The sequence below is a fragment of the Eleginops maclovinus genome, chromosome 15, assembly GCF_036324505.1.
Source record: "Eleginops maclovinus isolate JMC-PN-2008 ecotype Puerto Natales chromosome 15, JC_Emac_rtc_rv5, whole genome shotgun sequence".
Classification (NCBI taxonomy): Eukaryota; Metazoa; Chordata; class Actinopteri; order Perciformes; family Eleginopidae; genus Eleginops; species Eleginops maclovinus.
This window is the reverse complement of record NC_086363.1, coordinates 15,706,013-15,778,101: the sequence shown is the minus strand read 5'-3', so window position 1 is coordinate 15,778,101 and position 72,089 is coordinate 15,706,013. Positions and strand designations below refer to the sequence as shown.

The 72,089-nt window shown below is 40.7% G+C and overlaps 3 protein-coding genes across 3 annotated transcripts; all 3 read right to left on the bottom strand.

Moving 5' to 3' along the window:
• Positions 1–14,808: 14,808 nt before the first annotated feature.
• Positions 14,809–25,878, bottom strand: calm1b (calmodulin 1b). Its single transcript, XM_063901717.1, has 6 exons — positions 25,724–25,878; positions 20,758–20,788; positions 19,820–19,963; positions 16,118–16,224; positions 15,712–15,847; positions 14,809–14,962 (listed from the first exon to the last, which is right to left on the bottom strand). The coding sequence occupies exons 1-6, from the start codon at positions 25,724–25,726 to the stop codon at positions 14,934–14,936; spliced, it is 450 nt and encodes a 149-aa protein (XP_063757787.1). The 5' UTR covers positions 25,727–25,878; the 3' UTR covers positions 14,809–14,933.
• A 5,132-nt stretch (positions 25,879–31,010) lies between these two features.
• On the bottom strand, positions 31,011–39,997 carry psmc1b (proteasome 26S subunit, ATPase 1b). The gene is made up of 11 exons (XM_063901970.1): positions 39,925–39,997; positions 39,331–39,384; positions 38,763–38,859; positions 37,429–37,553; positions 37,060–37,245; positions 36,799–36,927; positions 36,490–36,586; positions 35,418–35,607; positions 34,654–34,805; positions 32,512–32,666; positions 31,011–31,353 (listed from the first exon to the last, which is right to left on the bottom strand). The coding sequence occupies exons 1-11, from the start codon at positions 39,925–39,927 to the stop codon at positions 31,219–31,221; spliced, it is 1,323 nt and encodes a 440-aa protein (XP_063758040.1). The 5' UTR covers positions 39,928–39,997; the 3' UTR covers positions 31,011–31,218.
• Positions 39,998–43,092: 3,095 nt separating this feature from the next.
• kcnk13b (potassium channel, subfamily K, member 13b) lies at positions 43,093–52,189 on the bottom strand. Its single transcript, XM_063901971.1, has 3 exons — positions 51,649–52,189; positions 47,523–48,301; positions 43,093–44,880 (listed from the first exon to the last, which is right to left on the bottom strand). The coding sequence occupies exons 1-3, from the start codon at positions 51,971–51,973 to the stop codon at positions 44,725–44,727; spliced, it is 1,260 nt and encodes a 419-aa protein (XP_063758041.1). The 5' UTR covers positions 51,974–52,189; the 3' UTR covers positions 43,093–44,724.
• Between the last annotated feature and the right edge of the window lie 19,900 nt (positions 52,190–72,089).

The following is a 72,089-nucleotide window of genomic DNA, read 5'->3' as shown; positions in this document are numbered from 1 at the left end:
GGAACACAGTGTGAATTTGTCCAAGTGCCGCTACGCCTTCCCAAATCAACTCATTGGGTTGTGCAGAGGTCAGTCTCGTTGCAAATCTAGCATGTGAGCGCTTTATGGCAGATATAAATAAAGAGAAGAAGCAGCTTTTGAAATATGGGTTCATCACAAATAATTCACTTACACATTTCAACTTGCTTCTGAAATGTGACACAAATTATCCTGTGTTAGGAAGGAGGGGCTCATAAGGGAGAGGAGAAGACCACAGTATTCCAGACCGCGTTAAGGTTTCAAGGTTTCAAGGTTTCAAGGTTTTATTTGTCATATGCACAGCAGATACAGCGTATATGTTGGCAATGAAAATCTTATGTCGCGTGCACCTCCAACAACTCAACATACATGGTGCAAAAGATAAATAAATAGTGAAAAAGAGAGAAGAATATTTACAATATCAACAATACAGATTTGAGGATGTGAAATATATACATATGTGGAATACATTGAAAGTATTTAAATACTTTACTCTGTGGAATGAGGAGGTATGGACAGATGCATATATTATGTATAACAGATGTATATGGCAGATATGTATAATATATAGATATGTGTACTATAAACAGATATGTATGGCAGATGTGTATAATATATATATATATATATATATATATATATATATGTGTGTACTATAAACAGATGTGAGTAGACATTCACACAGCTCAGGAGTTCAGTAGTCTTATAGCCTGTGGTATAAAACTGTCTCTGAGTCTGGTGGTCTTGGTCCGGATGCTGCGGTACCGTCTGCCAGACGGCAGCAGACAGAACAGATTGTTGCTGGGGTGATGGGGGTCCTTTAATATCCTACCGGCCTTCTTCCTACACCGCTGGGTGTAGAGGTCCTCCATGGATGGCAACTCCGTCCTGGTGATGTGCTGAGCAGTTTTCACCACCCTCTGTAGAGTCTTACGGTTGAGGGCGGTGCAACTGCCATACCAGGCGGTGATGCAGCCAGTCAGGATACTCTCGATGGTGCACCTGTAGAAGTTGCAGAGTATCCTGGAGTCCATGTTGAACTTCCGCAGCCTGCGGAGGAAGAAGAGCCGCTGTCGAGCCATCTTGGATATGACCCTGGTAAGCATGTAGGTGGAAGTCCGTGCGTGTGCACGTGCGTACGTTTCGACATTTGGATGTGTGTGGGTGGGCAGTGTGTCAGAGAAAGACAGAGAAATAGAGAGATAGCAGCAGCACCACCATGCATGCGTACTGTACTGCACTGGTGTACTTGTGTGTTTTCGCACGATGGGGATTTCTCGCTGCTGATCTCAGCAAATTCTGTTGCGTCTCCAGCAGTGTTGGCGACGTGAATATTCATGAGGTCCTCTTGTCTTTGGTAAAAGCCTTGTGTCGTTGCACAGGGGCTTGCCGGAGGGCCGGTCAGTGGGGGTGCAGGCTTCGTGTGCACTGCTGAGGTGAATCAATGTTTCATAGCAGGCTCACCTCTTGGCGTCTGTGGGACCCGGGGGAGGTCGTGTCAATCAAGAGCGTGCAGGAAGCTTTTACATTTTGCACACAATCGTTGCCTCTTTCAAGCTTACTCTAAGAAGATATAGACAATGATGTGTTCTACATTTCACCTGCTACCTGATTTATTCCTCATGTACATGTGTGGGTATTTATTTCTGCTTTATATTTTAAAAAAGCCCTGAAGCACTCAGTTTATCAATAAGTAAATAGAATTTCCTGTCCAGCAGTGGCTCCATGTGCGTCAGCCTAGCCTATCGCTTCTAGCTGTTGTTTCTCTAACACATACACACAGATACGCAACCATCACCCCTTTGGCTTAACAGGCCTACTTTCACCTCTGGCTGCAACAGTACCGGTGTGCCTGCATCTTCCATTCTTATGTAACCCTCAGAAGGAGGGCGAGCAGAGGAGCAGGCTCGCTCTGTCTTTATGTGCTGGCTTCATTGAGCCTCAGTGATACCCAGGGGGGGCGTGTTAAGCCCCGCAGACTGCGCAATAGAACATACATAAAGACAGAGCGCCCTCCGAGCAAAGCTCTACCTGACCCATTCATACACATGCATGTTTTAAGCAGAACAGGCTGATGTGTCTGCGTTTTCTTTGGAAGGCAACACTCTGTTCCCTTTATCTGTCAGGGAGCTAATGCAGCCGGCTGGGGAAGGGGGAAATAAAGGGCTTTTATTGTGAAATGGGTGCAAACTTTAATGGGTTAGAGGGGGAGGGGGTCTACATAAGCAGGAAGAGGCAGTTAAAAGAGAGAAGGCACTAATGGAATTCACTATCATCCAACCATTTTCAAGTCAACACAGCTTTATATAGCCACACATTTGCTCTGCTTCCGAGGCAATTTTAACCGTAGACAGTCTAATGTAACTATGTTTTATTGTAGCAGTATAACATTGGAGAGCTGCACTTCCAAAAAGGTTGCGAGTCATATTTTTCAGTGGGGTTATTAAGAGTACACCTGCCCTCATTAATGTTACATGGGGTCGGTCACGGCTAACATGAATACCTGCTCAACAAACTGTAGTTGTGTTAAACCTCACTGGGACCTCTCTGTAAGGAGCTTGTGTTTTTTTTTTTTGTTGCTTCAGATGTCAGGTGTACGACAATATAGACATTGTGTGATTGGAAAACATTTCTCAATAAGGTGCGAGTATTTAGGTGTTGGTGCAGTGTTGAGAATCCTCAGTAATGATTTTGTAGATTATCTATACTTTAAAAAGCTAGTTTAGCTTACCTTATACCTTTTGCAATAACTTAGTCTAAAATAATTGAGTTTAGACTACAATTTAAAGACTTTGCTTTGGATACAGTGCAATAATAGTGATCTTTACAACAAAAATAATTCCAATTGACCTTTAAAGGAAATATAAACATTCTATTTTTATAAAACCGTTTTTCTTCTAGGAGAAGCACATACATGTCAAAGTGTGTCATAAGCAGCAATACTGCTTTAAATTTACTTAATACAATTCAAAGTTTGTTCTAAATTTTGATTTAAATCAGGAACAATCTAACTATACTCTGTATGAGAGCACATTTCCAGTACTACCACAAACTATAGACCTTCAATACCTATATCTTCTGCTGTCATCTGCTGTTGTTTGCGGCTCTTTATGCTGCTGGGTCTCATTATCACAGTTCTGTGTCAGTGACCCTGGTCATGCCGGGGGCCAGGTGCCCGTCCCGGGCTCTGTGCCTGTTGGCCTTTGTTTGCCCCTCTCACTCGATGCCCCTCTCCTGAGGCTGACGGAAGCTCTAAACGCTGGCCTGTAACTGCTCCGGCCCTGAGCTGAGCGCTAACCACAGCCCGGTGAGTTCACCTGCCCTCACCAGGCTCCAGCCCCTCTATTATTCATCAGCCATCTCCGGTGACCTCCCATAAACATTCTGTTATCATTTAGGATCCAATGTCTCATTAGTGGTCCATTCAGCTGCCTCAAATATTGCTTTTGTGACTTCAGTGGGACACCACCCACTGCCCTCTCTCGACCGATTGATCCTTGGCCGTCTGTCATTCGCCAGTCGGCGCCAGGCAGGCCGTTGTGATTGGTCGGCGTCAGAAAGGCTACCCACGGGTGCTCCGGCGGAACCTAAGACGCCTCGGCCGGTGGTGGCGAGTTTCAGCAGGCCACGCCGTCGTCTCAGATTCTAATCTTCACATTCCCCCGTGGGTCTCCTCGGTAACTGTTGATGAAGTACATTTCTTTCTTTCACCCCCTCCCCATATACCAGCAGCTCAATAGCATTTAGTAAACAGTGGTGGGGAGGGCCCAAAGTGGACGAGATGTGTACTTACAATGCAACTTCTTATTAACCCAGAGGTACGTAGAATAAAAGGATATTTTTAGCTCAACAAGCCTTTGTGTGTTTAGCCTTTGACCGTCCATTAGCAATGGGTTGGCTTCATTGGCACAAGCCTTTGTCCGCTTAGATTGGGCTTGACACCATGCAGCAGCTCCATTACTATCCACTTAGCCTCGAGCACTGTAATAAAGTATACTTTGATGCTTTCATATAGCCCTGTGTGAAGAACACAATTCCAGCATATCACACCCCATGCAAGCCATGGTTTTACTCGTTCAGCCAGTCGCCAACAGTCACCGTTATGCACCGCAACGGCAACCAGCGTCCTCCCGGTACGGGATGATTTGTGAAGACCCTTTCATTGCTGCTTTTAGCTTCTTTTTTTCTTAGCGTAATCCTTTGAATGTCCAGAAACAAGCATGATGAGTTCTCTGCGTAAACCCACGCAGCACAATCAATATAACTACTTTGTTAGCTTTAGGAATTGATGGGTCTTTGAGTTCAAATTTGAAGCCGATGTTTGTAACTTACATACTGGTTGTAGTAACAAAAGTCAAAATAAGTCCATGTGAGTTTTGTTTTCACCAGGGACAACAACAGCAGTCTCCTGGGTATAAGTCTTGAATTATTTTGTGTAAGTGCACATCTACCTAACCCTGCACATACTGGATTATGATTATTTGGTGTATACACACATTTGAGGGCACTTCATTTTGCAGGTTTAACTATGGACAAAGAATGATAACAGCTTAGATGAAAATATCCCTTGAAAAAAAGGGATGCAAAACGATTCTGACGTCTACCTTTTATGTTTCTTATTGTCGGCTTTTGCTGTACTGATTCAAGAATACTTTAATACATTTATTGCATCTTATTTTTGTCTTACTTTAGAGTTTAGACCATCATATCTTATATTTAAGGTATGAAGATTTACATTTGTGGATGTAAAGAACTAACTTATTCCACCAAACAATGATGCACTTCACTGCGTACTGAGTAACAACATGTCCCTTGCACAATACACAAACTTACAAATACAATGATTTTTCCCAATGTTGGGTAGCAAGGTCGTAATTTGTCTTGATATCAGCTAGGACTGAGTCTTTATTAGAGGCTCTATTCTCTTCCACTGTGTTTTCAAAACACAAGCCAGTGAGGCTGCTAATTAAAGGCCAGGCTGCTGTTTGTATTTAACCAAAGTATCCTCCTCATTAGTTTGCAAGGCAGTAATTAGAGAGAGGAAATGAAAGAGAGCAAGGAAAGGGATGAAGAAGTGACTGTCTCTGCTCAGCACAAGGCATAGTACTGTATATTATTGAGGGTTTAAGGAAGAATTTATGATGTTATGTGTTGTGTAAAATCAACCTGAACATCAATCCCATTACCTTTATGATGGGGTTTATGGAAGTGGATTGAGTATATTTTTTAGCTTGGACTAGTAATGCTAAAAAATACGAACCTAACTTTGAAATAAGACCAAAGACTTGAATTGACTATGGGGTTTCCTTGGTCTTATTTCGGAACCTTGCTATTTGTCTGCCTCTGCCAATATTTTGCCGGTTCTGATGTATCCAGCAGATATCCAGGCAAATACATCCTTTTCTGTGTGCTGGTTATTGTTTACATTTCGATAGTAACAATGGAAAAAAGCTTATTAAAGCTAGCATGAGACGATTGCAGCAAATGTGTTCCAACTCTTTTGCTCAAAATGTAATTTATACCTGCTGCAGCCAAAGACCGCTCAAACATAATTAGTCAACACTTGTTGAACTACAAATGGAATACAAGTGGAAACCAGAACTCTTCCCATACCAAAATCGTGTCCTGTTCCCTATAGGTTTTGCATTTATATGCAGGTATCAGTTAATGTAGCGGCACTTTGCCTAAAAAAGGATCTCAGCTGGCCACTCGTACAGCAGACATTGAGGTATTTTACAATAAATAACAATGCACTTCCCTTAGTCAAAGGATTATTTTAAAACCTTAACAAGATCTATTGCTATGTATGTGAGGATACATTTAAGGCATATGTAGAGCTGTAGAGTGTGTGGTTTTGTAACAATAAGGACAAGAACGCTTTTTAAGTTTTCAAAAGTGTCCAGGGCGGTCTGATTAATCACTCTGTGTCCCACCAAAGGCAATGTTTAATATAAAGCAAACCACTCAGGGAGTTGTTTTAATGCTACCTTGTGTTATTGTTTTTAACCCCATTGACCTCCATTTGCAATAATGCGTCTGTTTCCATTTGCTTAAACGATCTAAGAATGCGCCAAGGTTTGACAGGCCTCCCAGGCTCGGGATGACTCACATGCATTTCTCGATATTCTAAAACCATCACTTTAAATCCTTGGTGAAGGCTCATCAAAGGAGGATGATGGCATAACTATTTATATCAAGGTAATTCTCTGTTCTGAATCAGCTCCTGCTCATCACTGCGGCAGGGGTACATTTGTGTGGGGAGATGAAGAGATGGAAATCATCTCCTTTTGGCTGGGGAAACCATGCTCTCACTGTTTCCAGTGGACAGAAGGCCTCAGCTGGCCAATGAGAGTGGACTGCCAGCCGCCCACCTGGTGACTAGGCCTCTGTGTGGGTGGACACGGCGGAGAGGACACTGCTGCTTTCCAGCCTTGTCTCTGTGGTTGCATCTTCAGACACATTCACTTTAATAAGCATAAGGCCTCTAAACAAGTGTACGGTGTTCCAGATAAATAATTAATTTAGTTATAATTGTCCTTAGTAAATGTATCCCATTTGAATGTGATGGGTGGTTACTTTCTTTTGACAAAATAATCAAACATTAGATTTTCGGGATCAGATTCCACATAAGAATCAGTTTTTGATCTTTGTTGCTGCCTATGTGGTCACGTTTTCCTCCAGTTGTATTGTTAGGAATTTTTGAAAATGAGTTAAGCTTCTCTCTTGAATCCATTTTAATGTCTTAAAACATCATTAATATATATTTGTTTAAGAAAAGAGCACTGGTACTAGTACAAGACTTTCTTCTTTTGCCTCCGTGTTGGTCTCCACCAGCTTCTAATGCATGTTAGTATGCTTGCATTAGCATTTAGCTCAGTGCTGCTAACATAGTTGTTGACTATTAAGGTGTGTTCAAACCAAACTAAAGGTATGTTATTTGGATGGTTCAATTCCATACAAAGTTGATTGATAAACATGAAATGGAGGCGGATGACACAAATACGACATTTCCAGTGTATCTAGGAACAACACGTAGACAACAAGTACAAGGCCACTACAGTGTTTTTTTTCATTGTTGATAATGTAAATAAAGGTTTTTATGGTTAAGTATCCAGGAAGATTAGCCCTTTTTCTTTTTGGAAGGAGAACTACTTTTGGCGTTTAAGGGCAAGTGTTCTGAAATACCAAGAACACTCTTATTGAAATATATTTGCTTTGTCTTAAGCTTCTTTAGGTTCAAAGAAAGATTTACCTAGAGGAATATATTTTATTGCATGTCATTGTATTAGATCCTAGTATTGTATTAGATTGTGCTTACTTTAAGTGTTTAGTTACTGTACGTAGCTGACAAATGTTATGTTGATGCCTTTCAAGCCGTCTTTCTTCTAAATGATGGTGTTTTTAAAATATTTTTCTTATCAATGGACTACACAATAATTTGGTCCTACTTATGTCCTTATTTTTGGAACTTTATTTTTTGCTTGATACTTGAGTACTGAAACTGTATATGGTCATTTGAAGTCTTGGCCCTTTCCTAACCTGCAAATAGTCAACTCCCATTTCTGCTTCAGGCCTGATACAGGACAAGTGTTCCTCTACAGCAATGCTATTGTGCAGAAAAGCCTTAGTGTGGTGTTGAGTCCAAGGCTTTTTCACTTGCTGACAGTTGGCTCCCTGTCAATCAACATAGCTCTGGGTGAGCCTGCGATGACGGCTGGCTGACCGACCCATCCTGGGAACGAATGCTCTGCCCTTCCAACACTGTCGCCTGTCAGCACCTTTCACATACAATATTATACAAATGCAGAGTCTTTCCATTCCCATCGCATTTCTCCCCTCTGTCTCTTCCAGCTACCCCTTGACAGCAGGTTTTCTTTTTTTTACCCCCACAGCACAAAATGCGGCCCATGGCTCGTCACAGCGGGACAGAAAAAGTCTGAGTCGGCTTTCTCTGCACTCTGATATACTGTCAATGCAGGGCGAACTGACAGAAAGACAGAGGGAGGGAAAGAAGGAGAAGTAGTCGAGCTGAAGGGTTATACAAATACGACCAACAAATAAAGGATCCAAGCATAAACCAGGCTGTCACAACACGTTGTTTGGCTAATTGAATTGTCCCTGGCAGCCCTGAGAGTGTGCAGACCCTTTTAAGTTGAGCTTTATTGAATTATTAAATCAAAAAAGGAGGACGTTAACAGTTAAGAGAACATTCTCCAGACTGAGGGAAGAGGAAATCGTGTTGTGGCTCCGACTGTACGCTCTATAACAAGACTTGAAACAAGATTACTTCTGAAAATTGCATTACTCCAAACTGCGTCAGTGTAGATTGCCGTGTCTACATTACCTAAAACCTCAGCCTATTCCTGTAATGACTTCCTTTGTGTCAAGGTACATTTGAGCCGCTTGTGTTTTGTTCAGACGTTGCGTATATTGGTCATGAATAATGCAACAGTAAGTCATGTAGATTGTAATAAGAGTGTGTGCATGAGTTGATAAATGTTGATGGGGCGGGAGAGGGTAGAAGTTGGATTTGGATGCCAAGCCAAACAAATCTGTTGTCAGCTCTCACTTTCATTTGAGGCTTCTGTTGCACATTTTCCATTGCGTACTAATATGTAATTCATAGTATACGTCCATCAAGGTCGAGGGTGCGTTTCAAGCCTCATCCGGCGTGCCCATGCTTGGAGTAACAGCCTTTCCTCGCTTGTCCTTGCCCTGTCTCATCTGCAATGCCTCCCCCAGCACCACTGCATTATGTTGCATTTGCATCGAATTGCCTCTGCATTGCCTCCGCAGGAGTGGCCTTCTTTTCACTACCCCCCCTTCTTCCCCTTTCTTCTCTTGCCCTTTTATATCTCCTTCCCCCTTTCCCACTCCGTCATCCCTGTCTCCAACGTCAGGTTCCAATCTTCAGGAGCTTGGTAGTACCGGGGCGGGATCACTCGGGAGGTCTGCAGCAGTAGTAGTAGCAGTAGTAGTAGTGTTTGATGGGAAGGTAGCAGTACTTGGGTATTGACAGGGAATATGAAATGAACCCAGGAAAGATTACGTTGCGGTAAAAAAAAAGAGGGGGGGGGGGGAATACATCATAGGGAGGAAATCCCTTGCAGGAGGATCCCAGCTCAGCGCTTTCTCTCTCACAACCCCCAACCTCCTTACATCCCTCTACTTCATTTTCCTCTCCCTCCCCCCTTTTTCCATATTCCCCCCTCTGCATCTCTTTCCTGTCTCTTTGGATTGGTCCCCCCTGCATTGATCTTTCTTGCTATTTCTCACTCTTTTTTTTTTTCTTCCCTCCAGTATCTTTTTTTTCCAGCCCAGTAGAGCTGCTGATGCAATCCACTGCCACTAAGTCCCCCTCCCCTCAGGTCTGCTCATATGTATATGGAGTGTGTGCAAACATGCGAGTGGGTGTATTTGCTTTTTGCATGTGTGTGCATTTGTGCATCAGTAGGCAAGCACAGGACATTTCTAGCTTTACTGGCTCTTCGTCACTTTGACAATGTTTCCCAACCCTACCTGGGAAAAAATTAAGAGACCACTTCAGCATTATCATTCTCTCTTGTTTTATTGCATTCTATAAACTACTGACATTTTTTCTCTGTTTTGATATTCAACAGACACTGGAATGGCTGCTATACATGTAGAGATAAAGATTTAAGAAAAATGTGGAGTGGTCTTTTTTCCGGAGCTGTATTTCCAATGAATGGAAGTGAACTCCCATGCTGAAAATTGCCTCTACAATGCTGATAATGGCTGCAAGTGGGACCCCATGTAGCAAACAGGTCCATGGGGACCAGTGCCTTCACCCTGGGGGCCAGGCGTTGATTAACAAGGTCTCTCAGCCTCTGACCGCGACCAGCTGACTGTACTGCTGAAGCTCAATAGGGAGCAGGCTGTTCTGCCAGGCTGTTATTAAAGGCTGTTTGTATTGCCTGCTGTTTTTTTTCATTAGCAGGAATCTTATATCATCGCCTCTGAATATTGCATGAGGTTCAGGGAGGCTTGGTTGTCGTGACACCGACGTAATATTTCGCAACAATCAAAGATGGATGAGCCTATTCTTCTAGGTAAATAGAGGGAGGCCTGGCGCCGGTGAGGAAAGGCCCAAAGACGTTGATGGGGACAGTGATGCACCGTAAAGGAGGGTGAAGGAAGAAGAACAAGAAAAGGTACTAGAAGAGTGATTGGAGTCCATAAAAAATGAAAATGCAGTGTAAGATAAATGGAGCAGGCAGAGACGAGAGAGCCGGGCAAATGAGGGGGAAAGAGAGAGGGAGAGGACAAGGGAGGGAGACAGAGCGAGAAAGCAAGACGGAGGGAATGACAGAGTGAAGGGTATAAAAAAAAAAACACGAGAGATGGGCTATTAGAGGTTGAGAGAAAGAGTTAGTGAGAGACCCACGCTGCTCCGAGTAATTGAAAAGGCACTGGGACTGATTTAGAGAGGATCTAAGCTGGGTTTGTTGGGATGATGGTGGTGGTGGTGGTGTTGGTGGTGGGGAGGGGGTGACACGCTGCATTGCAGAGTATGAGGAGCAAGAAGAGCCAAACCCCCTGCAGTGCTTCGCTCCACTACCTCTACAGTCGTCATTAGCGCAACACGGTGAAAACGACCCTCCAAGGCCCATAATAAGCAGTGAGGCTGCACAAACATTATGGCTAAATCCATACAGGCTAATTACTGTAGGTGCTTCTGCTTTTTGGTATTAATAAAACAGTGAAATAAAGGACGGCTTTATAGGTACAAACAGGAGGAACGTTCCTGTGTCCGTGTCGCCCCCAGTGGTATCCAGACATTTTCAAATAGATTATTGTGTATTTGTGCTCGGTCAAAGCATGAGTGCCAAAGTGTGAAGATAAAGCCATTAAAACAAATATTCTCCACTGTTCTTTATTATGGCCCTTGTGACACTGGACCATTTACTTTAGCCAGATTTCTTCCGTTTCTTTAAATGTTGACACCTTTACAGCCACCAGAAAGCATCAAATGCTTGTTTGGCTCACTATAGCAACATCCAAAACACATGAAGCTGGTGCTAATGGACTTCTAGGGTGTATGTACGTGCCTGTGTGTTAGAAAGTGCCAGAAGCTTCCCCATATTGATGTTGCTTCTGGCTCAGCTCAACACGTCCACTTCCTTAACTTGCTAGATACTGCTAGACACTAACAAACAAACAAACAGGGCTCCATGTCCTGTCTGCACACACATATGTAGGATACACATCCACTCACACACGGACATACACACTCCTGCTGTATGTCACAGGCCTGTCTCATACGTGTGCCTGTTCTTTCCAGGGGCGCTGATATGCGATACCTCAGCCCAGTCAATCCTTCTCGCATTACTGCCTCCACAGTGTGTTGCTTCATTTACACATGAAATATTGATGTTCCTAATTTAACCCCCAGGGTACTCAAGTATCCCTTCGTTCTTACCAGAGAGGAGGGGAGGCCTTTTCTGGGAGTCTCATCCAAACCACAACCTTTCAGTGTCAGGATTGGTTGACAGGGTGCATTTGGGTTGTGGCTCACTGGTTGGTTGTTGCATTTAACAGCAGTCACAAACTTACCAGCAGAGTCATATAAAGAATGGGTTTGGCCTTGGATTGTGGGCCCACCTGTTCTCTCTGGTGCATGTGTGAGCTTGTGATTGTAGGGTTGGTATGTACTTCTACTGTTAGCCTACTGTATGCCTGTCAGAGCATGTATAATGTGAATGAGTAATGACTCTAGTTGTTGGGTGGTAAGTGAAAAAATTTCAACTGCAAAAACGTTCCAACTGCAAGATTGTCATTCAGAAGCTTAAATAGTACTCTGAAAAATAAATATTCAAATTAATATATGGTGAAACTTACATGTTAAACTAACATGTTAAACATGACAAAAACTCTTTTTCTAGATTTTTAATTTAGTTGTAGAAATTAATGTTCAGAAAGCTGCTATTCCTGACAGGTGTCACCTGTGCCCGTCCCATCATTTTAACATTAGCCATGCCCCCTGCCTCCCATGGCAGGGCTCATAGACAGAAACCAAACTGTGGTTAGCAAACAGCTAGCTAGCCCTTCTTAGCGATAGCAACAGTAGCCTACTATCTAATTCCAACTAAACCAACTAGCTGCTGCTCAAAATAACCCAGTTCAAAGTCAGCTAATTCTGCTTGTATTTAGTTTAACGGGCTCACAGCTTCCATCAAATGTATATCATCAATAAGTTGTTAGCTTCTTCTTGGCCTCAAACTGAAGAGGCTGTGTTTACAGTTGGAGCTAGCTAAACAATTCAGCTACTGTTGTGATTCTAAAAACCTCATTACATAAAAAGACACACCCCTTTGTGAAGAGAAAAAAGTGTTCATTGTTGTATGATAGTTAGCTTTTGATACATAAGCTAACGAGCTAGCTAGCTGGCTGCAAAGCTCTGACTCTCAGCTGATAGCTTGCCAAGATCAAAGATCAGCAAATCAAAACATTTCACATCTAAAATCAAAAAGGTTTATTAAGAATAAATGCATTGAGATACATGTTTTTCAAGTAAAATAGTTGAAATGTATTTTTTTTTTGTAGGTAAGTGGAGGTAGTATTCAGTGGCTTTTTATTTTATTTGCTCCACTGGCTGTTAAATTATGAAATAAAAAGCAACGTGAAGCAAAAAAGTATACAACAAAATCAATTTTGTTTGAATAAGTAACTGAATTCATTTGCAGCATTGGTTAATTTCTAGATATTACTGTGTTTATTCATATGACTGTTTATTTAATTATGTCTTAAATGTTAGGGATAAAAAAAGAGCTTCAGTGCCAGCTGTCAATCAACTTCACTGCTGCTCCTATTGGCTCTGCTTGTGCTGCAGGGAGGGCGATGAAAGCTGAGTGCATTAGTTTGCCTGGTTTTCTTCAGAAATCAAAGGGCTTTAATTATGGGATGAGAGACATACTTCCCAGTTACTGGCAGTCTTTGGGCAGGGCTTCCCCTCCCGCTTATCACATTTTCCTCCACTGAACCTCTGTTTATCTGATTAATGCCTGCAAGGCTCATTCCACAGTTGGCAAATGCCATCTAATTTAAAACAGATCGAAATAACGAGTGGATGAGGAATGCAATGCCTTTAGTGTTTTATCCCTGAAAGCAGAAATCTGCCCTATCTCTGTGTTAAAAGGATAAGGTGTGTACTGTATGCTTATGTTTAGAGCTCTGATTAGGGGAAGTGCTTCCTCCACGCTGTAGGTGGGTGGAGAGCTTTCTCAGGCTATCTTTGCTCATTTCCAAACATGGTCAAATGACAGTCCAAATATAGTAAACTGGACTTTTTAAGACATTAAGTTAGTGCGGTGTCATGGCAGAGACCTTGCTGTGCTGTACTCTGTGTGCTGTTTAAAAAGTGCACACGCCAGGAGCATTGTGGCCTGGTTTGCCTTACTAGGACAAGCCAACATGGAGTCATCAGCAGAAGCAGTAGGGTTTATTCAAACTCCCACTTAAAAAAAACCCAACATCCCAGTTACAGCATGCTCCTGTTGCCTAGCAACCAGCTGGGTCTTGAGAGAATAGAAGCGTCATAGATGTGTATGTATATTCACTGCTGAGTGCGAGAGCAAACACTCTGCTGCCTCTCCCTCCCCCTGTGTGAGCAGCTCACTCTCTCCACATCCGCACTGCCATGTAATGGAGCACAGAATTACACACCGCGCGTCCTCTTCTGCTAAACATCACCCGATGACACTGCACATGGAGAGGACTGCGCTAGTAATCGTTTATTATTGACACATTTTTCTAGGTAAAAAACAGACCGCTTTTTCTGCTTGAAGGCCAGCCAGCTGACAGCCAACTGACAGCCGAATAACGATCATTTTTTATAGATCATGCATAATAAAAATGACATAAGACGTGATAAAGTTCATGGTCTTTTATTTGAAAAAAAAAATAAAGACTAGCATGTACAACTTGGAATGAATGTAAACTGAACTCAGACGAACAGTTGCAAAGAGCGGAGCGCTGACACTCGGAACAGCATGCACTGCGAACACAGTACACCCATCACTATGCTCTTGTCTGAGTCGAGAAACAGAAGAAGAAAAAAGAAAAGTGAAGGCCAGTGATTCTCTTTTGCAAGAAACAGACGCTCCATCTCAGCGAAAGAAAAAAAAACAGAAAGCTCACCGTAAGACTCTTTAAGTCCCCCCTCGTTTAAGAAGGGCGGGACGCACAACTACTAAGATGGCCGTCCAAATAACATAACAAAAACAAAAGAACATGCCAAACATTTGAAAATGTATTTTTTGTACATTGTTTTTTTCTCTTTTTATCTAGCATACAATTAAGTCCCATTCCACTTTAACGCTTGAGTTAGAACCTGGTAAACTCTCATCTTAACAGTACAGGGTTCCTCTCCAAATACAAAAAAACTGTACCAAACCAACAAGAGGACAGCTTATAGTGGAATCAGCACGCTCTGGTAGCCCGGAGGAGGGATGGGGGGGCGGGGGTTAGTGCTCCGGTCTCAAGCTGCATGCATGAAGAACAGAAAACAGAGAGAGAAAGAAGAGATGGCCAGCCCAGACATTTACCACTAGCAAATGGAACTGGAAGAAGTTCGCCAAGTGCTTTTGCTTTAGTCTGAAGGTCGTAGTTACAGTGTTCCTTGATATTATTATTTTACTTGTTAAGTACTGATGCTAAACTGATCTCCGGGGGGAGGGGACAGGATCACTAACCATCATTTTCATGCAGATATTTTTTGTATATTTTTATATTTTCCTGTTTGGACAGAAGGATATTTTATTTCAACATTCAATTATTTTCTATACAGAAACAGTATGAATAAATGAACATTTTTTTCCAAGAGGTAAGTAAAACATTTTGATTTTTTTTTCCTTTTTTTTTTCTTCTAAGAGGGGACAGGACGGGGCAGGCAAGCTTCACTTTGCAGTCATCATCTGTACAAACTCTGCAGAGAGGGAGAAAGAGAGAAGAGAATGAGGACATTAGGCTTAAGGCTTTGGCACGGACCGTTGCCAGTAAGAGCACTCACCTGCTAAATTCTTAAATGCTTTATTAATTTTTTAATCAACTTAGGCAGGATCAGAACACACATCCTAATTAGTGTCCCCTTTCCAAATGGCTTCCATGTTCATCTCATTAAACCCGGTTGATTAAAAAGCTCTGGCATAGTGCTTACAGTTTGGCAGTGCGATATGCATGCCGCACGTATAAAATAAATGAATAAATAAATAAATAAGAGGAGGCTTTCATTGTCTGAGTACTTATTTTGTCTGCGGTACAATGGGAGTATAGAAGTGGGGCACTTTTCAGACTTATGGACTGTTCATAATATATCAACAGCCTTCTAGAAAATGAGCGCAGTCTCTCGTGTAATGTGCCATGGGAGCGAAAGTAGGGGGAAGGGAAAAAGGCAACAAGAAGAAAAAAGAGAGTGAAAAGGCTCTGAGCACACTGATGATAATTCAGAAGGATGGCTTTCTCCCCTCTCTGTTTAAGCAGGCTCCCTCTATAGCCCCCCATCTAATAACTGATATTATGCGTGGCTGCTTTGAGCCCTCAGAGAAATACACAGCTTGGAAAATGAAGTGCTCTGGTCCCCCTGTTTAATAAAAGCTAACACTGTGGCCTAGAAACTGAAGCTATTTGTGCACCGTGACACTTTACTTTCTTTTTTACGACTCTCTTTCAATTTACCTTCGTAGTTGACCTGTCCGTCTCCGTCGATGTCTGCTTCTCTGATCATCTCGTCCACCTCCTCGTCTGTTAGCTTCTCCCCCAGGTTCGTCATGACGTGACGGAGCTCTGCGGCGCTGATGTAGCCGTTTCCGTCCTGGAAACATGCGGCATGGGATTACATTTGTGAAACCAAAGCAAAAATCCTATAGGAATAATTCCCACCAGAGTGCTAAATGAGGAGACGTGCCCTTGGGTGTTAATTGGGCAGGATGTTGGAAACCGATTACTTGCGTAAAACTCTTTACCACTGTCACATGACTTGAATCCACATTAAAGCTAAAACTTTACTTTGCCAAGAATGGAAACTATTCGCATATAATACATAATAATGTCCCTTTAATATACTCCTATAAGCTTTATTTACCTTGTCGAATACCCGGAAAGCCTCGCGGATCTCCTCCTCGCTGTCTGTGTCCTTCATTTTTCTGGCCATCATGGTCAGGAACTCGGGGAAGTCGATGGTTCCATTACCTGCAGTGGGAGACCAGTGAGGCACATTTAATCAGCGGAAATTGCAATTACTTAAAAGCAAATTCTGGTAAGTAGAGATAATGCGTCCCGGCATTTAGCTGATGAAAAGCAATGGGGTGAAAATATTCAGAGAGGACTTAATGCTCATTAATTCATCGGCTTTTTGTTTTTGTGTGTGTATATATGACACTAGTGTTTATCCCATTATTGTTCTGGCCATAACTGAGAGGGGAGAGGCGGCAGAATTGCTTTAGTATACACCTTCTTTCCTGTGATAAACAGCTACCGCAGTCTGAGCGGAGGGGGGAGGGCGAGTGTTTCCCTTTCTTCCTCAGGGAAGCCCTGGGAATATGTTGCATATGTTATACACAGCTCAGCAGGATTGCAGGGGGGACCCATGGCCAGTCATCCATAATGTAGACGTATAGTATACAGTGCAGCTCGGCCCTAAGGAGCATGGATAAATCAAAGGATCTCTCCTGGTGTTCCTGGCTGGAAGGAAAGGGAGCAGGGGAGCTTCTATGCACCATCCCTTATCTCCAGCCTCCCTTTTTTGTCCTCTTTTCCTTCTACCATTTCGCACTGGTGGTGTAATGGCAGCTGCTGTGCTGGTGGCTGTGCATGTGCGTGCGATCGGATCAATATCCATGTTACTGTTGTCAAGACGGGATTACCAGGGGATCAGACCCTCCTGACAGAAGAAAGATCTATGAGAAACTCAGCAGCTCACTAACAGCAACCACAGGGAGGGAGGGTTGCTGGTGAATCTAAGGGTGGGGGTAAACCCTGCGTTTGTGTAGAACTGGAAATGTTGGGAGTGAGTATGGCGGTGTACAATAATTAAAATCCGAACCCAAAAAATGATCAGGGGATTGCAGAGGAGGTCAGGGACACCGAGGGCAAAGCACCCGGGAGGATTAGCCCCGGGGTGGGACTGATGGGGGCGGAGGGATTGTACGCAGATTAACCAATGGTGGCGCATGCCTTACAGAGCTACATAGAGACAGAACAAGAGAGCGAGGATGGATGGATGTGGATGTGTGTGTGTGTGTGTGTGTGTGTGTGTGTGTGTGTGTGTGTGTGTGTGTGTGTGTGTGTGTGTGTGTGTGTGTGTGTGTGTGTGTGTGTGTGTGTGTGTGTGTGTGTGTGTGTGTGTGGAACGAGAAAAAAGGGATGCAGTAATGTGATGGGGCAGATGGTGATCTCATAGCCGGGGGTAACAATCTAAGGACCTGTTATCTAACACACAGAGACAGCCAGCAGCACCGAGGGAACACATGCTGCCACTGGGGATTTGAGTGGGGTGGGGGGGTTGGGATTGTCCCAGTCTTGTAGAAAGGGCAGGACTGCAACCACCATCCGACGGGGGGGTGAGCCATGACTAGAGATGCAAGGCAGCCCTCGAGCGATATCTGCTCAACTGCACCTCCAGCCAGCTGCTGCCGCTATGGAGGGAGGGGTGGAAGCAAGGAGGGATGAAGATAGGGAGGAAAAGAGAGAAAATGGTGGGAGGGAATGAGAGAGAATAAAGCGAGGGAGGGAGGGAGTGGGTGGTAGAGAGGGAGATGGTGATGAGGGAGCTGTGAAGAGGAGAGAATATAAGGAGTGAACCGAGTGGGAGATGGTGCGATTACACATAAGAGGCGCTGACGCAAACTATGGCTGAGGCATCTCGGCGCACTTGTGTGTGTGTGTGTGTGTGGTCATCCCTTTCCCTGCATCATAAAGCCAACTTCCCTCCCTGAGATGAGAGTGAAGCGCAGGGTTGTGTAATGATGACTTGCTGTGACTAAAGCTAATACTTTTGTCATACATCCATATTTATCTAAAGCTCGGTGGGGTCCGTTGCATACCGAAATGTGGAAGGCAGTGTATTATTTCAAGCAGCTGTGCTTTTCTGTGTAAGATAAACAGCAGGAATGCCATCCGATACTGTAACCCAAACTGCTCATAAATTACACCTCGGCTTTTACAATCAAATCGCCCGCGAGACTGTTTCTTTCAGCGGCGGCCCATCTGTCTGCCTTCCATCCGCTCATTTTGATTCATTGTAACTCCTTGCCACAGCCTCCTTGTTTGGTAAATAAAGCTGATTTTCAACGGGCCAGCTGACATCCCATGGCTGCCGATTGTGGGTACTGGATGTGCAGAGCGCAGCGAGGCCTTATGTAACCACTTTTATTTTCCATTACTAGCTTCATTGCTGTCTGACCTAGATTGCATCAGCCAAGGGAGGCAGAGGCTGAACAAGGGGATGTTAGTGATGGTGTGTTTGCTCTTGGGTGAAACTTAGCGGAAGGGGGGAGGCTGTTGGGAGGGCGTTTCAATAAAAAAGAGGCAGTCCAAATTGATTCCTCATGATCAATACAGTCCCATTTACAAAATCCTGTGAGCTGACAGAGCACCGCTGAGGTGAAGGTCCACTGACAGCTTTACATCCTCGACTCCACAGCCCAAGGACGGTGAGCACAGGCCATCTTCTCTGACTCCTCTCTTTTTTCTGCCTTTTATTCTCTATATCACTCTCTTCTCACAGTGCCTTTTGAAGGCAGTGGCGGTTAAAGGCTCTGGTCACCTCTGGTGAAGAATCCGCCCATATCATGGCACCCAGCGTGGGGTGCTGACGCTGACAGCCTTTCTGACACTTCGCCTGCTCCACTCAACAGCAGCGAGAGCACCTCCTGCGCACCCATCTCCCTGACTTTGTCAACTCTGATGGAGCCCAACACACAGTGACTAAACTGCTGACACAGAGACACACGTCATCTGAGAGTAAAGCTGGCCAGACAGTTGGCGTGGACAGTTGGTTGACAGTTGGTAGGAAAGGGGGAGGGAGGTGTTTCTAGATGGGGCTGTAATGGATTCCCTTTCGTAATCCCTTATGCATTTGTAACAGAGGTTTTATCACAGAAGTCATGCAACGAAATGTAACACGGAATTATGGTTCTATTCCAACGAAAATGACTGGCATTAATGGATGAATCGCCCAAAGAACCATGGCACACGGTATTGAGCTAAAACTGTAATCATTTCACTGATTAAAATGGGTTTGTTTGCTGGAAAGGTTAGCTTCTGAGGGGAACTGCCTCACCTTATAAAGCTAAATGTCAAACCCTTCCTACAATAGATTTTGTAGAATGTGATCACAGTCATCCATCTTTTTAAGTTTTCCCTGAAAATAAAGCATTAAATATATATCCAGGGACAGATTTGACTGTCCCTGTGATTCATTAAATAGATGTAAATCCCTGCTGTCTTTAAAATGCAAGACATTTCTAGCAGCCCATGATGATTTAGTCCAATTGTCTTTTTATTATTTATGTATTTATTTATTTATTTGACGAGCACTGTATATCTCTAAATGTAAGTGTTAAATGAAGTCTATAGTGTGAAACCCACAAATATTAACTGCTGAAGGTAGGTAGTTCTGATTGTGAACCTCTTTTGGATCAATCAAGAGAAATCTACAAGCTATATTTCTAATTTGACCTCTGATATGACCTCTTTAACAAGGGCGTTTCTAGGAATTGCTCATATCAGTAATGAGTGACTCCCAACTGTTGGTAACGTGAGTAAACCAAGCATTTTTACTGACCGTCAGCGTCCACCTCGTTGATCATGTCCTGCAGTTCGGCCTCTGTCGGGTTCTGGCCCAGCGACCTCATGACTGTGCCCAGCTCTTTGGTGGTGATGGTGCCGTCGCCATCCTTGTCGAATAAGGAGAAAGCCTCCTTGAACTCTGCGGGGAACAGAGTTAGGAATGAGAGGTTAGATATCTGTTACACTGCGGTTCCAAAATAGGGTTATGTTAGGACGCTGAAGTCAGGTCGAAAAGGTTAATCAATCCCTGACTAAAAGCAGCCATGTTGAGTAAATCCATGCTTGTTTGTTAACTGACCCACAGACGTGAGGTAGTAAATAAGCTGAGCTCTAAAAACACACACTGTTCTCTCCTACTGTGAAAAAGAATGGTGCAGAAGGTTGAAAGCTGAGTGAGTTTACAGTAGTAACTGTCTGCAACAGCTGGTACAAGCGAGCTTCTAAATGACTGGCCATAAAGAGCCATCAAGGGAGACGCAGGCAATATTGAGCATCAGCCTTGGAGCCTTAGCAGAAGCTAATTAGCAACAGAGGGGGTTTGGCTGAGAGAAACTGTGCAGACTCCAATTTTAGAACAAGGGCCACATCATTTATTTATCAAGAATTTCAAGGTGCCTTAGTGATTGAAACTTCTCATACGCTGGCCTGAAAAACTGCCTGTTCAGTGTGTTTTACTCCTGACATACTGTAGATGCTTTTACCGTTTATTTCCAGTTCATTTTGAAAAAGCCAATGATCTACCAAATGAGGGCGGCGGCCAGATCATTCAATGTTCTGTTTCATTTCATGTTCTCTATTGGTGACGTGGAAGCTATCAGAACAGCTAATTAGACGTAATATCTAGGTTATGTGACTGAGATATGGAATGGATAGGTACAGGCAGGAATTGAGTGTCGGGGGGGGGTATAGGAGAACAAATATTTCTGTTCTTACCTGCGATCTGCTCCTCTGTTAGTTGGTCAGCCTGCGGTAGGAAAAAAAAGGGGGAGAGGGTTACGAACAATGAAGTTTCTGACCAAAGCAGCTATTGCAAATGCTGAACTGTTGCGTCATTACATTCCTCATCGCCCCCCACCCCACTCAGCAACAACCACACGGCTCAACACTGGTCACAGTGTTTAGGGGTCTGCTGACCTCGGTGTTGGAATCTGACACGGTTAACCGATGAAAATAACCTAAATGCACTACTAGCCCCTTTAGCTAGCAACACATGGTAGCATTGGAGCCTCAACAAGTTAAGAGGATTGCTTCAATGTCACTTTCTTACATTTATTTTCAACATCTTTGTATCTATTCAGAATCAAAACCTGTATTAGTTTAAAATCAATTGGATAACGCATTGACTTTGTTTTAAAACTAATTCTGATTCTAACTGAGTTATCAGACTCAGCTAATATAACAGAGGCCTTATCGGGATGTCTCGTAAAGCTACCACATTAAAGAGCTCCACAATGGAACTGCACAAAATTAAATTTCCGGCTGGTAAGTGGCTCTGTGGGATTGACTCACACGATGTCAGAAAAGTAGGCTACAGCATGGCGGTCTACCCAAGAGGAACTGCTCTGGCAGTGGGATGCCGTAATAAAACGGATGAAGTGCTGTCTCCAGACCAGAAGGGACTGTTTAGGCGGGGTTGTTTCGGGACATATCAGCATAGCAGCATTTTCCATGGTCATGCTGACCAACAGGAAAAAAATGGCCTGCTGGGTTGGCGCAGATTGGTTCCCCTCCCAGCCTGTTCCCCTTCACTAGCTGCGGCTGTGCGATGGCTGATAGTGACTCACACCAGTTTTAAATGGTTTGCAGGTGAAGCATCCACTGCCAGGCCTTTTGCATAGAAGTATCAAGTTTCTTTGTGAAGCAGTTTTCCGACCCTCAGCAGTAAAGTGTCAAGCTTGAGGAGCAAATAAATTCCACAGGTACCCTCCCATCCCTTATATTGTAAAAAGAGAGTTTCTTTAATTATTATTGTTAGCAGACCACACTTGGCAGCAAAGGAACACACACAGATAAACACTAGCAGTCGCAGATGTGCACATAAGGTCACACACAAACATGTGTGCAGTCCCGCTGAAGGTGCATTTTTCCTCAACACCAACACTTTCCATCCCCATGTTTCCTGTGAGTTAGTCATAGTTGCCAGTTCTGCCTCAACGAAAATTCCTCCATCACATTGGTGTGTTGATGTGTGTGAACAAGCAATGCAGCTGTGGATACTGCAAAGAAAACCTTCAATGCCCAGGGTTGTGGAAATCAGAGCCTTGTAAACTCTATGTTTTGAAGTGAGGGTATTTTGTTTTGTAAATCTAGGTAGTAAATTGAATGTGTTGCTCAATTAGTGGATTGGGTTGGACTGGATAAGATTTAGCAGAGCTGACCTTTAACTTGTCAAAAATAAAAGCCTCTGCTGATGGCTGAAGAAGTAGCAGCCACAGGATGGATTGATCCGGCCCAGCGAGGGGTTTCACGGATAACATCAGCGGCGCTCATACAATCAGCTGACATGATTCAATGCTTTTCTCCTCCCTCAATTCCCCCCTTTCCTGACTCCATTTCCACTGTGAGAATCGGGAAAATGTCAAGAGACAAAGCCGCTCTGGCTTTGTCTCTTGACATTTTCCTGATTCTAAAATGCCACCCAGCTCGACCAATATTCTCTCTCTGGTCTGTGTGTTTTGTGTTGCCTCTTTCTATTGTACATTTCTCAGTCTTGCTCTGTTGATATCTCCATTCCTATCTTCCCCTTAGTCATCTTCTTTGTCATGCTTTGTCGTTCCTGTTGCGTCTCTCTGTCCCCTGCTGTCTCTCTAAGTGGACTGGGTGTGGGGTTTGGTGACTCAGTGCTATGGATCCTCCCCTGGCTTAGGCCCAAGCTGTTGGGGCCTCAACTACTGGCCCATCCCTTCCTCCTTCTTCCTACTTCCCCTGGCACTTTGGACTTTGGCCTATACCAACTCCTCCTCTAGACCTTTCCCCTCTGCGTGTTTCTCTCACCCTATATGTGACATACTGTTCAGAGGAAACTCCCTGTGATTCACTGTCCACACTGTCCTCTGGACAGGGCTTTTCACTGCCAGGCTTATAACAGCTTGTAGAGGAACCCGAGTGTGAGTGTTTGGGGATTGCAGGGGGCGGGGGATACTGCTGGCAGCAGTTTGCTGGCACGAGTAGGTCAACCACTCCCACTGTTGCCCGGGAAGCCGGCCCCAGCAATTCGCTCCAAACAGAACTGTGGGAGGCAGTGAGAAATATCTGGTGCTCTCAGTTGATACCCTTGTATAAACATACTGCATCGTTCTCTGTTCACACTAGGTTTAATTTGATAGGTGATGAAAAAGGGTTTAAGAGAACGCTAATCTTCTTCCTAATAACCCTGTTGTCAGCGCTGTAGGCACTTTTCAAATTGCTGATATAGAGTTATTTTGTATATTAACATTATATCAATATTGTGATACGAGACTAGATGTGGCATTAGATTGTGGATATTGTAATATGGCATAAGTGTTTTTTTTCCTGGTTTCAAAGGCGGCATTACAGTAAGGGACTTATGGACCAGACTGTTGTAGATGTTCTACGATTTCCTTATATCCTCATTACTGATGATTTTTAAAAATCTCATTGGTTATCATTTTGTGAAAGTGCCAATGTTTAATCGATATTATCGCCAAATGGATAAAAAGGTTGTGATACAACATGTTCCCCATACTGCCAAGCCCTATAATAATATGTCACTGTTAGATGCCAGATAAATAAATCCTGATGTGGGTTCTTTATAGTCACCAAGTGAAAGATGCACAACCGGCTGTCACTCCGACAGATGGGTTTGACACACACAAACTCACAATAGCACACACACGCTTCCATTCATCCTAACACAAAGAGTTAGTGTGGGACGCACACTTCCTTTCTATAGCAGCACTGAGCTCCACATAGCCCTAAACGCCTCTTGTCTTTCAGGCTGGACAAAAGACAATGAGGCCTCGAGGCCCGGGCTGTGTCTGGAGGGGTGGAGTGGAGGAAAAAAAGATGGGTAAGGCTGGTGGGTGTAAACAACACCAGCCTCCCCACACCCTGCGGACAAGGCTGGTCCACCATATGGCCTGATGGTGGTGGGAGGCTGGGTACTCCTCCGCACCACACAGAGCACTTTATCGCTCAGAGACACTGGGCACATGGGACATGGCTAGGTGTTGCCGCCAAGCATATTAATTATTCATTGCAGCGGATCGGATGTCCTTCAAGTTACTAAACATGCATCAGCAAACAACAGCGTTACAGGAATGTGATAGGTCCCTAGCAAGGTCCGACTACTTATTCGATACTTCCACCTCAATGGGGGAGACTGTTTCCCCTTCAATGGCTATATTGTTGCAGACAGGGGGCTTATGCGTGTGGATTAAACTTTTCAGGGATGCTGATACACAGACTAACTCCATAACAATCACGCTTTACACTCCAATTACTGTGCTGTGTTGCAACGTGAAACTGTCTCGCAGTTCGATGCCATATATGGGATATTTGATCACAGTGGAGAGGGGAAAGGAGTTGTACAGTTTCTTGACTCCCTTGGGCCATTAATGATCTATCAGGCTTGATAATCAATGGGTTGAAGGCCTCTTTTACGCGTGCAGATTTTCATCTCGTGACGTGCAAGTGAATCTTTGCTTCATTAGCTGCTTACAGTTTGTGTGAAATCATCTTGTGAAATTTTTGAGAATTTTGTAGTGCACATTTTGCAAGTCACTGTGGCCTATTGAGACATTGCGGTTTCTCCGGACTTCCTGCAGAATAATACGTAGGCCTAACCTTTTTAAAAATGTATAGGCTGTGCTGGTCCTGGGATATATCTCTTTAGAATAGTCATTTCGTTGTTTTGGAAAAAGTGGACTGACTTCCCAGCTGTTGCTGTTTTGTGGTGGCAAGTGCCAGAAAGAGCTTCTCCGACAACTCGCAGATATTTGCATAACATCGAAATTTGCAAAGAGGCAACCAAATCAGGCGACATAACACCGATAGATAACCCAGCCTAAGAGCCTGCAGTGAAGGCGGAACTGCGTCCCATATCGTTTTTTTAGTACACTTTAATGGCCACGCGATACAATGTAGCTATAACATTGCAATTATGGTCAGTTTCCGTTGCGGAACAATGACAAGATACAACAGTGCCATTCCCATATCACGGCACGGATCTGTTCCGAGAGCCAAGATGGTGCAACATAGAAAAAGAGGAAGCCAAATGCAGCCTGCTCAGTTTTTTTCTTGAGTAGAGGAGACGTCATTTACGGGTTCACCGTGTTCAGGCGGCGGAAACAGAATAAAACATGGATATCTCTCGAACATACGACTTGAGACATGTTGGCTTTGATGTGAAAATGTCAGCGCGTGGCTCTAATAACCTTATGTAGGCTTCTCAACGCTCTCGTGCTACTAAGGCGGAGTGCTACATGCACCCTAATGCATTTATGACTGCAGAATTGCGCTGTAATGGCCCAGAATAGCTCACTACAAAATTCAGTCCAACATAATTCAAGCTGCACCATGCAGCCGTTAAGCAGCTTCTTGGCCCGACCAACCGAATACAATAATGCTGTATGAATTGCGCAGTTATGAGGAAATACTGTCCCATTATGAAGATGAACATAACTTCAGGCATATATCACTAAACACGAAGCAAGTAAGACCATAATATTGCGTCACATTATCCAATGCAATGGATAGAACACATAAAATGCCGTTTACGGGCGTTTTCCGTCTCCTCTACGCATACAAATAGCTCGTAAGCGGAATCAATGGGTGAATCGCAAATGAAAAGATAGATCGGGTTTACACTTGTAGTAAGCATGCTATCTCGCAATTAAAACACATTTTCTCCCTGCACACAATGAATGACGATACATACCATGTCGGATGGGTTGTGTGCTTGTTGGTCTGTGGAGGCAGAGTGTGGTCGTTCCTTAGATGGAGTTCCACTGGCGGGTTAGGAGTGTGTATATTGGCCGTGGCCAGAATGGGGATTGCCTGTGTATCCCTCCGCCACACTAGCACTGATCACTCACTTCCTTATTTCAACTCAGGGTTGCTGCAGCGGCGCAGGCCTCCAGCAGGAGACATGCCAATCACCGGGCTAAAAAACGCCTGCATTGCATGGAGTGCATACTTACAATCATGTTAAACTACTTCAACAAGGATGCAGTGGATATTTGGTTTATTATTGCTAAAGTCATCATTTTATAAGGTTTTTTGTCAATAGAGATTGATGCATAACATTACACATAACACATAGTAGCCTACACATTGAGATCAAACCTATTATTTTAGAATAATCTTTAGGTTGAGTTGTATTGCTTAGTTTACCACTGACCTCTATTTTAGCACAGTGCCCGAGTTGTTTGAGTATAAAGTCCTGTAAAGATAGCATGAATGTTTATTCAATTTCACTTTTAAACAAATGCATATTTGCTCTACATAATCACCAACTGGAGGCCATTTTCTGACTTTTTAAAATCCGTTTTTCTGTGTTTTTTTTGCACTTTCGAGAAGCATACCTTATTTTATGGAGTTTGTTTGTTAGGCCTTAAATAGTTTTTAAGGCTAAATTAGATTAAGTAGAATGAAGCGGCAAATTAAAGTTAAGTCTATAGCTATTGTGGTATTCCGGTTGTATATAAAGACCAGAATTACCTTTGAGAGGGCAATATATTAGTCAGTCACTATCTTTATCATCCTATATGTAAATGTCCAGAGCACACTAAACATTCTAAGTAATTGGCATTTATTGAGAAAGACTTTGCTATAGTATGAAATTCTTCCCATTTTTCATTGTCCTATTTCAGGGAAAATCTCTTTCATGGCAAAATAAATCAAAACCAAAAGTTTAGAATTGTGAAGATGGTTTGCTTTTGGCAAAGTGACTATGATAATACTGTATATTTCAGAAAATAAGCACATGGCACGAACTAAAGTATACATCTGGCAATATCCACTAAAGACTAATTTAATGGTTTATTTGTAATTGTAATGCCATTTGTAGCAAATAAGAACACCATAATCAAACTCATGGGCTTGAAAAGAAAATGCAGACTATGCCTTTAAATTGGAGCATATACATTTTAGAACTCTGAATTTCACTGAATTATTATTATTATTATTATTATTATTATTATTATTATTATTATTATTAACTTCACATAAATAAAATCTACAATAGTGCATTAGCTACCATGTATTCACCCTATCATTTCAGGAAGAGAGTTAGATTCTCCCAACAGAGAGTACTAGTTTCAGCCGCGGAAGGATATCTCCAGTTTAGGAAGCAGCCCGGCTGACACTGGAGAGTTTGCTGTGCCGGTGTGTGATGTCGTTTCTGATTGGCCACTGCAGACCTGCAATATTATACTCCATGTGTCGGCCGCATCGATTGGCTACACGGGACCTGCATTGCACCAGGCAGGGCACTTGATGAAAATGTAATAAATATAAATACAGGAAATTTAAAAACAGACGCACTATTCAACGCCGAGTTTACAACGCTTTATAGATGTCTGACATTATTTTAATTTATTTGATCGAGACGGGTGGAAAATGCGACAGCTTTTCATTGGTGCGGAGTGAATGTTTCATAGGCTCGATATGGGAAGTGCGCAGATTTACTATTGGCTACTACAAAGTACGAAGGCCTACGTGGAATTAACATGAAGCATGGTGCCTTCTTATCTGAGCGGTAGGTAGATACACAGCCGGTGGTTTGTTGCATTGTATGTCAAAAACGAGCAGTCGAGTCATTTACTAAGGACTCGACCTCTACAATGAAAGGTATTTCACTTCTGTTGGTAGAATGACGACGCAGAATTTGGAGAAGCAGATATCATCGCTGTGTTGTCGTAGTGTACACACATACAGAATAAATCGTCCAGCCTGTACAGTGTATCTAACACAAGCACCACCCAGTGGACACAGTGTTATAACACACATGGACCAACAACTACAAGTGGTTAGTTACTGTAATTTGATGGGTTGCTGAAATGATTCCCTACTTATAGCTGTGTTTTTATTTTCAAAGTACAGAAGGCCTTCAGACTTAACTAACATCTAAACAGATTTATATGACTTTCCCACCCCATGTCCTTCACCTAACGCAATGTCACGCAAAACGTCCACAAAAAATTACAAACCACCACAATGAGACACGACATGACCACTAAGAGAAGTAAAACTATCAAAAGCAGGCACAAAGGATCACAAATATACACAACAATTACACAAATTAAACACAAATAACTTAAAAACACTCACATTGTTTTCAAAGACACACAATAGTACAAACATGTGACAAACAACAAACACAAATGGCTAAAAAGAGAGAGAAAACTACCAAAAAGCCACAAAATGACTTCAACACGAAAAAAGAGAACAAAGTGACCAAAAGTGACACATTCAAACAAAAATAAGCAAACGTCTTCAAAGACACATGAAAACAAATTGACCCAAAGCATACACAAATGACCAGAAAGAAAACTAAACGATGAAATAAACACTTCAAACTGAGACGAATAACAACAAAACAAGACATAAAATCAACAACAAATACAGAAAGCACAAAAAGAAGCATCCCATGGACACCACTGTGTGTTTAAATACAAATTCAAGGCTGTAAAACGTTGGTTTGTGTCCCTCAAATTAGACTTTCCGAATGTGGAAATGAATAATAAGGTCACTTTTCCACAGTCCTAAACTAATGATTTTAAAGAAAACTGCTCTGTTCCATTCTGTGGAATAATTGACCATTATTTATCAGAAAAACAGATTTCTAACGAGCCATAAATATTTTGAAGGTCGTCTAAACTGAAAGAGAATTTATTTGATTTTTACATTTTCAGACAATTTAAGAGACACTGAGGAAATAAACTCCTTACCTTGACACTTAATTAATGAGCAATATAAAACAAAATGAATTGTGTTACAATTGTACATTGACAAACACTTCAATATACTCATAGGTAGTGGAGATCACCATTAGACGTATGTATTATAAACATTTTTATGCAAACAAACAATAGAATGTAATCTGCTTTACACATTAATTTTATCGTGGTGTTTTAAAGCATTACATAAAAAAACGTTCAAACCCATCATAAAGGGTCTGACACATTTGATTCATATATAAATAAATAAATATGTATATTTTATTATAGCAAGAGTATAATATAATAGTAAAGTGTATTGTTTTTATTGAATTTGTGGACAGTATACTTGATAGTGTGCATGCTGCAGTACTGCTGATTATATTACAGTGCTGTGGCTTGTTTTATTATATCGGCTTTTTTATGTGCATGTGTATATGTTTGTCATCAATCATATGAAGTAGGCTTTTCTGTTGTTGCTGTAGACCCAGAGAGGAGCAGCTGCTTATAGCGTGTGTGGAAATCTCCATGAGCATTTCAGCACAACGGAGCAAATTCTTTAAAAAGTAGCTCTAACTCAAGTTGGGCTTTTTTATTTGTTAATCTAGTGGAACTAATCGGGACTTCTAGCTGAATTCGTTCAATGTGTGGCCCTGTTTAACACGAGGAATTAGACGTTGCATAAGCAGATTTTTCTTGCTGCTTTGCGTCTCCCAGTCACTAACTCACAACTTTCTTTTTTTAATGGCTTTACTCTTGGCAGTCACAGAGGTGGGGGGGATGAGCATTGTATTTTATTTCCCTGCGTCAGGTCACCTATCCTCGCCAGAAACCCTTGACTGCCACTATAGAAGGTCAATTAAATTCAGCTTTCAAGAGGGGCTTGTCAGCACAGATGCCACACTTATATCAAATCAGTTTATTCAGAATCGGAATATATTTATCCTGGGTTTTGTGACTTTTTCTCCATTTTATAATAAAACACATTCATGTAAACATAAGAAGTAAAGGTAACAATGTCTACAAAATGCAATTTATAACTACCAAAATGCCTAATATTGTGTTAAATCTGTAAAAATATGCTGCTTTTAGCTCTGATGGTGGAATACGTCCCACTTTAAAAAAAAAAGAAAAGATTGTTGTAGGATTTGTTTGGCAAATAATTTATCTCCATCCCCTACAAATAAAAAGCTTGGCAATTGTTAGTACATTTTGCAGTTTGTTTGGTTTCTTTCACGTGTTTGGGAGTTAATGATCTCGAAATGAGGCTTTTACTTGCGTATAAGCTGAGCACAATCTGTACACATCGTGAATGATGACATTTCAGAGAATGCCAACACCATGTTCCGCCCTGCCGTATCTTCCCTTTATCAGTATCTGAGCACTCCCTTGAGGAGGGGTGCTTTAAAAAAAAACAAAAACACCCAGCCCCTCAGTTTGCCTTGAGCTGGCAGGGCAAACGATTAATTACAGCACACACACCCCTCTTCCTGTTACCCTCCGATACTAACTCACCACAGTTGATTGAAAACTATTTGTTTTTTTCCCCCTTCTTCCATTTGCTCAATGTATGAGCTGCAGTTGAAATGCGCGACTGATTTAATAAGGAGAGTGTTTTTTACGAGGAGGGAGGGGGGGCGGGGGGCTGCAGCAGTGGTTCGATGCTTGCTGCATGGGGGCCACTTTCTGCTGAGCACTGAGTTACACATGGCTCCACATCAAGAGGAATTAAATCACCGCCGCTGCTCTCCGCATGTCAGACTGCAGCAAGGGCAGCTTAGCTCCGAGTCACTTAACTGCGGTGTAATAATCTAAAGGCCCGTTGAATAAAAATGCACTCATCCCCCCTGCAAAACCTGTGATCATGTGTGGAAAACACACCCAAATTCACTTATTACCGATGGCCCCTTTAAGAGGGAAGCGTTAGTGCAATGATAGGAGGTAATGTCCGAATAAAATGCCGTGTGTTATGACATTTTGTAACCGTGAGATTGAATTATGTCAAAACTGTGTGGGAATATCTACTGTAGTAATGAGTAGAGGAAAAGGGAAACGGATGGGGCAATCGTTTCCGGCCCGTCTCCTAGCTCTGAAAATAACACGCATCATCATCAGGAAGTGTGCGATAAAAGCACGGCACAAAAACCTGGATGATTCCAGCCACACAGACTGAACTAATTGAATGATAGTTCATTATAAAGATATTAAAGCAGCGATTAGCTCAACATACATCTGATGAGAAGCAGACGTCAACAAACGAATGCTCCAGAAAACACAGTGCGACTATTTCTTTTGTTGTTTTATTCACATAACGGTAACAGGAGAGTGGAATAAAGCCATACAAGACATGCAGAAAATATATCAAAACTCTCTCTGGGGAGGCACACAACTCGGCTGCAGCCTCCTCTCTTTCACACAGCGATAGATAGAGAAAGGTTTAGGTTGGTTGGTGGGGGGGGGGGGGGGGCCCTAGAGATACATCAGAGTTTTTAGGTTAGAGGTAAAGCCCCTCCGGTGTGCCCTCCTGCTTCTTGTACAGCACGTTCTCCTTGGACTTCTTGAAGTCCTCGTTGGTGACTTTCATACGGCGCTCCCGCAGAGCCATAAGGCCGGCTTCTGTGCAGATGGCCTGGAGGACACAGGGAGAGGAAATAAGTTAATACATCAATTTTCACCTGGATAAATTAAGTTTTGATGATAAAATGTAAAAAATAATCTCTTTTAATCCTCAGCAGTCAGTGTGTATTGTCACCTTTTTAATGTTTCCTGATGTTCAAATGAACCTTGTGCCTATGATTATTTCAGGCTTTGCTAGCTCCATTCTGCTCTGTATCTTGTGCCACCAGAGGACCACAAACATGACTACAGTAAGTTTAATTTCAAATATTAAAGATCTGTTTTACATGCAAGATTGAAATCAGATGTTTAAAATGCAGCATTTGTCAAGGAGTATACTTAAAGTCAAGCAAATTCCTAACCTTTAAACATAACAGTTCAAATGTGGTTTGAACCCAGGCAGAAGGTGATTTGCATTAAATGATAACAACTTTTCACCTATTAAATCATTCTAACCGGCATACAGTTCAGATCACTTAAAAGCGTACTCTTTGCTTCATGTAGGAACTCATTTCTGCTCAATACCACTAATTGTAAATGAAAACATATTTACTTGATCATATTGATGATGGTAAAGAAATTAAATCTACAAAGTAACTTAGCATACAGGATGCCGTTAACGGACTCATGGTGTAGTTCTGCCAGGCGCCACATGAGGGCAGCAGAGCGGAGTCAGTGAGACAGTAAACTTTGGATTAGATCTTCTTGAATGGAGGACATAACACAATCAAATAAGTGTTGATGCTACTATCATTTAGCCCCTTAATTATGTGTTCCTGCTTTCTGCTGAGCCACTGTGTGAGATGCCTCGGTGCTAAGACCTTAAAAAAAAAAAAAAAATCACACAATAAATAAATGGTCACAGAAGCGGGTCGGAGGAGATTAAGAAACCAGACAGACTACAGGTCCAGTCCCAGCATGCACCCTGATTGGCCTATCCTCACTGCTTAATCCACTCTTAAATTACGACTCCCACAGACACTGTTACATATGTGGCTAAGAAACAACTCACAAGAAGAAATAATCAACTTGAACCATCAGGCCTATCCATCATGCAGTGCGTGTAATATCTGATTGGGAAACGTATATTTTTAATTGGCCTGTTTGTTTGATGTGAATAAGGAGGTGAAAAGCCAAGCTGGCACTAAGTTTTTGTTAATCTGCCTCTTACCTTAATGTCTGCTCCTGATAGGTCGTCCTTAGCCAGAATGAGGTCATCCAGGGTGACATCATCTGCTACTGTCATACGGCTGGTGTGAATATTGAAGATCCTCCTCTTGGTCTTCTCATCGGGGAGGGGGAACTCGATCTTACGGTCGATTCTCCCTAAGGAGGACAAAGGTACAGTTTGGTCAAGCATTTTAAAGCAGATTTGATAGGTAATTAACAGTTAAAACTAACTTATAAATAACTGTTAATAAGTACATACAGTGGTATGCAAAAGTTTGGGCACCCCTCTGAGATTTCATGACAATTTGCTTTTCCTTTATAATAGAAGATCACAGCAACAACATTTGTTTTCCTACAAAGATGTAGACGTTTTAGTGTTTTCCAGACCAAAATTCTTAGGGTAGCATTACATAGTTTTATTATAATAAAATAAAATGCAAAAAATGGGATGTGCAAAAGTTTGGGCACCCTTATAAATAGCATTCATTTCAACACCTGTACGGATTTATAGCTGACAGGTTGCTGCACAAAATTGCTTTGATTAGCTCATTAGACCTTCAATTACAAAGACAGGTGGAACCAATCATGAAAAAGGCTATTTAACATAGGTAATAGCTGGCTGTGCCTGGCCTAGGTTCTTTCTTAGGGAGTGGCAAGATGGGGACCTCAAAACAACTCTCCACTGACCTGAAAGCTAAGATAATCCAACATTATAAATTAGGAGAAGGGTACAAAAAATTATCTGACAGGTTTAAACTGTCTGTCTCCACAGTCAGAAACGTAGTTGTGAAATGGAAGGCCACAGGAACAGTCCGTGTGAAGGAAAGATGTGGTAGGCCGACAAAAATAGGGGAAAGGCACAGGCGAAGGATGGTGAAAATGGTCACAGAGAAGCCACAGACCACCTCCAGAGAACTACAACAACATCTGGCTGCTGATGGTGTAGTTGTTCACCGTTCCACAATCCAGCGTACTTTGCACCAGGAAGAGCTCATTGGAAGGGTGATGTGCAAAAAGCCTTTCCTGAGTGTTAATCACAAGAAGAGTCGCATGAGGTATGCAAAAGCACATCTGGACAAGCCAGAAGCATTTTGGAACAAAATACTGTGGTCAGATGAGACCAAGATTGAGTTATTTGGTCATAACATGAACAGGTATGCATGGCGAAAAAAACACACTGCATTCAATGAAAAGAACTTGTTGCCCACTGTAAAATTTGGTGGAGGATCTATCATGTTATGGGGCTGTGTGGCTAGCACAGGTACTGGAAAACTTGTTAAAGTTGAGGGCCACATGAATTCCTTACAGTACCAGGAGATTCTTGACAAGAATGTTCTAGAGTCAGTCACAAAGTTGAAGCTACGCCGGGGTTGGATTTTTCAGCAGGACAATGATCCTAAGCACCGATCAAAATCCACCAAGGAATTCATGCAGAAGCACAGGTACAATGTTCTGGAATGGCCATCCCAGTCCCCAGACCTTAACATCATTGAAAATGTATGGATTTATTTGAAGAAGGCTGTCCATGCACGGAGGCCAAGAAACCTGACTGAACTGGAGACGTTTTGTGTGGAAGAATGGGCCAAAATACCACCTGCCAGGCTTAAGGGACTTGTCTGTGGCTACAGGAGGCGTCTACAGGCCGTTATTGCAGCAAAAGGAGGCAATACTAAATATTAATGGAATTATTTCTTAGGGGTGCCCAAATTTATGCACATGCCTATTTTTGTTTGAATGCACATAAACATGTTTCTGTTTGACCAATAAAAGTTATTTCACTACTGAGATGTTTCTGTTACCATAAGGTATAACATATGTTAAAATGAAGTTGCTGCTTCAAAAGCTCAGCAAGTGACAAACTGATGCAGTGGTTTTCCTAAGGGGTGCCCAAACTTTTGCATACCACTGTATGTCATAACTAAAACCGGTTTCTGCTAAAGTAAATCAAAATCTGCCAGTGACCGCCTGTAGCGTGGCTCTAGGTTCCAAAGAACAGTTGCAAAAGAGGAAGAAGAGAATTAACATCTCAAAATTAGAATTTCCTGCCACGACTCAGCAGAGTGAAACCATTTTCTGTATTTCTACCAGACATACTGTAGATGTCAAAATCAAGGCGGAATCGGATCCAGTCACTGTCACTGACCGGGTCTGATGAGGGCCGGGTCCAAGGTTTCTATCCGATTGGTGGCCATGATCACTTTGACGTCTCCCCGCGAGTCGAAGCCGTCCAACTGATTGAGCAGCTCCAGCATGGTCCTCTGGATCTCCCTCTCTCCGCCAGAGTTAGAGTCATACCTGCACGACAGACAGGAAGTAGACATTTATGTTCAGAGTGATAAAGTATTTTTGTAGGCCGACGGTAGATAGCATAGCAAGGACCCCCTCGACTAAAAGCCAACAGGGTTTTTCTATTGGATTACGGAATATTGCAGGAAGTTAGATGTTTAATGTTAACACTGGATGATACGGAAAACGTTTGAAGAGTAAAGGGAATCAGCAAAAGTAAAACCTGTTTCAGGAATCTAACCAACAACACAATATGCTGTGGTTTAGAACTCCTTCCTCCACCACTGCACAAAGCTTTTGATTTTCTATATTCTCTGGCAACTGCTCTTCATACTGTCCTCTTTTTCAGCTTCACACCATAACCACCTGGGTAACAGCCTTACAAAGTACAGATTGAAAGGTAAAAACTTCAGTTCATCAGGGTGGCATCATTTTAAACTCATGAAATATGTTAATTAGGCTGAGCTGTTAAGTACTGATTCAAAATAAAACTGTTATATATCAACACCTTGTCACCCACTTCTGACTCCCCGACACCAAAGGGTGATGCATCATCCCGCTCTGATGCTCTTGTCTCTCACGCTGTCGCACTAAAATAGGTTTAAGAAGACGTCTGCGTACCTCTTGGTTCCGATGGCGTCAATCTCATCGATGAAGACGATGGAGGGCGCGTGCTCCTCTGCCACCCTGAACAGCTCCCGGACCAGCTTGGGCCCGTCTCCCAGGTACTTCTGGATCAGCTCAGAGCCCACGACGCGCAGGAAGGTGGCTGACGTCTGATTGGCTACGGCCTTGGCGAGCAGAGTCTTACCTGGTAATCGCACAAAACAACATACAGTCATCCTGTGCCACATTTTCAAGTGTATCTTAAAAACAGGTAGTAAATGAGAAATAAAATAACATAGAATAAAGATATGTAAATAACCATGAGAAATTAAACGATAATGTCCAATAAAAGACTAAATCAAAATCAATAAAATAGAGAAAAGGTATTTATTCAAAAGAAGTTGAATTCCAGGTGTTTTATCAATTATTGGGAGGGTAAAACCATGACATTGCATTTTTAAAGATATTTAAATGTATCTGCGATATACATTTTGAGACATTTCTGTAAAAAGGTTCACATCAAATGGAAGCAAAAGATTTTAAAAAACAAAGCAAGAAGTTAGATAATTAAAATCATCATACATGTCAATTATTCTAATTATTGCGTCTCTGTAGCTCACACAAAGAGCAGGGTGCAAAACCTTTAAACTGTGTAAAGAGTTAGACTCCCCTTTGGAATACTGTTTTATATGCAAGTGTTGTCTTGTAAAAAAAGTATTTAAAAAAAACCTCTTTCGGACATGGACAGACTGAAGAACACATTCTCTATTTCTTCCCATAGCTACATGAGACTGGTGACAGTCTCGTAGCTCCCCTGCTGTGGTGCCCTTTAAAATCACTCCCTGATGATCACACTGATGTAACTGAGGTAAATTGACCTTTATCTCTGGATTTCACTTGAAAAATACTAATGTGACTGAACCTGAAAATAAGGTCATACAGCATATATTTCATCTCTCTCCATCATTTTCCTACTATACGGTGGAAGTCCAAGTAGATGAGAAAAGGTTCACATATTTGTTATTTCTAGTTTTTTTTTTAGAGTTTGAGAGCCGCTGCTGTTACCACGTTTATTGAAAGCACTCACCTGTGCCCGGTGGTCCGTACAGGATGACACCTTTGGGCGGCTTGATGCCCATCTCCTCATAATACTCTGGATGTGTGAGAGGCAGCTCCACTGACTCCTATGAAAACCAACCCAAAAAATACATGGTCAACTTTGGTGTCAACATAAATAAAAGGTAAACAATTCAATTTTATGGGATGTCTAGTAAATATGATCAATTTGGCTGCTGCTAATAGTAGTGGCAAGTGATGTCACGGGGAAAGCTTCAATTATGTCATGGTTGCTAAACATTGGTCAACTGTATATCATCTCCAGTGGAAGTGTTTGTACCTTGATCTCCTGGATCTGATTGTCCAGTCCTCCGATGTCAGCGTAGGTTTCTTGTGGGGCCTTCTCCACCTTCATCACCGTCACCAGGGGATCAGTGTCGTCCATCAGCACACCAATCACAGCATGGACCTACGAGTGACATACAAACAAAGGCAACTTGTGAATTATGGTACGGTTAAGAGCTGGCAGAAACAACACAAACGTATCTTGAATAATTATGCATTTAAAAAACCTAAAATAAGAACTCGAGTTGAATTGTACCTTGTGATTGAGCAGTACAGAGCAGCCGGGCTCCAGCAGATCTTTGTCCACAAAGGAGAGGATGCTGACATAGTGCTCTGATCCCACCGAGGTGGAAACAATGGCGTGGTTGTCATCGATGATTTCCTCAAGAGTGCCTACAGACATAGGGGTCCCTCGCAGGTCGTCCACCTTTGACCTCTCCTCCTATAGAATAGATGCGACCAGGATTAACAAAAGTTGTATGGTAGGAGAAGTTAAGATCCATTCTCCCCAGTGACTTGACCCAAGATAAATCAGTATAAAGAGTCAAATAGGGTTATTGTTCCTATATTGTTTTCCTAAAATCATAGGTAAAAAGCAAATGAGATATGTATAACTAGAACTGACCTCCTGTTTCTCTTCCAGAGGCTTCATCTGCTCCTGGTTTCGGATGAACTCCTCCTCCATCAACAGGTAATCTTTGATCCGCTCCTGCTTCAGCAGCTTCAGGCGGCATTGAGTGTGAGGAGTGACTGAGAGACAAACACAGGTCAGCATATGGATTGTTAGATGAAAACAAACACAAAGAGCAAATTCATCCAACTAAAAGCACTTGTAACATTATGTTGTCTTTTATTTAGCCAAATAAGGAGTTCATATAGTAAACAATCTGAGTATCCATATATATATATATATATATATATATATATATATATATATATAACTCTTATGGGAATTGGAGGCTCATACTTCTTTTTCTTATCCTTCAGGTGGGACAAACAGGGATGAAGACCACTGTGCAAAGTCTTCTCCAGCACATCCCAAAGATTCTCAATCGGGTTCAGGTCTGGACTCTGTGGGCCAATCCATGTTTGAAAATGATGTTTCATGCTCCCTGAACCACTCTTTCACAATTTGAGCCCGATGGATCCTGGCATTGTCATCTTGGAACATGCCCGTGCCATCAGGGAAGAAAAAATCCATTGATGGAATAACCTGGTCATTCAGTATATTCAGGTAGTCAGCTGACCTCATTCTTTGGGCACGTTGCTGAACCTAGACCAGACCAACTGCAGCAACCCCAGATCATAGCACTGCCCCCCACAGGCTTGTACAGTAGGCACTAGGCATGATGGGTGCATCACTTCAGCCGCCTCTCTTCTTACCCTGATGCGCCCGTCACTCTGGAACAGGGTAAATCTGGACTCATCAGACCACATGACCTTCTTCCATTGCTCCAGAGTCCAATCTTTATGCTCCCTAGCATTGAAGCCGTTTTTTCCCCGATTAGCCTCACTGTGGTTTTCTTACGGCTACACAGCTGTTTAGTACAAATCCCTTGAGTTCCCTTCGCATTGTGCGCCTGGAAATGCTCTTACTTTCACTATTAAACATAGCCGTGAGTTCTACTGTTGTTTTTCTACGATTCGATTTCACCAAATGTCATCGCTGATCACGATCATTCAAGATTTTTTTCCGACCACATTCCTTCCTTGAAGAGGATGTTTCCCCACTGTCCTTCCATTTTTTAATAATGCGTTGGACAGTTCTTAACCCGATTTTAGTAGTTTCAGCATTAACATCTTTTCCACAAACACAGGATGCCTTTCGACATCCGGTGAGCTAAAATATTGCTAGGAAGGAGACCTTAGCATTGAATACTTCCCATGAAAACCAGCTCCAAAACAGACACCAGAGAGAAAAAACAGGCTTCAAATGTCTTTGCCTTTCCAGTTCCTTACCTAATGGTAGTTTGCTGGCAGCATCTGGTCCCTTGGTCTTCTTCTTTCTCTTGCCAACTCTTGTGGGAATTGGAGGCTCATACTTCTTTTTCTTATCCTTCAGGTGGGACAAACAGGGATGAAGACAAATGTCAGAAAAGGAAATAGCCAGAATCTCATCACGTACAGCAATAAATTCATTGTTTGACACAATGGGACAAACAGCCATTATTTGAACAGAAGTGTTTTGTTTGGAATAGAGCCTTTAGTAGACCAGGATGGCTTTTCAGACAATGAGAGGTTATGCAAAATAAAAATGTCTTATATATGTAATAAATAAATGAACATAAGGCAATTACTTTATTGATAATCATATACTGCAGCTCTAACTGTCAATTCAAACCATCAGATTCAATCATCAAAACTTTGCAACATGCAAAATGTGTTAAAACGTTAAAATACTATTTTTCATTTTGAATTCTTGTGCCATGAATAACTCGTTTAGTTCAGAAGCCATATGAATGTTAATATTTGGCTAGCAAAACAAAACGTTCAGACAGTAAGCTAGCAGAAGCTGTGTCATCCTCACCTTGTCATCCTTCTTGCCTCCCCCCGGTCCGTGGCCTCCACTCTGGCTTTGACCCTAAAATAATATCAAATATATGTTAAAACATCTGAAAAGAAAAATATCCAACAGTGCATTTTTGCGTTTCAAAAGTTGTTAGTTAGACGTTTCCCTTTGTAGCTCATTAGCCTAGCTGTTTACAGTGAAGTTAGCTTACGTCGCCGTTAACATTACCTATCAGGATAGCTCAATACAACACGTTAGCTTGTATTACTTTAGAAACCATCTTTAACACTGTCATCCACAAAAAAAACATCACACACTTGATAGAAGTCGGGAAAAGCAACCCTTCACAATATGAATGACTATGCTAATAGTAGCTAGGATAACGACTGCTTCACACCGAGAACCATAAGCTAATGTTGCTAGCTTTAGACTCTATCCTACTCTCAATTATATTCAAGTTGTTAGTTCACAAATAAGACATAACGCCGTATAAAACTGCGTGACGACACGAATGTTAACGTTTTAAGTGTCTTGAGTAATGTTGTATTGGCGATTATAACCTTTTAGTAAAATAAATATACGAGCCGAAGAGAAAATTGCTTGCTCACTTACCATTGTTACTTGTCGCTTTGAAGTGACGTCAGACGGTACGGCAACACTAAGGGACAAATATCTCCGGGAAAGAGACACCTGTGACTGAAATGAATGCTCCACTTACTAGGTAAGACCTATTTCAAAATACTTTAACGGGTTGATTACTTTAAATGTAAACAAAACGTATTCAGCTGGGACTTTTTAAAAACACAACCTTTGTATCGCACTAAATGTCAATCCTTTCTACTACATGTAAACAAGTTTAATTTAGTTAATTTATATACCATTTAGTCTACAACTCAAACTGTAGCTTCCATCGTCGTCTGTTGTTTGTACACTCTTCAAAGTTCAGCTCATTAAAAAAGCACAATGTGTCGGTTGTATCAGAGTTTGTCTTCACACTTTATTAAACTAGTTTTAATAAAACAGGTCATGGGTTGTAATGGTCACATCTGACATTACCGAACATTGTAGCTGATAACTGGTGAACCATAATCATTAGGCCAGTTGAAAATGCATTGTACCAGCTGATTTCCATAGTTTATTGTATGCCATGAAGATAAGCAAAAGTAAACTACATGGTTTATGCCACAAGCACATGTTGACACTTAGGTGGAAAAGACACAAACTACAAGGAAGACTTTCATGATTGACTTTAATTACATCCTCCGTACTGCACAAGGTCGTGAGATGGGTTTTGGACTGTGTAGAGCAGGGGTGTCCAAACTACGGCCCGGGGGCCAAATGCGACCCGCAGGCCATTTTGAATCGGCCCTCAGCAAATTCTGAAAGTATAATGTAATAGGCCTATGGCCCACAAATTAAACTTTTGCTTGTCTTATATTGTACTTCTCAAATATATATGTTAACATATATTAATGAGCCCAATTTCAAATAAATTCAGTCATTTAGAATTTAAAACATTTTCTAACAAATCTTAGTTGATAAAAAAAAAAGCCCAATAACTTATTTCCATAACTAGCTTGAAATTTAACCTTCATATTTACTCTTATTATAAACAGTCTGAGGCTTCTGTTTTAAGGAATGAGCTGCCAACAAAATAAATGAAACCCTTAAGTGAGACGGGATGTAGGCTGTTTTTTCCTTAAACCATTTGAAATTATCGCGCATTATTCGCCTACATTTGATTTGTTTTGCTAACTTGTAACTTAACTTATGAGGCAATATTCACCTCAATAAGTGGCCCAGCTCTCCGTGTATTTTTCTGTATGTGGCCCTCGGTGAAAAAAGTTTCGACACCCCTGGTGTAGAGGATGGGTAAGAGCTACAGAAATAATGTTGTCTTGACTTTGTTCTTGTACAAATGAGCTCTTCACTGTGCATAGGCTTGGTTTGATTGCCACCAGGTGCCACATGGATCTAACCGCCATGGATTTCAGGGACAATTTAATTGGCTTGCTTGCTGTTTGCCTTCCCCTGTCACACTCATGCAAATTATCAATCAATATTTATGCACACAACATGACAATGCATTCCAACATTTCCTTTTATTAGTTATGGTAATTAGCTAATTGTGCAAGGCTTTCACTTGTTGCGTAGCTATCCTACTGGTCAGCCATGTCTGTATTATCTGCAAAGCCATTGCCTGACCCAAATGGTTGCATATATTACCCATTATATTTGTGTAATATATAAACCCTTTTTTCCCCAATTTTTTTTTATCAGTCATAATAATGAAAATACTCTCACTTTCATTTATTCTCAAATGTCTTCACAGTATGGTCTTCACTAAGGTACACAGAGTTTTCACACCTATTGTGAACATCATAATAAAATACCAACTCTTTTTTGAAGTGAATTTCCGCTAAAACTTACATGCCTGAGACAATATCTGCAGCAGAGCATAATAAAACCATATGACTGTTCCATCAGACTGAGCATCAAATTGCGAGTAATTCTCTGGGAGTTGCCTTGACTCAGACTAGAGCTTTGACAAAGAGTCTTTGTATGTCTGCATCTGCCCGAGTCTTGCTTCTAACACACACACACACACACACACACACACACACACACACACACACACACACACACACACACACACACACACACACACACACACACACACACACACACACACACACACACACCACACACACTTGTCTACACACAGAATCACAGGAGCTGACAAGCATCTGATCAAAGCTATAATTATCTGTGCAGGCACCGATTCTCTGTGATTTTGTGTGTGTGTGCATCATGCATATGCGTTGACAATAGCTAAGCAGCATCATTGCAGTTTGCGTATCAGAATATTCTTTCCTGGGTGAGACTGCCTCCATAAGAAAAAGTGGAGGCTGCCAGATTCAGGTTATTCTTGTCAGTGTTCTTACTATAAGACATTAAATTAGTCATTAGGGATTTTAACCAAGCTAGTTTGCAAACTAAGCTAACATTTGCAAAATCAGTTGTTAAAATAGACTTTCCCTGGCTTACTTTCAAATGTTTCCAGCGTTAAACAACAATTGTTAAAGAAAATAATCTTGTATAAGACTTGGCTACAAACATGATATTGTGCTTAAAGACTGAGGCTAAAGCTGCAAGCATTGTACGATTGTACAGACAACCTCAAACTCAGTAAAAAGCAGGGCAGAGGCATTCTTAACCCTGATAGAGCTATACAGTGGCAAGTAACCACACAGTGGAAGTTAGTGCCATTAACTTATTTCAAGGGGCAACCTCCTTGTCAGAAATGTCAGGTAAACTTTTTCCTAATGGGTTTATGGTCTCGATTGGTAGTCTTGGTGGTACCATTTTAGAGTAAAAAGGATAAGAGCGTTGCTACCTTGCTTTTGAGAAGTTGCTACCATGGTGTCACTAACACTCTGCGTTGCTACTAGGCTGTTGTGTCAGTGTTCAGTTGTACACTACTTAAAAGTAATTGGCTGTTTTTAAAAAAAAAGGGTATTTTCCGGTTAACTTGTTTTTCGCAAGTCAAAATGAGTATACCAATTGATATTACAGTTAGTGTAAATTTCACATACACCTAGCCAATCAAACTAGTTTGCTAGTGCTAACTTTAGCTGGTAACTTAGCTTTTGCTACCTGGCCTCACCCCGTTAAAAAATGCTTGCAAAAAAAAAAAAGATGGCCACAGTTTAATTACCGAACTTGAGACAAACCAATGTTGACCACGTCCAATTATTTTATACAATATAAGGCGTTTTGGCATTCGAATTGCTCCTGTATTTCATAAGATAGTTTAGTTATGCTCATGACATTAGCTTACTTTAGAGCAGATGAAAACTTTGTTTAATAACACCTTCAAGCACCCTTCTTTTGTGTGTTTTCAGAATGCGAAAGGTTACAAAAAAGAAAAGAACACTGCTCTAGCATGTTGAGAAATCCAAAGCTTCAAAGGTTTGCTGTGCATATTACAATACTAATTCCTGATTGAAAAAACTGTATATGGGGAAATGGTTGCAACAAATATTCACTTACATTGTTTTTCTTTTTTATTACACAAATACATTCTTAGCACTGTATATTATTAGTGCTGTGTGCCATCTGAGTCCAACCTCATTATACTGTTATTATCATACTTTAAAAAACCATGCAGACCCCCGTACAAAAATATAGAACATGTTTTTTTTGCAGGTTTGCGAGATTATCATTGTATCACCAAAAAAACATTGTCTGTATGCTTTTGTTCTCTAAAATCCGACACTTCTTACACAATGCAGATTTCAATAGCTGTTGACGTCAGATGTGGAGCCAAAGTATTCTCAACCTGTAATTTCTTTTCAGATGTAGGAACTAAGATAATTAAGATACCTATTCAATCGTACTTAATGATTTACTGTCCACAAGTTGTCTGCGTCTGCAGTGAACCTAGACTACAGGAAAAATGGAAACCTTACACTGTTGTGCTAAAATGAAAATAATAACTGCTAGAGCTACCTTTTTCAACACAATATATCACTGCCAACCACCTGGGACTGCAAGACACCATCAGAGTGTGAAAATGTCCTTCTCTCTGCGTCTGTGCCTGTATAAAGGGCAGCAAACCCAAGGTAAACATCATTCTAACATAATGGGTTTCATCTCCGTCCCAGAACATCACCCATTCAGCTGAAGATAATAGGGCTGTTTATTTTAGAATAAGGTTCTCTGGGGATTTTTTTCCTCTTTCTGTCGTTATAATTAATTTCAAGCATTGCCAAGAAAGAGGCTACTGAATGGCATATAGAAAGGCTGTAAAACATTTGTTTGAGTTAATGAGAGTGGCATTGAGAGTCTAATTGTAAAATCACACATTCAGGATCAAAGGTAAACATCAAATTACCCATCATTTTGGCTTTTCTTTTCTACATTTCACCCAGCTTTATGTAATTACTAGTGTTAGACACAAAACCAAGTACCACCAATTTTATTAAAGCTATTTTTAGGTCATTATAGATGTAGGTAGAGCCATAGTGAGAACTGTTAAGTACGATATGCTAGTAGAAGAAGCGTGTAGTGCATTAGGATTTTAAGGCTTAGATAAGTGCTCCAGGCAGGCCTTTTTTTTATATCACCATGGTAACTGAATTCCTCATGTGGTAACATTCTGGTCCAGATGTCAGACTCCAGTCGATCTAATTCATCATTAATGTAGCCATGTTCTTGACAGGGAAGTGGGAGGAGATGTTTGCTGGTGGGAGTCAGCGTGCTATCAACAGATGAATTAGTCATGTATTCGGTCTTGAAACCACCCAAAGTGTCATTTTCTTTTTTCCAGGAAGGTTATCCCCAGTGGAAATGTGTCCTTATCGGCTTATCCTTGCTGCATTCTGTTACCCTTAGAAATAATTGTCTGCCCTATCTGTCCACGCTAGTCTCTGCCAAACGGTTGTTCATGATGCCAAGGGCTCCCACCCCTCCTGAGAATCCGTTGTGACGTGAACTGGAGCTGGACTGGCGCGGATGCCCAATGGCCATTTCGGAAAGCTGCTTCTGCATAATAGCCAGATTGACCTGCAGAAAGATAAAGGAATGAACAGATGAGGATATATTTGCTTTATGTGTTTGGAATTGTTAGCTGCAACCTGTGAAGCCTTGCACAATGAGGATAACACAATGTGTTGGCAGCACACACATCTGATTTCACAGGTGTGATATGAGGCTACCAGATGGTGCTTTTCCTCTCCTTTTGTGATGTCGATTTATGTGAACAACGACAACAAATACTGAGCAAGTGTGGCTGACAGAAAGCAGATATTTACTGTCCCACACGGCAACCTTTCTTTTTACTTTATCACTGTACAAAACAACCTGTGTGGAAAAACATCACTGATGTGTTATACTGTTAACATGTGTTAGATTAATCATTTAATATGTAATGGAACTGTTTTTTGGATTTACTCTATGGGTATTTTTAGCCATGGTAGCTGCATGACTGGAAGATCTGTTTGTCTTTCTTCAGACAGAAATATCTCAACAGCTTGAGATGGTTTTTTATTACATTTTGTACAGTAAACAAAGCCCCCAGTGGGAGAAGCCTTCTAACTTTGGTGATCCACTAAGTCTTGCACTACTCTGCGACATAATTAATATCTCAACAAATATCCAATGGATTGCCATGGAATTTTTTATTGACCTGTATGCTCCCCTCTGGAGGAATTTATTAACTTTAGTGATCCATATGGTGTTTCATCTGGCACCATCAACAATCCAATCACCAATTTCTCTTATTTAATAGGAAACTATAATGAAATTCCCATAAGCTTCATCTGTACCTTGTGTTCGGTGCTAATAAGCTAAAAAACAAACTAAGATGGCTTACTTGTAAACATTATAGCTGGTTAAGCATGTTGGCATTGTCATCGGTAGCATGTTTGCATGCTGAAGTTAGCCTAGCTTAAAGCAAAGCTTTGTCCAAGGAGCCTTAACCCTAAATGTTTGTAGTCCACAGATTTGAATCATCAATCATCCTCAATGTCTTGGGGTCCCGAGTGTTGTTGATCAAAGTGTTCTTTTCTGTTACTACAAGTTTAACATGAAAGAGGACTCATTTCTCTTTCTGGTTCACTTTAGCCCACCTTTCAAAGACGTGCGGGTATGATTAGTTTCAGATGCAGTGTTGCCTTTTTTATAATATCACCTTAACCTCTAAACTTATATTATACCTTAAATTATAGCATTTTAATTGGATAAGGATGTCACATAATGTACTGAGCATGACCTTGTCTTCAGTGTCTGTTCACTGACAGAAAAAGTAATATTTATAAAAATGACTCAGGACTCCTGTGGCACTCTGATGTTATCAGATAGTTCTGAGGCAGAATACAGCTTTGAATAAGTTGTGCTTCTTGTTCAAAATGTTGGCAATTACACTTACATAATCAAATATGTATTTTTTTGTATCATTCTTGCATCACGGTTGCCCCTGTCAGCCACAGTAATTGGACATGTATTAAGCCTGGTTAGATCCCTGTTACGGAAGTTTTGATGCCATTTGTCAGTTTTTACATGTTATAATGAACTATGGATGGGTAGTCGCGACACAGCATGCTTAAAAAAGCCCTGCTAGCATGTGTTTTCTAATATCACTAACCAGTCCCCTTGCCTACTAACATATGTCATCTTTCCTGTTTTTTCCTTAGCCTTTTTCTCTACTCCATCTTAGGTCACAGGACTAACTGAACATTGTGAATCCTGGTGTTAAATATACTCTATGAAGCAGCTAAATGGAAGTGGAAAACTTCAGGCTCAGTAATCAGTATAATCACCAGGTGTGAAAATGCAGATCTTTTTACATCCAGTTGAGAATAACCCTGGAGTGAATGGTCAACAATTTGATATTCCACAGCTCACACTGCTCATTCGTCTCGTCGGAAAAGTACGAGGGTCTCAAAGGCCACTTGAATGGGTGATGGCAATGGAGTAAGGCAATTGGTATTCAGATGAAATCCATATTAACTAGAAAACAGCAACATAAACATGCTATTACTTGCACTACTCTACCTTTAAGTGAACTTTCGTTGAGCTTTAATACTTGTAATCTAGTTATAGGAGATGATTTAATATTGGTTTATTTAAAGGCAAACAGCACTTTGAGGTTGCGTAATATATCTATAAAGACTAGATATCGTCCTACATTTTGGAAATAGCGAAAGCGTTTTCTTCTGTTTTCAAAATGCTGTCATTTTCTGAACATACGTTTGAACCCTTTTAGCAATTATATCCAAATAACACATGATTACTTTTTCAAAAACTGCACCGCATTGTGTTTATATCGTCCAATATCGGGGTAATTGATCAGAAATATCTGGATATTTGATTTTCTCCATATACTCCTACTGTTAAAGGATTTACTTGTATGTTGGAGTTTCTTCATTGAGAATTTGGAATTAAAGCTTCAGTAGAGCATTCAAAGTTCAATACAGCTTATGAGGAGCAAGATGACAGAGCAGGGTGAAAGAGGAGTTAATGACTACAGTAAGCATGACTACAGGGAACCAACATTTTTGACCGAATATCTGTTTTTCTAATCTTGTGAGCAGTTTAAATTAAATTACTCTCGGAGATAACTGAATATGTTGCGTGCAATAACACATCTAATGACATTAGATGGATGAAATGACTCATAAACTGTCAGCAACACCTGAAGCTCTCACCTTGTTGGCTGCAAGAAAGTCTCTCATGGAGATCATCTCCCCAGACATCCTGCGCCCATTGTCGGTCTCACTTTCGTTGAGGGCATCCGTCTCGATGGAGGGGTCTCTGCGGGCGCGCAGATGGCCCGGTGCCACCACGTTCCGTCGGGGGTGCCGGTGCGGGTGGTGACCCCTCTTTGGCAAACAACAGCGGCAGGGTGCATCCAACCTCCTCAGGAGCCAGTTGAGAACCTGCTTGATGACGATGGAGATGACGTTGAAGAGGGAGTAGATGCAGCAAACGCCGGTCAGGATGAAGAAGAAGTTGCCCAACCTATACGCGACTGTGGCGTGGCCCTCATATACCGCCCGCTGGCTGCTCACCATGTCTCCGAAACCAATTGTGCTGAAGGCCACAAAGCAAAAGTACAGCGAATCCAGGTAGTCCCAGCCCTCTGCTGCAGAGTACATGAGAGAGGCAGAGCAGGACACCACAATGGCCGCCATGCCTAGAATGAACATGACGCAGTAGACCGAAGGCTTCCAGCCAGCCAGATCTTCTCCTCTTTCTCCTCCATTTCCACCAGCTCTGTTTCCCTCAGACACTCGCTGACCATTTGATGCAAGCGCAGCTTTTTTATGCCGATGTTCGTGACAGGACTTGAGGACCACGGCGATGACTGTTATGACACGCTCCAGAAAAAGGTTGAAGAAGAGGATGGTGGCAGCGCAGCCGAGCAGGCCATAGAACATCAAGAAGACTTTTCCTCCAATGGTGGCAGGAGTGGTCATACCGAACCCTTGGAAACACACAAACACTATGCAATAAGGAAATATATATGTAATAAAATTGGTGGTATGGCAAGGTAAAGATCCTCCTTTGAAGTGAAGATGGTTGTGTCTACTGCCTCCAGCTAATTTTATTTACTGTATATCCTTTATGCCATTAACAAAGAAGGCTAATTACTGATCTTTTCTTCAAGAGGGAAATCATTCTTAAAAAACTGGCTGAACCCCTTAGTTGCCATTGGTGACGCGCTCTCCTTCTCGCTCTATCTCTTTGTCACTCACTTAATCAAAGCTCCAATGTGTTTTCAATCCAAGCCCATCTTGACAATCAGAGCCAAGGTGTCCGTTTATCTAACATTTCACCCTATTCCATACATATATTTAGCAAATGAAAGTCCTGCTGGGGCCACTTCACATCTCAATTGTATCATGTTCTCTCATATATAAAAGGTAAGAACCCATTAAACAGTTTCTATTTTGTAAGGGTAACAGACACACTGTTGGTGTGTGACCTCTCTTTGTCTCTTGTGAACTGACAGAAACAAAATAGGACTCAAGCCGAGAGGTGCATCCATTGATTGCACAGATCTCAGCAATGTCTCCTTTTTATCCCTAATTTAACACTTATAGCTCAATGGCTCTGTTCACCTGTTTGATTTGGATATATTCATAACTGGAGATTCAGTTACATGCACCCTGTTTTGTTGTGCAGTTTTGAATGAACGAGCCTTTTCACTAGAAAAGCAAAGATAAATGTTACTGAATCTCCTGTCATGAACAGGGCTTTTCCTAGGATTCTGGTGGGTCTAAAGTAATGTTTCAGATGGTGTCCATGCAGGCATAAAGCCAAAAATGTATGACAAGCAAATCATCACATTTTAAAGCATGACTTGTGTTGTAGGAAAGTGTTAATAGACTAAAAATGGAAATGTAAAAGGCTGAGGCAGTGTACATTTTCCTTATGTCATGACATTGTCCTGTTAGTTTGAAATGCACCGTCTTTAATGCTCACCACGATTCTGAATGAATTTTGGCATCAATTTTGGTGATATTTTTTTAATACTGAAGGCGACACTCTGCTATCTCGGCATGACACAGCCTCTCAGCTGGGAACCACATTCCACATTCACAACAAACACATTCAGAGCATGTGGGGGTGGAACTGACACCATTTTTTCCTATCATGCACCAATGTTTTGAAGTGAAGGTTTGTAAAAGTCAAATGTATGACTCGGCTGAAATGTAACTGCTGCCACATATAGAAAGCTAGACTCTGTCACACTAATGCAGCGGCCCCCTAAACAACCGCTTATTGTGGTTACGCCAGTGGCCGGTCCTGACTAAGGATTTAATTGCCTCTACATTCCTTTAACAATGATTTTCTTCCTCATTGTTTCATAAGCTCAGTTGAACGTAATGTGGATGAGTTATTTGACCTATTCAATGAAATATAAAGTGGCCTATATGAAAAAAAAAGAAGATGCTGTGCTACTGTGTCAGTGTGACACCAGCATCAGGAATAAAAGGTCTAATCCTGATACTGTATGTGTTAATGGGCCGACGGAGATGGGCTACAAAGTGCTGACTTACTATCCTCTCAAATGCAACATCAGTCACTAAAAAAATAAATAAAATGTATATATTTGATGGAAGTATGGCTGCTATTATTCTTGCTGAGAGTTAAATGACAAGCTTGATACCACATGCTGTTAAATATGAAGCTACATTCAAGAGCTTGTTAGCTTAGCTTAGTACTAGCTTTATTGGCTCTGTCCAAAAGTTGCTAGCCAAATTTCCAGCACAAAACCACCTGAAGAAAACCCAAATTGTTGTTATCCATTTGGATTTAACATACTATTAAGTTTGGGTTGAGTTGGCCTTTGGAAGAATATATTGTTAATTTTGAACCTGGTGCCATGCTAGCTGTTGAACCGTGTGTTAAGATAAGCTAAGCTAGGCTAACAGGTTGCTAGCTGTAGCCTTAAAAGGTTGTGAAGTGGGAGTGGGAAGAGCTGCTGGTTCCAGTTTTTCCCTGGTTTTGTAATTCCATTGAACTTTAAAAGATATCCTCAATTTTATAAATGTATGTAGTAAATTCAAAGGACATGATCCTGGTTGCAATATCAAACCACACTCCAAAAGTCAAACTATTGCTTTAAATTTGGCATATATAGCAAAACCATAAACAATATATAGTAAGCTATTAACTAAAGACTCCACATAAGCGAAAGTTTAAACACAAGAACGTATGTTATGCATAAACATGAAAGCGGCAATGCTCTTGTAGGCCACTTCATGTATCAATGCTCTGACGCACACCGTGCTCTCGATGAGAGGGTTTATCCAACCTCCAAAAACTGATGAGGGTAAAAAAATATATATGCCTGGTATTTTCGTAATCTAGGGTGATTTATGGATTATAATATCAATATTGAGATCACTTCACAATATGCTCAGTTAAGAACAGTCTGGACCAGCATAACTAATAATCAGAGGGCCTGTCAAACTGTCAATCCTTTTGAATCAACTCACTCCAATTACAGATGAAAATGACTATTGATTAGCTAATGAGAAGAAAACAAAATATGATAAGAGTCTAAAGGATCAAATCCATGATATCGACAACAGAAGATCAACAGGGTTATCGTTTAACAGTGCTTTTGGTTAGGGGAATATGGCTTTACTCTGTCTGAAATACTGACTTTCAGAAGCAGCTAGTCCTGAAATGGAAAAAATGGTTGTCAAGGATAAATCCTGCTATTGTGCTAACATTGTTTGGTTGAACCTATACTGGATCAAATCACAAGTCATGGCCATTAAATGTTACCCAGCGATGTAACTTCAAAAAATAAATTGAAGTATATCTATTAGGACTAAATAAACATACACAAACAGATGTGAGAGAAGTGAGGTCCTAATTGATTGCAAATCAGGATTTTGATGCAGGTGCAACTCGTTTTTCTAATTACACTTTAATTATAATCAGGTGTGCTTGATCCAGGGCTTTCTTATGCTGGCTCTTTGCATGGCTTACCACTAAAACGGCCATTATTTATGCTTCTATTACAAGTCAACACATCAGATAACCGGGCTTGAATATCCTGCTAACATAAAATACAGTAAGGGGGTAAGTTCTATTTTTATTTATTTGTATTTTGGCTCGTAAAGAGCGAGTATAGCCGTTATAGTATTAAGATAGTTTCAAACAAATAAGTTGTTATAACATGCAAACAAGGGCTTTCTGAAGATTATGGAAATATTAAATAGTGGATTTTAAAATTATTTCAATAAAAATATGCTAGAGCTGACAGAAAAATCGCAAATTCACTGTTTTAAAAAGCCACTTTCCTCATCTCACCAATGGTTGACACCACCGTCCCCACGAAGTAAAACGCGCCGGTGAAGTCCCATCGAGGTCGGATTGTGTCCACGCGGATCCCCGCCACGTTCGCCTCTTCGTAGTTCCTCAGGAAGTTGTTCAGGTCTTTCTTACTCAGGTTGTACTTCTGGCTGAAATGCTCAAATCTCTGCGCCCAGCGCTCCTTCGCCTCTCGCTCCATTGGCTGCTCCAGCGCGGAGAAGACTGCGGCTCCACACAGGAGATAGATAATGATGAACAATGCCAGCAGCAGGAACCTTGCGTTATCCTCATTTATTGGACCAGAGCCGCCCCTACATGCCATTATGTAGCAGTTGTCAGCGTGGTGCAGCTCATGTGAGGTGGCATGATGTTCTGGAATAAAAACGCACAGAATCGGAATAAACAGGTGTTTTTTTGTTTTTTTTTTTACGACAGAAAAGTCCAGTGAAATTTGATTAAATTCGTATAAATCGAGTTGTCTCGAGGCGGTTGAGTTGGCATTTTGCTCTGGAGATTCTGTGCAGCCCAAGTCCAAAACGGTTCTCCTCCAATGGCTGCACTCTAAAGATTCACTCAGAGGAAGAGAGAAGTGCGCGGCAACCTGTGGATGCAGACTCGTCGTGTTTTACTATCTGGTCCTGCCTCTCCTGGAGTCCCCACCCCTGAGTGCGCGTTTTACGCACCGCGGATTGAACACAAACATACAGACGAAACTACAGCCTCTGTACATTTATCACTAAATATATTGCTAGATCTAGTAAATGCCCGTGGTTATTTCCTAATTTCAGCCTGTAAAGGGCTTAATAAAAGTCGAATGAAGAGGAAGATGAGGCCTGGCCTGAGTCTAACTTTGCAGGTTTGATTCCGACAAAATAGAGGGCGTTTGCATAGGGAAATCAATAATACTTGACCTTTGTCTTTCATCTGATGAGGGATTCATGCTCCTGTCCACGCTTACCCGGGGACATGTGAGCAAATGTCAGGACGGAACGATGGTGCGAGATAAATTATTCAAGATCAGAGGGACAACAAACGAGCTATTTCTGTAAAATTGGGAACAAAATTCCAGAACATTTCAGAACCATGGACAGAGCTGCAAGCCTTTCCAGGTCACAAAGTTAGAGAAATTGACTGATTCGGAGAGCAATAACACCCAAACAATTTGTTGTTAACACACACACACAACGTCTATTAACAGTTGTAAGGTTGACAACGAGTTTAAAGCTATATTTTCATAAAAACAAGCCAACACGTGCAGTTTTCAGAGCTGGACATCTTCAAAGGGCAACACTGAAAAGACCTAACGTAAATATCCCCAAACTTCTAGTCATGCATTTAAATGCTACCAAAATCACTCTACACATTAAGGGTCCTATGGTTATAATAAAAACATTTTGAAGATGTATAGTTTTGCATAGCTTTGGTGATTTGTTTTGGTTGTTGTTGTTGATTTCCTTGTGTACAATATTTTATAACTTTACTATTATATACTGTAGTGCTACCAAATTCATTTTACACATCAATGGTCTCCTGTTTGTTATATTAGTGCGCTTATTGTGAAGAAATATGCTTTTGAATAATTTTGGTGACTTTTTCTTGTGTAAAATATTATTATACAGTGTAGTGCTACCAAACTCACTTTTTTTTGGTTTTACCACACCAACACGTAAGGGGATAATATCATTTTGTTGATTTTAGTTTTTTATTTTAGAAAATAATCCATAAATCCACTTATCAATATCTTTCTGACTTTACCCGGCTTAGATGTTGTCTCGCAACTCTACTCTTTAGTCTCAAGTTGCCAATGGGACTGTAAATAATGGGCAGAGGTAGTAAAGGAAGTCCTATACCGTATATCGGATTCATTTTCTTTTTTGAGTCAAAGCATTTGTTTTTTTTATTGCTGTCATGATATGAAGGAACAAATATAAAAAATCAAGAGTTATTTCTAATCTCTACAGTGTTAAGTGATAACACATGAATGTTATATGTTAGAGTTAACAATTAATGTCTGATTTAAACACTTTGATCAAAGATTTTTCAAACTACTGAAACTAGATGTCTATCAGGAATGACGTTGGAAGTGGAGATTCACTTCTTGAGTTGTGTCGTGCAGCACTGTGTAACCACCACCCCTGCAGAAAATCATACTTGGAAAAATATGGCAATTGATTTAAAAACAACCAAACCTGATGTAATAATAGGCTTCACTGGAGAAAGTCAACACGCTTGTTGAATGCCTACTGTTTGTACATGACTCGCCCCCTGATTACAGGACTTAATATACTAGGCCAAATCTATTCCACACTGCAGAGTATCGATATGTTCTGGCAATTAGTTTGAGATTAGTGTTGATTGTTGTTTCTCTTCTCCAAGCAACTGCTATTTATCTCAAGTGGTTGTTGAAAGCTATCAAAGACTCATTTTTTGCTAGTTTCTCTTGGTTAAACAGCACTGTCAATCCTGTTGTGGTTTTAGTCATTTAGGATTTCATGTTGTTGAGCTTGCTGTAGTGATAACATGCTATACTGTCTTTACTGTACCAAAGTGTTCTGTAACTACCTTACTCCCCTATACCTTACTAGAGTAGACTAGACCATACTAAACCATGCTGAACTATACCATATACTACAATATATTGTACTATACTATGCCTGTTTTACGATAATGTACTAAACTATACTTACTATCCTAAAATGTTCTATATGGCAGTACTTGGTTTGCTGTAATGCTATACCACATTACCATGCATTTTATTTTTCCCATACTATGCTATACTATTCAATACCATACTATATTATACTATACTATATAATACTAAATGATGCAACGCTATTCTATAATATATTACACCATATTATTATAATATACATATATTATTCTAAACTATAATATCAGCTCCAGCTTATATATCACTCAGTAATGACTAACGGTGATGTTTTTGTGTCTCGTAATTGAGCTAACACATTAGTGATTGCTCTTTTTCAAATCCATGGCAGGCTCCAAGTGAAGATGGGTAGCTTTTTTAATCGATCAGTAACATGATGCAGAACCTGTCTGTCTCAGATGTCTAATTGAGTTGGGTTTTACAATAAGTCAAAAAAAAAAACAAAACGTTTTTTTTGTCTTGTTGCTCACATCTAAAAATAGAAACACCCATCGGAAGATTTTCCCTACAGCATTTAAAACAAGCAGGGAGTTTATGGTTCCCATTGCTCACTGTTGAAGTTTACTGTACCTTATTAGGGGTCTTTCTTAAAATTAAAGCAGAATCAGATTTGGGGAAGTTTCTGCAACTCCCCTAGAAATGGACAGTCAAACTGACCTACAGTCTCTATTGCTGTCAGCCATACAAAACAGTTGCTTTATTAACTACCCAGATAGTGGTAACAAAAAAAAGAAAACACATGTTTACTAATAATTCAAAATGACATAGCTTAGATTAAAATTAGCCATATGCCTTTTTTAAAGTATTAGTAAGTTAACAGCATTATGTCCTGTTTTCATAAAGCACTGGAGATCATCAGGCTGTGGTGTCCTTATTAACAATATAATTCATAGCACAAAGATGGGTATTGAGTCAGGCTCCATTACATTTGAAAAGCTTCCCTTTAATTCTATATTCCCTTGAGAGAGGGGTCAGTTTGTTTCAATAGTAGTGCGCTACTTGTTTTTGTATTCACATTTGCAGAGTGGAAAGACTGAAAGCCCCTCTCACCTTCAGGCTGGTTGAAGTGAAAGTTGTTTGACAAACCAGCATAAACACATTTATGTACAAACACTGACATCATGAACAGGGTTCAGCATACATGCATTCATATTATTGTTAAGCATTCATGATTGTGCATATGGCCTTAATTGAGTCTTGGTATTCATAAGCATGCGTGTGGGTGCGAACACACATGCAATTTACTGATTTATGCATGCACACAGACACACTACACATACTGTAAATGATTTTGGATCTGGTTTACATACCGTCACTTCTTTCCATCAGCCAGTGGATTGTTTTTTTTACTGGCAACCTAATCTTTCTGTGGGCTTCTTTAAAGAAAAAGTCTTAACATGTTAAAGGGGCCAATGTGTTGGCACTCCAACACATTTTGACAAGATAGGCTTAGAGGCGGCACAACTGGTCAGTGAACCAATCAGAGAAAACTGGGCTGTGGTTTAAGACAGAGGGTGAAAAAAATGTGCAGCAGCACAGGCATGCAAAAGTTCCAAACCACACGCTACCCACTCCCACTCTGTGATGAAATGAACTCCTTCTGTACTAACACCCACAGCTGAACGAGGCTCCCTTCTTCCAGGCGGAGGGAGTTAATACTGTGGCAAGCTTTGGGACAAACCCCCCTCTCTCCGGCAGAGACAGGAAATCCCGTAACTTTTTTTGACAATGATCTCAAATCAGCATCTCTTGGACTCCAAACTCAATATGTTTTCCATGCAAGCAATGGATTTGTATCTTGGCCGAAAAAGCCACAGTATTACAGCTGGCCTTGGTGACCTTTTGTACAAAATACTTATGTGATGTCCTTGCAGCATTGGAAAGCACATCTTGCACCATTTGATTATCAAAGTTTATCAGAATGAAAACAGCATAAAGAGAACTACTTAAGTCATGTGTATAACCACCATAGACTATACAAGCTAACCACAGTCACAGCCATCCTCTTATACACATAAAAACAGAGGATGGAATTAACTTGTATTTACTATGGAATATTTCATGTATATTTTGATAAACGTTTTTGCTGAAGCATGTAATTACTTTTTGTAATTTAATGTGTTTTTTTCTGGTAGATATGAGATCTGTTTCCATGGAAATACGTTGGGAATATTCAAATAACGGTTATTCACGAGCTGAGTGTTAAGAAATCGTGTAACCACAGAAGCAGACCTGATAGCAATCTTCTTTTTATACAATCACGGGACTTTTCCTTTGTGATGTGATCACAAGGTTGCAGTTTTACAACTGACAACAACCCCCCCCCCCCACCAATACTCTGCATCCAAGGTCGCAGCCATTTGTCATCAGCCTCTACATCCAATAAGTGGCCACTTCACCTCATTTTGCCTTAGTTTATACGCAGCATCATTAGGCGAGGGCTCCAATGATTTGCACACCAACACATGTACACATGCATGTACAAAATGAGAAATGCTGGTTGGAATCATGGTTAAGGGTTCTTTTAAACACTTAGGAAGTTTATTTCAATTATTAAATTTGATCTTATTTACAGTATTGTTGAGAGAGGCACATGTAGTGATATTCAGTACAGGAATAGCAAGAAATAATGTACAATAAAGATTAAATGATAGAACACAACATAGAACAATATTGGTTTTATAATAAATGTGCAAACATGTTGTATTTACTCAGGCAGGTTATGTAAAGCCACATATTTCTGACTGATAAAGAGACGGATGAGAGTACACCAAGCAAAAAATGATTAAAAAATGCACTTTATATATATTTTATTTTCAGCTATTTTTACTGTAGTTTATTTATTCATTTAATATCAATTAATGTATGTATATTATTATTATTATTATTATTATTAGAAATGCATGTTGGCTGCTCTGATCACCCATAGAAACCATGACAGCAGCTGGACTTTCTTGATCAATCCACGTTAAAGGATAAATCCTCGGTTTATTATGCGAGCACATAAATGATTTTCTTTCTCCTTTCTCTTTTCTGCTGGCCGATCTCTGCATAAAGTGGATGTGAATACCAAATTGTTTTTGTTGGTTACAGAGATTGTCTGAGATGGAGTCTGAAGGTAAAAAAGGTGTGGAGGAGGATGTTCCAGATGCTGGTCTGATCATTCGATTATCACTTTTGATTGAGTGTTTTTTTTTTGTAATCGTCGTTTAAAGGGTTTGCTGCTCAGGTCGAGTTCAAACTGTGGAGGATTTACAAATGGATTGCATGATGAAACAATAAGAAACAAGTCCCAGCTAAGTGAGAATGCTCCTCTCACCACACTGCTAAGCAATTGACATCTGTGTTATACTGTATGTTATATGCATTATAAAAGGCCCCTTTCTATGCAAATTAGCCTCATGTAACACAGTCAACTTTACAAAGTGTCACACCGAGACTTGGTTGTAAAATCCGAAATGTACGTTTTTCTCTGTCACTTGTGAATTCCATGCCTAAAGCTTTAAGGAATCACTTGTGCACTTGTTGAGTCTCGGCCGCAGAACTTTGCGGCGGACCTTTGCTGTAATACTGTTTACTATATTATTGCAAAATTCGTGTTTAGGAACCTGAGAGGGGGCAGGTGGCGGTCGCAATTGATGTGAAATTCATGGAACAATCAGCCGGTTGCATTTCATTTTGGTGTATTTGTCCGAATGTTTTGTATATCTTTCTTCTTTGATCATGCCTTCTTTATAGTCTCTTCTTAGATATTACAAAAGATCCAAACATAATTCCATCCTAACTACTGGATATAAATCACAATGCAAAAAAAGGTGACGCTTAGTTTTGCATGGAACCTGCTCTTTGTTTGCCGCATGGCTCTAGGTATTTGTAATGTTTGTGTATTGGATGGATTGCCAAGACATTTGGTAAGGACATTTAATCACCCCAAAAACCAAAGCTACTTTCATTGGGGATCTCTTGAACATGTGATGCCTCTATGAGGTCAACCATCATTGGGTCAACAACCTATCCAACTCAACTTCAATCCCATTCATGCAGCGGTCGAAAGAAAAGCAATCTTCTTCTTGAATGACCTAACTCAAAACAGTGTTTACAATAGTTTCAGCTGTAAACACTTGAACAATACCACTATCCCATTTAAGCTAGACTTTATTGTGTTAATGTTCAGCACCACCGCTATGTGGAACTGCAAACCAATCGAAAATGTAAATCCAATTCAACTAAATCACAGGATTTTAATTGAGCACATTCACAGCGATTATCTCTCTCTCTTTCTTTTAGGGAGGCATCTCTCCACCGAGCATGGGGTTACCATAGTAACTGGAAAGTAGGTTATAAAGTACTGTATATAAACAACAGTAAAGTGCACAGAAGCTTACAGTGCGCATTCTCGGACTGTGAATAAGAACAAGATGTTCCAGGGAATGTTACTGAATATCATAAATAATGTTTATCAGGAGGCAAAGCTCTGTCTTCTCTTTCTCAATGTCATTCAATGGGATTCTCCCACAATGCATCACTATAAATGTGCTGCACAATATTTTACAGGTTATGATTCACCACTTGACCTGATACTGCCCTGGCACTAGTGAATTCTTAGAAAGCCCTGTATGAACATTTTCAATGTCATACATTAAAGACTATTGGTCACTAGCATATTGGATGGTTTCTTTTTTCCTACTAAAACAAGGCCACATCAAACATATTTAGATAAACCTAACACCAAAGTCCTCTTTTCTAGACTTTAAGGCCTTTTAAACCCATATAAGCAGACATGTTGATGTCCAAACGGTTCTAGAAGCAGCTGAAGACATTCTTTACCCTTTGTGATGCCCCTTTTCTCATCAACAGAGTACAGCTTGGGAAGGTGAACATGACCGTTTCATCTGCCATGGCGATCATCGTTTGGGCCCCCCGGGGTTATGTGAGTTCAGCCATGCTTTCCACTTTCTTTTCTGTTGAGTGTAGTACAAGTATTCTGAAAACACAGCGTTATAATCTCTTAAATAAGTGGGAAAACCTGGGCTCCATAAACATGGCATAAACAAAGTGGTTGAGTGGAGTGATAATTTTGGGATTACCTAAAAATAAAAAAGCAAATGTACTCTCATTAAATCACCATTCTTATTCATAGGGATTAATGATAGATCATCTGCATATTAAAAATGGTTGCCAAAAACTACAGTGCCCAGCAGCCTTATGAAACCACATAGTCTGTTTTTCTTGATACTTTTTATGATTGATTTAAAGGTTTGCCAATTTTGTAGGATATAACTGGCTTGACTGAAAGGGTATGAAGTAAGAAAGTATTGTCAGATATTGTTTTGGTGTCGTCATGTTTTCTTTTCCTACATGGGTTTTTTAACCCTAACCCTAACACAAAGATTGAATGAAGACTTAATTAAGGCCTCAATTAGTTTTAATGGAAATGAATGCTTCTCTCTTTTTAATACCACATTTATCAGTAGTTTATTCAAGTTTTCAATACAGACAAATATAATATTAAAAATCCCTGAAACATATTTATTTAGGAGGAAAATGTTGCTGACCACATCAATTAAATGGCCGAAGCTGGATTTCCCCCTTTGCTAATTGCCTTTGCTTCATGTGAGCATGTCCATGTGCATACGTGGTTCAGTTCATGTTGTTACATGTGTGTATTTTGATTACATGAGGTTTCCTTGGAGGGAGGTTAGAGTGAGTGTAAGAAAGGCCTTCATCTTGTGTGCCTTTGATGCCCACAGCCTTTTATTTGTAAACACAGTGGGTTAGCAGCAGGACATTTTGACTGTCCAAAGCCAAGACACATACTGCAACCTCTTAAGTCCATTGTAATTGGCCGGGAAGGGATAATGAGCTTACGCCATTTGAGGTAGAGTGAACAGCTGCAGAAACAGAAGAGCTGTAATGACAAAACTAAATTGGAAAGACCTGTCCTTCATTCTGGCTCCATACTATCAGCGCTGTCAAAGAAAGCATTCGTACTCCCCGTGAAGTCGATTGACAGCTGATTTGTGGTCGTGCTTCCTGACTGATTGGACGTCTCCCACCTCTGATGGAGGGTTCACATTTCTTATTGGAAAATCTGAGGCCAAGAAACTGATCTGATCCTTATCTTGAGCTTTACCCAAAGTAGGACGTGTGTTCTTGGCTGTGAGCACAGGAAAATGTCACTTGGTCCGCCACTCTAGTTTCAGACAGAAATAGATCAACAACTATTGGATGGATTGCGGTTAAATCCTCCACAGAATCAATCCTTCAGGCTTTAGATCTCTTGACTTGTTTTCTAATGCCATCATCATGTCAGTGTAAATATTTTACGGCAATGTGGTTTACAAAACATCTTCAAAACTCGAGGCTGACTGTATTTTGTGTTGAGTCAATGTAAGCATGCTAACATGCTTAACTCTCATGGTGAGGAAAGGAATCAAATAAACCCGTCCAGTATGTTACCCTGCTAATGTTAGCATTTAATAACACAGTAGAGTAAACTAGACTTTGCTGAGGCCTTATCCCGCAATGTAATTGAACATGAAATATGATTTGTGTTAAATGTCATCCTATTTGGGTTGATTGTATGTGTATGGGTGCTACTCCCTTTCAACATTTTCATGATGGATCAGTCGTTCCATAGTAATGCTGCTGATAAACAAACCAACTACTAAATCACCAAAAAAACCACAACATCCTTAGTGGAGGTAATGAAAGATTTGCTGAATGGAATATAATTAAAGCGTAATTAACAAGTTAACAATGGGGGAAATTTGACACTCAAGTTTAAATCAATACCTACCGTTCAGTGTAGGTTTCAGTGGGACTTTCATTAAACCCTTGCATCAATTATACATCTAGCGTCAGTGTTATTCTCATGTGTTTGATCCAGAATTTGGTTTCACCGCTAGTTCCATAGCACTTTATCACATGGAAGTCTGTTGACCAATATTGCCATTAAAGAAAACTCCTTGGGTCCTTAATTTCTGAATTTCAGGAACAGATAAAACTCTTCTTCTGTCAAACACTTCACAGATTTCTCACACTTCAGATCTGAAGAACCCTGCTCTTTTTATATCTTTCAATATCTTCCCCAGATTGAGTTCTAAAATTAGTCCTGCAGCCAGGATTAATCATGTATGCCCGAGGGATTTTACAGCGATATGCTCCTGAATTAACGCATCTGAAATCAACATGTGACAATTTTAATGAAAATGTTGCCCTTTAACATTTACAGAATTGCACGACTCATGCTGATCAGTGGGAATATAATGATGCAAATCATTCAGTCAGTGGATGCTGCAGTGCGGGGAAGCCTGGACATACTGTGCAAGATGTCCAACGTTCCTATTTACATCAAATTCTAGTATTTGTTTTGTATTATGCAGTATTTATGCTTCAGGTACTTTGTTGTTGGTTTAGTATGTTAACACAAACAATTTAAACCCTGCCATAGTCTTTAAAATCAGTTTCCCTCATGCCTTTTTTGATTTATTAAAATTGATTTTTTAATTGATTATGTGGCCATGCAGTGACACAAATTCTAGATTAGTTTCTTGGCAACAGCAACCTCTTTTCTTTGTTTTACTGCAAACTGAAACCAAAGAGTTTCTTTAGGTTGTTGATGTTGCACAATAGATGCATACAAAATGTATGGCTTTAACACAGATTACTATCTAACGTTCACCTGTGCCAAAGCTCTACCTTCTGAAACACATAATCGTCTTCTCACAGATCTTTCTTATGTATCTTACACAGGAGAACAACTATTTCCACTTGAGAGACTGCTCTTTCTTTCAGTATGACGTCTCTCTATTATACAACTTTGTACATTCAGATGTTAGTTGAAAGAAATAGATGAATTCTGAGTGTTGTCAAATGTACAAGCCAGGTTTTAACACTAATAACCGATGTGAAGACTGCTTTAATCACAAGTGTGACCTAGAAAGGAGTACACTTACAGATGGCCATTTATCTAGCCTTGGCGCGACTATCAAACATATAATTCATTCTAAAAGACCCCACACCGTGTCTTTGCCCTCAGTGTCGATGTCATGTTGAGCCAGACTGGTTGCTATGGCTTTTTCCGCTGGCTGGCCCTTTGATGTGTCATATCAGCGCTTCCCGCCCATGAAGTCTCACACTATCATCTTTGTTCATTCAAACAAATGACACTAATCCTTGAATCTTTCATTCAGTCATCGCACCCTACTGGAGACCAATTCATTAATATGGTACGGATGCAAGCATTTCAATCAATTGTATAGTTATTATTTTGGTCTGAGCAAGATGCAGACTGGAAAAACATTATCATGGTAATTATCTCTCAAAGGATAAATCACTTGGAGCTTTGTGAGTAATGAAGCTGCTGATGACAAGTCTTATCATATCTTACCTAAATGACAAGATCTTGTTCTAGTTTTTGTTGGAGAAAGATCATAAAGAGAGTTTGCTGATGACATGGACAGCAAGGTAAACCTTGTTAGCAATTGGGGACTCCTCTGGGATGGTGAAATCAAAATATTTGAGTGATTGGTTTGTTTTCACCTCTTGGTGTCTGTCTCCAGTGGCCCATGTGGTGTGAGTGAAGTTATATAGTGTTGTCAAACTCATTTAATTGTTACCGGTTCCTCAGTTTGGACAGGAATGTGTTCAGCTGTGTTTTATCCGTCCTTCCTGTTGGCTTTAATTGTTTTGCTTATCTTTGTTTTTGTAGCACCACTGGGCGGGGATTAAGTGCCCCGGAGGGAGGCGTTTCAGGGTATGGCCTCTGATGTGTTCTTATCAAGCCACCTCTAACCAGTCACACTCCAGAAGTAGGTAGGTAACATTTTGGTAAAGTTTTTTTTGTAAGACCTGATTTAGCTTAAATCTTCTGTGAGGCATTTAGCCTCAACATTTTTGAGCTCGTAGGTTGTCGTAGATGGTGAGTAATTGTGTGATTAGAGGTTTAGCTCATAGTCTAGGATGGTTGGCTGAAGCAGTGTTGCTTTGTCAGTTGAATGTGTTGAGTATGGTCTCCTTCATTTTAAGAGAGTCCTCTTTTACAGGCTCTAAATTTGATACCTGGCTTAGAGTTCGGTTAGCTCATCTCCAGTGGGTGAAGGAGAAGCATGAGCGAAAATTCCAGCTCAGGAGGGATCTTAAATTAAAAAGTTGGAGGCAGTTTTCTGGTTGTGTCAGCTAGAACTGCAGACAAGTTTAGTTGGTTAATTTTACACAATTATAGTCTGGTTCTCCTGCCACATTTGAAGTTATTAAAAGCAGTTCAAGTCCTACTTTGGTGCGTATGAGTGTTTTGCTGCCGCTTTGCACTGGCCGCAAGATGTGTGGACATCTTACACTGGAGGATAGTTGGTAGTTGGTAAGGCTTGGGAGGTTTTCTCTTCCTCTGAAGGATACTTAATTATGACAAGGTTAAACACACTACACTAAGACCGCATGAGTGCCAGAAACCTATAGACAGTGTTTTCAATGTCTTGAGAAAACATCAGGCAAGGTTCATGTGGATGTTGGCTGAGAGAAAAGAATACTTCTAGATAGATAATGTACGGCACGTCAGGCAGACAACATAGCTCCAGTGTGTGACCTGCTTATTCTCAGAACTTAAAAACAGTATGCCCGAGGGTACTGTGGTTTATTTAAACAACTAAAAAGAAACCACCCTGCAGCAGGCAGACTTTGAGTTTCACTAACACATAAAGAGGTTTTTGCTCAGCTCTATTCCCTTTGCCGTTGTGTTCCTCTGTCGCGTTGTACAACTTAGAGGTTGTGTTTCTTTTGTCTGGATCCTGGTTGTCGAGTAGAAGCAGGTGGCAACTTTAAAAGCAGTCAAAAGGAAAGGCTACCACCCAGTTACAGTGCCGCGAGATTGTGGTGGCTAGAAGTCTGCCATCTCCAGTGCCTTGCCTCTGGGAACTGAGTGTGCCTGTGATAGCAAAGTGGCTGGTGATATTTCTCTCTATGAAGCTGTGATTTGATGACCTGGTTCAAAGCCATTCCAATGTGTGTTTAAAGCTCAGATTAGTAGTGAGTTATAAATGTGCCATCCGACCCATTTCTTTACTTCTGCCTTAAACTGTAGAGTTGCACCTTTGAAACTTCTCAACGTGTTTTTTCTCCAGTGTCTAGACCTTGTGTGCAGGTTACAATGTGTGTTGTGTTGACTGCCCCATGTGGTTTGGTCTTCAGATGCGCCCCAATATTATAGTGTGTTCAGGTGATGTATTGCGGTCAAAGCGTGGTTCGATATAATGGGAGGGTGTGTGATGTGCAGTGTTGTTTGTGTATCTCTCCCCTCTCTCAGTTGATTGTCTCCCCCCATCGCCCTCCCATGAAACCCTGATCAGGGCCTTCATTAAGGGCTGATGAAAGCGGCAGCAGCTGTCTCATCTGTCCGTTGAGACCTCAGCCTCGGGTCCGCATCTCTGTGTTAGACTCTCAATAGTGTTACAATACCCCATTAACACGTATTTGACTTGTTCTTCTTTGTTGTTATATTGCTTTTTGTTTTCATAAACGTTGTCCACTCTTACTTTTTTCCCCCAGTTATTTAATCTATTCAGCAAATAGTTCTTTAGCCCGTTTCCTCTGGTGATTATATACTTGTGTATTGCATGCACTGACACATTTTGAACCACTTACTTGCGACTTGCAAAAATATGAAATGTTCCCAACTTGGCTTTTAATAAACAAATAGTGCAAGAAAAGGTACGGAATTTGATAAATGGTATATATTTTGTCAGACCTTTAATACATACTGTATATATGGCATTTAGACATATTACAGTGTGCTAATGCAAGCTGTATCACTAAAATAGAAAACCTCTGTCTGTCACATCTTCGCATTTTAAAGAGTAACTTCTATTACTTTGCCTGGCCGCATTGTAGTGCAAATGATGTATTAATAAAACAGCAGCTTGAAATTGCCTGAAACTATCCTGAGTGATAAACAGCTAATCAAACGCTAACAAATCAACAACAGCACTAAGGTGTATCATAAACTTAGACACACTAGCTTACCACCCAAACATCTTCCTCATTATCTCCACCGCATCCAGCTGGAGTGGAAGCAATCCATGTCCCCTCCGTGATTGTACTGTCACTGCAACAGCTGTAAATTAGCACCTCTCCCTTCCTCATCTACTCTCACAGCAGTTAGCTGCCAGCGTGGCGCTGCAATAAACCTTCTCAGGGACCTGGGGATCTATTGAATAGATATTGCAAAAAGGAAGAGCGCTCACAAGCTGTGAACTCGCAACAGTGTCCGATCTTTCCTTCTTTCCTAACGTCTCCTCTGTTTAATAGCTGTATGTTTGTATTTGGGCAATGAATTTGAACCAACCTTAGTATTTTTGGACATTTGTCTCCCATCTTAATGTACAAACAGTAACTCCTTGACATTATGACATCATAGTTTACTGTATTGTCTTTCTTGCAGAGAGTTAAATCTCAAAAGTGCAAGCAGTAAGAAAGCTTTGCCCCGCATAAACTGTGGCAGCAGAGGGAACCGTTAACTTGGCTGTGTCCAAAGTTTGACTAATTAGGCGTTATATCTGTTTTTTTCATCTTGTACACAAACAGTGATGTAATGTCTGGCAGCCTAGCAACCAGAAGAGACAAGGCAGAAGGTGTTTGCTGATATAAAAAGAAAGATATGAAATGTTAATTACTAAGCTTTAGAGACACTGATATGCAGATTACTATTATTATTAGTTTTTACTTTGGACTGAGCCAGGCTAAATATTTCAAATTGTTTCCAGTCTTTATGTGAAAATAAGCAATTTGCATCCTGACTGTAGCTTCATATTAAGTGATCCCATTTGAGAGTAGTATTGATCTTTACAGCACTAAAGCAGATAAGCATAATCCCCAATGCAAAATAAATATGTTTAACTATCATTTATCCGTCTATGAAAGTCTTTTAAAGCTTTAAATACAGCGGCTTTATTTCTTTTCAGGATAACAAAGATTTAATTCATTTTTATATTAGTTTAAAGTGCACCTATACAAATCTTATTCCAAAGTACACCTACAATTCTGAAGTGGTCATTGGCCAGCACATTACACAGAACATCTATTAAATAATAAATGCAACTGATCTAAACAGCCATAGGGGAGAGATTACAACTTTGCAGTTCCATTTTGCGTTTACTGCGCTATTGGTTGTTTGATTGATAGCTAGGTACACTAAATAACTAATGGGTAAGCTGTAATCAATAGTAACATGGCATTCTAGTGTAACAAAAGGGTTAATGTGAGAAAATGTTGGATGTAGAACTAGTTTAAAACTCTTTTAGCTCTTTTTTGGTCTCCACCAACTCTACAACAAGTTTCTCTTTGGCTGCTAAGTTATCCATTACGGTCTGCGACAAGTTAACTCAATGTGTAGTGCTTGCATGTTGCTTGCTGTGGTCTTTTCAAAAAATGTTCACAGAAAAACAGCTCTCTACCACACTGATTGCTAGATAGTGTTGACAAAAAGTAAGGTTTTATACATGAAATACAAAGAAAGACTTCCATCAATGAGCCTAAAGATGCCGAAAAGCTTTGAGGAGCAGGGGAGTTATGCAGGCTCAGTCAAACAATGTGCCAGCCCTTATTCACAAGGGATGTCATTTCATCCCTTGTGAATAAAAAACGAAGATTTTAAATATAAAATTATCCGAAATGGAAATGTTCCACCAAGTGGGAGCTGGTTAAACTCACACTGGGGGACTTTTGAGCCTGCCCTTGTTCTCTGGAATGAGTGCATATATTGCTAGCAAATAAGCAAGGGTGCAACTACTGTAAATTGGGCTGTGGCACAATGGTAATCTAGTGTCTATCCAATGCTGTATAAAGTATTATTAGTGCTTCTGATTTTATCCCAAGTGGTACCAATGGGGAACCTTAAACCCTGTCACTTGTTCATTCCTCTTCTCCTTTGTGAACTACTTTGTGAAGCCATAAGCCTAATTTGTCCAGCCATAATGGGCGGCTAGTACATTTGTACCAAGGGACTCATTAGCAGATACAAAAAAAGCATAAGAACGTCGAGCACTTGAGGCTCATTTTTCACCCCCTACCTCGCTCTCCTGCCTCCATCCACACATCCACTTGTCCAGCCGTCCGCCCACACAACTTCAAGGAGTCACCGTTCCCTGGCAACCCATTGAGCGGGAGGTTTGTCGCCAATAGAAGGGCCAAAGGTCGGGAGGGGAAAAGGTGGAGACGCATCTGTTTTAAGAAGAAGGGAGGAGCTTTTTTGAAGGGCTCTAAGGATGAATTCAAGCAGTGATTGGGTTATGGTATCCAACATGTGATATTACGGCCAGCAGGTTTTGTGGTAAGGGTAGGACAGGGGACAAGTATCAAGAACATGGAGGAATGATATCGAATTGACTCCAAAAACTACAAATACACCGTTAAGTAATTCCAGCATTTCAGTTAAATGAGAAAGAAAGAGGATTCCAGCTAATGTGAAGCCCTCCCATTGTCTTTAAATTCGGTGACTGAAACATAAATTGGCTCTTTGGCACCAACATCAGTTTGCTTGTTACTAGAACTGTTCTGATCCAGTAAGAGGTCGCACAAAGGTAGCAAGCTGACAGTGGAAAAATCACAAGGAGCTGAACGGACACGAAAGAGAGGAAAAAGTGATTGTGGTGAGAAAGAGTTCACAGACGGGCATAAATGACTCTTGTCCTGAGAAATACTCTGCACCTGAAGGACCTAAAATTGCTTTTATTGCTGATAGGTGTGTCTGTCTCTGTCTGTCTGTCTGTCTGATTGCAATGTTGTAGGCAGTTCATGTTTCAGCCCAATAAGTCATACATTTTGATCTTCTTATCCCCCAAACCCTCGATTCCTCAAGGAGTCCAGGTCTAGGCAAGCCCATTTAGGCCTTGGTGCTACAGTGTCATTGCTATTTTTAGATATCCATCTCAACTGCCTACCTAATTAATGTCTCCGCCTTGCATCAAAGCGAGCGATTGGCTTATAGAACTTGGAGTGTCTTACCAGAGCGTTTGAGCTTCTCAAGCATTGGGAAGTGCTGAATGGCTGATTGTATCTTAATTTTATATGCCTGCTTTAGTGTGTGTTTCCTTGTGAGTGAGACTGGAAAGGCTGCCGGTTCTAATCCAGCGAAATAAGCGTGAATAAAAACCAGCTGCTCAAACTATCAGCAGCAGAGTGGCAGTTTTTGGGATTTCCATGGTATGATTATGTAACTGTATGTGACTCAGCAAGCAAGATAGAAAAGGCTTAATAGAGAAAAAAGGTTAAGCAGCAAAAATAAATATTTTTCAAGGTCAGAGAATATGTGTGATGAGGGTTTTTTTACATGTAGTTGTATTTAATTCAGTCCACGGTGTACAGAGGAACCATCTTTTCAGTGAAATGGGTGATTGAGTGCGCTGTTGAAATGTAAAAGGCTGTCGGATATACTGGCATCAGTAACAGAAACACTGCATAGCACTGGACATTTAAAATGTATTTGTTACCCAACACCAGCTGAATGCAACTCATAAGGAAACCAAAACTAATGTGGCCTTTTTGTTACACACAATAGAGAAAAACTATTATATCATATCATATTATGTGTATTTCTTGTTGACAGTGTCATCCATTTGCTTTTAAACACACTGTGGGCGAATTGGTTTAAAGATGGAATTTATTCTTCCTCAAGGAGTTATGCAATAAGCACTGTGTTTTAAAAAAAACTACTCCAGGCATTTCTAACAAGTGGACACTCTGGTTCAAAGCTTTGAACACAGAATTAATATTTAGTCATGTGAAGTTTACACTTTTCAAAAATGGTCCCAATTTATAATTCCAACGTTCGTCTGGAATCCTGTAAAACTAATGCCTGTTGTTGGCATCATTATGATTTTTCCTAGCATGGCTGACACATACTCTCCCAATCTCCTATACTAACCCTTGCCCTGACCAATCATACTCATCATTCCTCCACATAACTAAACCAAAGATGGCATTGAGTACTAGCCATTCATTTTTTTCTTTGAGAGTCTGTATTTTCAGAACAATGCGTCTTTGGAACAATGCCCGTTGTTTTTGGTATAATGGGCTGTGGGACATATGAGCTTCTGGGGTTTGGGGATAATCACACGGTGAAACAATGGGCAGTTCCTAAAGAGGGTAAATAGCAATGTAGATAAGGTTCATTCAAAGTCAGTGGAGAGCATTACAAAAACGTCACCTGGATTATAGGAAAATCGATTAAGAAATGACCAATACCCTCTATAGTGCTTAGTTACCCAATTCTTATTCTCCATTAATGGTGTGAACAATTAAGAAGTAAACAGCCGTCATTACAGCAGGTAGCAGGAGTGGATGCAACATAGGAAACTTGAATGGTGTTGGTCACTCGTTGAGTTTAATAGAGCAACATAGATTTGTATGATCCCAGCTTCTTCAGTAATAGAGATCAGGACAGACAGGGGACAAGTATCCAGCTATTTTAAGACCTGGGAATTAGGAAAGCACTGCGATGCAATGGTGTGCTCTTGATGGGCTCTCTGGGGAAATTACACATACAATGGCAAGTATTCCTACAGGTACCTGCAGAGATGGCGGAAAAGGAAATCTGATATAGCTTTTTGAAGAGATTCCTCCATAATTACATTGATATGAATTAGCGGCTACATTAGTGCAATGTGAAACATGAAGAGAAGGGACAATCACAGTCTCATTATCACAACAACAGTGCCCCTACCCTTAGGAAAGCAACTGAAAAAACTAAACTGAAGGTCAATATTTATTTAAAAGCTGACAGTTTCTGTCATATGTGACTCTGACAGATTAAAAACCTTGCTAGTTCTACACACACCTTTTGGTGATTGTACAATTAAAGGTCGACATTTTAAAGTCAAATTGGGTACACAAGTGTTTCGTGTCTGGGAGGGAGATGCTCTTTGGCCAAGTTTCAAACTTTGTAGGACTATAAAACTGCTTTATCAAAGGTTCAAGTGGAATGAAAAGACAGAATGATGCGGAGTATTTGTCCATAGGAAGTCTATGTCATTTGTGGAGGGGAATGCTTCATCAGTTGAGCAAGGGTGTCCCTCTCCATTTTCAGCTTATTTAAACATCTTGCACTAAAGAAACAACCCTGCTATAATACTGTATACGTCAGATAGTATTTAGCTTATGTGACAAAAACATTGATTCTGCACAAAACTGCTACAAACTGCATATCACTTTCATTTTTATTTAGATGTGTAGTGAAAGTGTTCATATACTTTTCCATTACACCATTACATCAAAGAGAGTTCCTTGTACGTGAGACTGAACTGCTATAAATCGGCTGCTTTTTCTGATTCTGATCATCAGCTAACTCTGCAGATCCCTTACTCTTTTCCCATTATTTTGGTGTCATTGACATCTATTTTAAAAGCTTGGTCCAGTCTTTCAGCTGTCTTGAGTGTTGCTTTTAGCCTCAGCAGGCCACTTTTCTCAGCAATTAAGCACTAATAAACCCACTGTACACTACTTGCCTTACACCAAACCACAAACAGTGTTTAAGTTAGAAACCAACTGCTGAGGGGTGTGAAATCTTTCTGCTGAAGATCTATATATTTCTAACTTAATGTCTCTTTCGCCAAAAGCATAATACAGTGTATAATATCTATACAAGTGGAGACCAAAACATAGCTGAGCATTATCTGCTTGATTTGAAAATATGGATCTGTTCACTGTGCGCCCTATTGATTTAAAACGTGAGATTTCAAAGGGTTTAAAACGTGTTTCTGCTGTCCTCAAGTGGCCAAATATTGCACTATTTTGAGTTTCACCTGTTGCCCTTAGGATTTTAACATTTGTATGTGCAAAATCCAATAACTTGTCTTGTGTCGTCATTAAAAATGAAAACATGCATTTTGCAAGTCGAATTCATATTATTTAAATATAAATGAAATGATGTGACTAAGGTAGTGCATGTATAAATGTCCAGGCCTTATAGAAAAACTCAAGACCTGATGTCCAATACTACATATATGTACAGTATATACTACAGTTAAACTTGATCCTGTGGGATGATGATGTAGAAGCACAGTGAGAGAGCGTATGTGTTACTGATACCATCTAGTGGCCAATGTTATGCAACACACCTTTAATTATGGAGAGTAAAGAGTACATTCTCTTATATTCACTAAAATAAAATCACACTTTTATTTATAAACGCTTATCTCACGGTCTTGACTTATCAAAAAAATATATTACATAGTTAGTTATATTATCAAAGTACTGGGAATCATAGAAAGGTAAGCCTAATATACTTTATATAGACACTTCTTTTCTTTATTAAACTTTTCATACTACTGTTGAGATTTAAAAACGGTTCTAATGCTGACAGAGTTATTAGTTTCTGTACAGTATTACCAACCTGAAAATATCTTGGTGAAATAAATAGATTATAGAGCTAAATTAGTATAAGACATGTTCTGTCTTTTTTCAGGGGGGATAGTGGAAAGATATATATGAACTTATCAAACCACAACAGTGAAAGTCAAAATACTAGATTCCATTATTTATTTACATTTTTCACATTTTATGATTAAACAGAATTCTCAACATCTGCAAAAAATAAAGGTCCCCTATTAAACTTTTTTCAACAATATATTATAGGTCTCTGATATATACAAAACATAAACCCCTTCGTTTCAGCTGAAAAACGAAGGGTGTTACCTTGGTTGGTTATTGGCTAATGGTTGAACAACCCAAAAAACGTTGTGACAAATGGCCAAATCTGATCAGCTCACATTCAGGCAGG

Bases quoted from the DNA above. Each gene is read 5' to 3' on its own strand.
- calm1b (XM_063901717.1), bottom strand. The intron at 19,964-20,757 runs GTAAGAACAGAA...TGTTCCCCGCAG, and splicing joins AACAGAGGAGCAGATCGCAG to AGTTCAAGGAGGCTTTCTCC. The intron at 14,963-15,711 runs GTAAATTGAAAG...CCCTCTCTGCAG, and splicing joins CGGACAGGTCAACTACGAAG to AGTTTGTACAGATGATGACT.
- psmc1b (XM_063901970.1), bottom strand. The intron at 35,608-36,489 runs GTGAGTGCTTTC...TGCGATTACCAG, and splicing joins GTACGGACCACCGGGCACAG to GTAAGACTCTGCTCGCCAAG. The intron at 34,806-35,417 runs GTACGCAGACGT...TCTGTCGTGCAG, and splicing joins GACGCCATCGGAACCAAGAG to GTATGACTCTAACTCTGGCG.
- kcnk13b (XM_063901971.1), bottom strand. From the start codon at position 51,973: ATGGCATGTAGGGGCGGCTCTGGTCCAATAAATGAGGATAACGCAAGG. The intron at 48,302-51,648 runs GTGAGATGAGGA...TGTGTTTCCAAG, and splicing joins GACGGTGGTGTCAACCATTG to GGTTCGGTATGACCACTCCT. The intron at 44,881-47,522 runs GTGAGAGCTTCA...ATCTTTCTGCAG, and splicing joins ACTTTCTTGCAGCCAACAAG to GTCAATCTGGCTATTATGCA.